This window comes from Rousettus aegyptiacus, unplaced genomic scaffold, assembly GCF_014176215.1.
Source record: "Rousettus aegyptiacus isolate mRouAeg1 unplaced genomic scaffold, mRouAeg1.p scaffold_m13_p_6, whole genome shotgun sequence".
In the NCBI taxonomy this organism is placed as follows: Eukaryota; Metazoa; Chordata; class Mammalia; order Chiroptera; family Pteropodidae; genus Rousettus; species Rousettus aegyptiacus.
Window position 1 is genome coordinate 47,085,031 of NW_023416309.1, and position 72,089 is coordinate 47,157,119.

Consider the following 72,089-nt stretch of genomic DNA (forward strand, 5'->3'; position numbering starts at 1 on the left):
TGCGGATTTCAAAGGTGTTTCATGAGCATTAGCGCATTGGTTATTCATAACAATGCTGTCATTTGTGGAGGAGGGTGGTAGGAGGTTGCTTTACAAGCAGAAGGCTGTAGGACTTCATAGGAAGAATGGTGAATTTAGAATAGAGAAAACCTGAGCTCTGATTGGGCTTAGCTACTTTCTACTCATGTGGCCTTAAGCAGTTCATTTTCTCTCTTTTGGACTCAGTTCTATTGTTTGTAGAATAATGGAATCGAATTCGATCAGGGATGACACATTCTCAGCACATATGCTACCTTCACCTCAACCTGTACCCTTAACAGACATTGCTAATTTGCCAGGGCATATTTTCAGGCTGAGCACCAGAGGCCTCAGATCAAGTTCACTTCTCTCCAAAGGTCAACCATAATATCAACCTACCATGTAGGTCATGTGTATCGGGGTCAAGGAGGACTATGTGAGATGCTGAAATGAGACACACAATACAGTTGGTCATGCTCAAGTGATTACGGGTTGAATTTTTCCACCTTGACAACTGAATTCCACTATGCATTATGCCACCAAAGGAATAATGAGTAGTGGTCAAAGGGTGGATCCTGTGTTCAAATCCAAGTTGTATACTTTGTCAGCTGGCTGCTTAACCTCTCTGTGCTTCTGTTTCTTCCTCATAGGATGGTTGTGAGGTTAGGCTAAGGTAAGGTATGTAAAACATTTAAGACAATGACTGAAATATCTCTAAGAGCTATGTAAATGCTTGCAATTAATATTCAATCCTTGTTTTCTGGTGGGATAGAGTTAATGAAGAAAACTTGAGTTCAGATAATTGCAACCCCTTGCAAAGTGCTCTGGCACTGCTCATAACCTCGCATCCCAGAAGCCCCATTCTAAAAGTGGCTCTCAGCGCTCTGAGATTTCATTAGTGGCTATGAATTGACAGGATTCTTAGAAATGCTTTTTTATTTTTGGAAAGCAAACTCTGGGTGTAGCCTTATTTGTATAACCCCTTCCTCCATCCTGCACCTTACTCACATTCAAAGCTGGTATCTGTAGATTTTTATCCAACTCTGAAACATAGAATGGTAAAAGTTTAAAACTACAATGAGAGTGACTTGCATTTTGGTGGCCTTTGTCTGGCTGATACTCCATCATTTTGAAGTAGCTCTTTCTACTTTTTCTTAGCCTGAGATGGGGATCAAAAGTGGAACCTCTTTGCTGTGGTTCTAAAAATTCTTATCCTAATTTCTTGCCTGTGAACAGGAGTCTATATCTATGTATTTGATCAAATAGGGCTCCTCGTGAACTGTTACCATGGACTTTATTGAGTAGATGGATATCCTGAGCACCTCCTAGTGAGTTTGAGCATTTTCATTTCAGAGACAGACACTTCACTTACATAGAAAGACAAAGACCCTGACATGAAGCCAATTGTTAAGACCTGGACATCCCTTTCTGCTCACAGCCAGCCAAATGCTAGGACCTCCAGAGGTTCCCTACTGCCTAGCACAAGCAGATCACATATACATTTGAAATTACAGAGATGCTGCTTGACATCTAGGGGAAGGCTAAACTTTTCCAAGACAAAGAGTTTATACTGGGGCCCTATTCACAGGTGAGGAAATGCAAAGGACCATAGGGAAGGGTGTGTTGCAGAATCCTGGAGCCCACTAACGAAGGATCTTCTCTAGAAAAGCTTGACTGTAGACTGCTGGTACTTCAGTAGGGACCCCCCCAAAGAGCCCCCCAATTTTGACAGAAATTATTTTCAATCAGCATTGTTCTTGCTCACTGACTCAGCCTTGGTTGCCCTACCCTGCCCAACCCCTCTTGGGGTTGCAGTCCTGTTTTATGAAGCATCACTAAGCCGACCCTGAATAAAACATCCTATGCATAGGGCAATGAGAACGGCTACAGAGCAGCAGGGCGTTTTGCTTTTTGTTTTTATTTTTGTATTTTTTCAAACAAGAGCCACACTGTGCTCACCGAAATGTGGAGTATTTCCATAGAGACCTACTTGCCTGCTGTTTCACATAATGAGAAGTGAAATTCCTGACATCTTCACCCCAGAACTTGTGCAATTTTTATTCTTTTACCAGATGGCTCTTTTTTTTTTATAACTCTAAATAGATTTATTTTACTGTGGATGTATTTCCACTACAGTTGACACCTCCTATGATACATGCTTAATTTGGAGGTCTTTATTTTTTTGCATTAGAGACATACTGATTTCTACCAATATCCTCCCATCTATCCTTCTACCAATTTATTTTCTACACTTGCACTTCCCAAATAGTTCTTTATTTATTCCACACTTATTTATTGAATAACTATTATGTGCAAGGCATTGTTGTAGATGTTGAGGATACAACAGAAAACAAAACAGAGAAAATGAAAGCAAAACCACTATCCTTCTGTTGTAATTAATTGCAGAAGGAGAATGGACTCTCAATTCAAAATTTAATTTGGATGTCAAGACTTATAATACCATATACAAACCGAGAGGTTATGTAAAGGTTGATTATTCATGTAAAGAGACATTCTGGGAATAGCAGGAAAACTCTCAGGCATGGCCAAAAGTGGCTTAGATTGCCAAGAATGGATGCAGGCTTGGGTTTCTTTCTTAGGGGCTGGAGTTGGGGTAAGGATTCCCATACTTGGTTGGGGACTTGAGTGATCTGAACCTCCCATCAGCACCAGGTAGGGGGCACTCAGGCTTTCTTATCAGTTTTCCCAGATGTGGGGCAGAAGGGGAAAAAAAGGTGAAGCTTAAAAGTTGTCAGCAGTCAAATATCAAAAAAGTGGAGTCAGTCTCTGGTTTGCAGTCTTTAAATTTTTTTTATTTTAGTACAACACACAGTAAATGCAAGAAAGTCAAACACACAGCTTACGAGTTTCTAAACACATCTAGATCCATGTAGCCATAATCCATGTGCCCCTTTCCCTAAGAAGTAAGCACAATTCTGTTCCTGTTCTTGTAGTTTTAATAAATAGAATTATAGAATGTATAATTACAGTGGTGCCTTGGTCTTAAGTTACGTGATGATACACGTACAGGTCTGTTTCTGGACTTTATATTCAGTTCTATCCTTATACCAATATGACACCATCTTAATTGCCACAGCTTTATAGTAGTCTCAACATTTGGTAGTGGAACTCCTTCAACTTTTTTCTTCAAGATCATTTTCTATATTCTTTGCATTTCCATATAAATGTTTTAGCATCAGCTCATTCCATTTACACACATACACACACACATAACATCTACATATTGATGGGGATTGCGTTGAATCTACACATCAAAGTAAAAATTGGCATTTTTCAATCCATATTGACAGTTTAGATCCATTAACATGAAATATTTTCCTACTCATTTAGGTTTCTTTAAATTTCAACACTGTTAATTTTTACTCTAGAAATCTTTCACTAATATAATTAGGCCTGTTCCTATGTATTTGATGTTTTTTTAATACTATTGCAAAGATGCTTTTAAATTTCATTTTCTGATTATTTGAAGCATATATATGTGTGTGATATATAAATATATGCCATTAATTTTGTTGTGTATATCATAATAAAATATAATATTTATATCATATAAATATATTTATATTATACATAAATCCAGCAACCTTGTTAAATCCCCTTATTAATGATAGTAGTTTGCATATCATTTTGAATTTTTGATGTGCTCAATCAAAACATATGGGAGTATGACAGTATTTCTTCTAACTTTCTAATCTTTGTATCTTTATTTTTCTTGTTTCATAGTATTCCTGGGGACCTCTTGGGCAGTGTCAAAAGATTTGGTGATAGAGGACATCCTTTTCTTGTTTCTAATCTCAGAGAGAGATACTTTCATATTTCACCATAAAATATAATGTTGGCTATCATTTGTTTGTAGATATCTTTTAACAGATTAAAGAATTTTCTTTGTATTCCTAATTTGCTATAAGCTTTTTACCTTAACCCTGAACAGGTGTTGAATGTTATCAAATGCCTTTCTGCCTCTATTGAGATCATATAGTTTTTTTCCTTTATTATGCTAATGTGATGATTGACATTGATTGATTTTCAAATAGTAAAGTAACTTTGCACTCTCTTGATAAACCCACTTTATTATGATGTATTTGTAGGGGATTAGAACATGCCACTCCAAAACGTGCATGAGGATCATTTTGAGTTGAAGGCAATTGAGAAAAAGCAGACATGGGATGAGTTTTCCGCCCTCCTCCATCTGCCTGAAAACTGGGGTATAAATTTTCCTTGCGAAAGTCCTCCCTCACCCTCTTCTGTATCAGAAAGGGAAATACAGACTTATTACCTGAGATGAGATGAAACCAAGAAGAGTCTACATAAACATGCCTTACTAAATAACCCTTACTTATCATTAGTGTCCCCTATATATTTGCCTTCCCACAAATAACACCCTAAAAAGTCCAGAAGCCCCTTTCCCTTGTCTTGTGACTTTTCTACAAATTTGTTGCCCTTTGTCAGAATGGTGTAGAAGCCTCTGAGCCTAATGGCCTCTTTGCGGATTTTCTCTTCTTTCCATGAAGCCCTACTCCCATCTTGTTGCCACATAAAAATTTAACATCACATACAATTTTATGCTTTTCTCTTGTTACTGTGTTGTGGTTTTTTTTGTCAGAAAAAATCTTTCCTCCTACATATTATACTTCTGTAAATTGCTGGATTCAATTTGCTCATATTTCGTTTAGAATTTTTATACCTGTGTTTATGAGAGATACTCGCCTGTAATTTTTCTTTCTTGTAATGTCATTGTCAGATTCCATTAGTGGGGTTTCTCTGGGCTTAGAAAACAACTTGGAAAGTTTCTTGATTTTTTTTGAAGTTTGTATTTAATTGTTATGGTTTCTGTTTTAGTTGTTTAGATTTATATTCTTTATCACCACAAAACTTTAAGTTTCTGTGCATTAAGAGATACCTCCATTTATCTTATCTCCAGCACATCTCTCAGGAGTTGCTTTCTCCTTGCCGATGCTTAAATATACTGGCTTTGGGACAGGTTCACAAATCTTACTGCTGACCTTTATTGGGAAAGTGTTTACATTTTAATAAGCACCATCATACATGATGAACGGATGATCTACAAATCTTTTATTTTGTGTCTACTAAAAACTTATGATGCTGCAGCCTGAAACCCAAATCTGGGAGACGTGGAGTCATTTATAAGTTCACATTGTAGGGAAATGTCAATGTTATGAGCATTAAAAAGAGACCTCTAAGCCAGTATATTAGGATAAAGTTCTGTGGTGGAAGTGAAATAAAAACATTACTTCGAGGAAATAAGTCAATGACATAAAAATTCTATTATAAAAAGAGATTGTTCGGGTATTTTAAAAAGTAGATAATGATGAGGCCCAAATCACTATAGTGCCCAATGTATGGATTTTGAAGAGGGATTCGATGGTTTTACTTGAAAATATCAATATTTGCAACATGCTGGAAAATTCATTCTTTGTTACATTTAAACATAATGACAAATTTTAGAAGTAAACTTAAACGTGTGAAGTTTTCTCTTTAGAGACCCTCTAATAGAATTTTGAAGAAGTTTTGAACAGTAGCCTAAGCAAATTTGAGATTCTGGGAAGGAAGAAGTGAGGAAAGGATGCTGAGTATTCTGCCAACCTTGTCTGCTATGTCTCTTAGAGAGACTCGCAGAGACTTAAAAGATGCTTATCAGGTCCAGTCCATGTCTCAATGTAGGGATGGCCTTGAATATAATCATTACTCTCCTCGCTCTTTAGTTATCTCCTTTGTAAGATAATTACTGCAACATCCACCTCATAGGGTTGTTGGGAAGATTAAATACGATAATGCAAGCAAAATGCTTAGCACAATGATTTGGTACATAGAAAATGCACAGTTAGTCAGTGAATTTCCCCTTTAAATGAGTTCTACCAGTCAGATTTTTTTATTCTGAAATTTTAGAAATTGAGTTTGGATTGATTTAAGTAGAAAGGCATATATTGAAAGGATACAGGTACCACAAAGAACTTCCAGAAGCGGGGAGAAATCAGGCACGTATGCCAAACAACCATGAACAATGTCCTACACCACACCTCAGAATGGTTCTTGGGATGGCTGATTCACCACCACTGCCAGCCTTTGCCACCGCAGCATGTGATTTAGGATGGTAGCCTTACAACCGTGCTAAATCTACATCTAGAAACCACAAGCAGTGGCTGCCACGGCCTAAGAGGTTCCAGATGCATTATGCCACTGGCTTCCACTTCAAAGTTGAGAGTAGCATAATTCAAAGTCGAAGTCACATATTCATGCTGAAGATGCAAAGGAATCTGGGAAAGTGAATACTTGACATTTTCAAGTTCATCGTGGGAGGTATTTCTTTACCCAGGCCTAGACTTCTGTCCTTGCCTCTGAGACCCCAGTCTGTATCTAACCTATGCCTTTGTAGCAGTGACCCTATTGCTATAGTAATAGTAAACACTTAATAACAGTTGGCGCCATACCAGGCACTGTGGCAAGTATTTTATGTGCATTAACCTACTCATCTTATCCTCACTTTATAGAGGAGAAGACCAAGAGGTTCAGAGAAATTAGGCGAAATTCTGGTTTAAAGATGGCAGCATAAAGTCTGTTCCCTCCCTCTTCTTTTTTCCTGGAAAGCATTCAAAAGCAACAAGGAAGGTGAAAACATAACTTTATTTTTGGTGAAGTTAGAAGGTAGCAAAACTTTTGCATTCTGAGAAATTTCACAGCTGCCTTTCTCTGCTAGTTGAGGAGAAGTTATACCTGCAAATGTTTACATATGAACTTAGACACAAAAAAGATGATGTTTAGCCAGGAGCATGGCCCCAGCTCTGCCCTCAGACAACCTTCCAGCCACTAACTGGCTCAGGAAAATCTCCCCTTCTTCGGAGACAGATAATAAAAAAGAAACAATCACACAATCTATACAAGCAAGATACTATAAGGGAAAAAAGAGGAACTATTGGGACAAACTATCGTGGAAAAGGGAAAATGTTACCATCCACAGAGCTGATAAAAATTGTGACCAAAACTTGGACCATGATTTTAAGAGGTGGGGAGGGGCAGAGACAGAGACATGTGTTGTCAGTACTCAGGAAAGAAGTATGCATGTGTACGTGAGGGAGAGGAGACATAAATCATCGTAGAAATAAAGAAGAAATTAGAAAAAAATACAAGGGCCAATAGACTCTGCTGAAAACATGATAAAGGACAGATAGTAGAAATAAGGAAAGTAAACAACATTAAGTTGAAATAGAGAAAGAATTAAAGCAAGTTAGAGAGAAAATGATAGATAGCAGGCAGGCAAATTAAATCCAAAATCTGTACAATTGTTGTCCGTTCCCCCCACCCCCCGCCTCTGAGCCCTGCCCCTACCTAAAGAACAAAAAGAAAATAATTGACAGAACAAATATTTTAAAATGAAATTCAGGAAAACTTCCCAGAAATAAAATTTGAATTTACATAATGATAGGACAGACAGACCCTGAAGGAATAGAACTTTGGCAAAATTATAGAAGCAAAAAAAAAAAAAAAAAAATCATGGCTCAGAGGAAAAATACTCGTGTGTGTGTGTGTGTGTGTGTGAGAGAGAGAGAGAGAGAGAGAGAGAGAGAGAGAGAGAGAGAGAGAGAGACAGTGAAAAATTATAAAGGTGAATGTCGGACATTCTTTAAAGCTTGTCATAATTAATTCTTGGAACTGGTGCTAGATTGGTGATATTTCCAGAGAGCATAATTTGAAATTGATTGGGCATCTCACATCCTTTGAAGGTAGGCTCTTCTCTTAAAAATGTTAAAAAATAAAATGCAGAGGAATTTACCCTGCAAGAGCAGCTGAACAGTCTGACTGCTGACACGTCCATCTAGCATCACTCAGGATGAGCAATGTGTCTGTTTGAATTGGTTTTGAGACGCAGACAGTGAGATGGCCAAATTGTCAGCTGGCAAATTGGATAAGCGTGTGATTCTGCCTCCTGGGAGGAATGACATACATTTCAGTACGTCTAAGACTTGTGTTTTAAAATCCTCGCTGCATTTAAAATATCAAGCTGGCTGGATTGCTCAGATTGCTTGAACAGAAAAGATTCATTGAGCAGACAGCTCACCTCTCTGCCCATCACCCTGTAGGCTATAAGACCCTGTGCTGTGACCCACCAGGCAGGCCCAGACCTTGGCTGCCTAGTCGTCATGGGAGATGATGACACATGTAGTCCACGACTGTTCCAGGTTATGGTCTTCTCTCTTTACTAAAGGGCAACCTGAGAGATGGCCAGGACCATCACAAGGGAAGATGCAGTTTTTATTGTTTCCGGGGCTGGCAGACAAGAACCACTTAATGACCATCTCCTATTCAGAATAATATTCTCAATGCCACAGGCCAGAATCGAATACCAGCATTCATTTGTCCACTTGAGCAATTTCATGATGACAACCTTCTGTCACTCTCTGAAGGCTCTTAACCAATTTAATGAGAGGATGAAACTTTATAATGAAAAGATATAAAATAAACGATATAAAATAAACTTTTACTTTGTAATAATTTTATATTTCCAGAAAAGTTGCAAAGAGATCAGAGACTTTCTAAGTATCCATCAACCTGATTTTCCTAATATAATCTCTATATAACTGTGGGCCATTTGCCAAGTCTCAGAGATAATTATTGGTATATTACTATTAACTCCAGACTTTATTTGGATTGCAACTGTTTTTCTACTAATATCTTTTCTTTCTGTTTCAGGATCCCACCCAAGATTCCACATGGCATTTATGTCGGATGTCTTTGTAATCTCTTCTGGTTCTTAACAGTTTTTCAGTCTTTCCTTGTTTCTATGAACTTGACATTTTAGAAGAGTAATGGTCAGGAATTTTATAGGATGCAACTCCCTTTTGGGTTTCTCTGTTGTTTTCCTTATGTCTATACAAGGATTATGCATTCTGGAGATGAATACCACAGAAGTTAAGTTCCCTTCTCAAAGGGCACATGCTCACGATGTGATTTGTTGCAGATAATGGCAACTTTGATTATTGGGTAGGATGATGTTTTCCAAGACTCTTTTGGAAAGTTATTGTTTTTTCCTTTCCTTAGTCTTTTCTCTGGGAGTGAGTAACTAAGTCCAGCCAATATTCAAGGTTGGGGAGGGAATTAACCTTTACTTTCTGGATAGGGGAGTATATACATATATTATTTGGAATTCTGTAACGAAGATATGTCTCCCCCATTTATTTGGTTAAATGTTTATTTATATTAGCATGGCCTTATGTATATTTATTTTATACTATAAATTACAATCCAATACTATGTTATTTTGTTGCTTAAATTTTTCTAGCTTCAGCTCTTGTAAGTTTTCTGAAATTTACATGGTTTCTGTGTCCCTTTGACAAACCCCCATCCTTTTGTATTTTTTTGAACACTTTCTTGCCTCTGGCATTAGAAGATGCTCCAGGCTCATGTTGTATTTTTTCTGTCCCCACTGTAGAATCAGCCATCCTCCAAGGAGCCTTGTTGCCTTTTTTTTTTTGAAGGAACCAAGAAAACTTATGTATGTATACTAACCATTGTATGCACATATATTGATAATTGTTTCTGTATATGTCTATCTCTAAACATTAAACTACACATGAGTGCATACTGATGTCTGACTAATCAAGTACTAGAAGGTTCATGCTCTCCTTTTCCCCTTGCTTATTTATAATGTCTTTTTCTGACAGTTGGAAACTTGACTACATGGATAAAAGATTTTGATAGTTCTCATATTTTAAATTATTTCTGTATAGAAGAATTTTGATTCTCCTGCCTATATCTAAGTATTAACAAGGACATTCAAAGTCATCACTATTTATCTCAAACTGCTGGCTCCATAAGAAATGATCATCCATATCCATATTGATCATTGGAAACACTAATGGAGCCCAATGTGCCCTCTGAAACATCACAGAAAAGTTTATATTTTGCTCAGTGGAATCTTTAGCATATTTTGTTGTTTTCAAATTCTCTGCAAATTAGTAAACTCACAGGTGATGTGTGAAAATCTCAGTCTAGCATGGTGGAAAGTGAGTGAATATATTAAGTAAGACTCCAATTTTCTTTAACAGCTTTATTTACATATGATAAACTACATATTTAAAGTGCAGAATTGATAAATTTTTACATGTGTATATACATCTGTGAAACTATAACCACAATCAAGATAATGAACATATCTTTTATCTCTAAAGTTTCCTCATGACCCTTGGTAAATTTTAGTATGTAGGTCAATTTGTAGATACAAAATCTGTGAAAAATAAGGATTGACAGTATTTGTTCATCTTTACACTAATACCACCTTGTCTTTGATTATTATATTTTTATATTAGATTTGGAAAACAAGGAATGTTAGTTCTCCTATTTTAGTCTTCTTTTTCTAAATTTTTGGTGATTTTAGGTCCTTTGAATTGACATATGAAGTTTAAAATTAGCTCTTCTTTAGAAAAAGCCTGTTGGGACTCTAATTAGGGTGACATTGAATCTGTAGATCAATTTATCTGTTACTTCCATTTTAATTGTTTTCTGTTCTGATGATTAGTATTACCTTTCTTCTAGTTACTTTCATTTTAATTTTCCCTCTTTTTAAATAATTTATAAAGAAGAAAGCTGAGATCCTTAATTTGAGAAATTCTCTTCTAATCTACCCATATAATACTATGAATTTCCTCCTAAGGACTGTTTTAGCAGTATCCCATGGATTTTTATATGTTGTGTTTTATTTTCCTCCATTTAAAAATATTTTTTAATTTTCCTTTTGATTCTTTCTTTGGGCTATGTTTGTTTGGTTGTTTGGGTTTTTTTGTTTGTTTGTTTTTTGTTTTTGTTTTTTTAGAAGTATGCTATTTAGTTTCTGAATATTTGGAGATTTTTCAGAGATCATTCTGTTATTTGTCTCTTATTTAATTTCATTGCATTCAGAGGATATACTTAATATGACTTAAGTCCTTTACATTTATTGGGGCTTTTTTGGTGGTCCAGAATGTGATCTATATTGGTAAATGTTCCATGTATACATCACAAGAATATGTATTGTGCTGTTGTTGGTTGGAAGACTGTCAATTAAGTGAAGTACTGATAGTGTTGTTCAAATGTTCTATATCTTTACTGACTTTATTTGCTTATTCTATCCATTATTAAGAAAGGGATTTTGACTATATTCCTATATCGAATTATATCAACTAACATTGTGGATTTGTCCATTTCATGTTACAGTTAGTCTATTAGTTTTTGCTTATGTGTTTTAAATCTCTGTTCTCAGGTACATCAATGTTTAGAATGGTTATGTACTCTTGATTAGGTGATGCATTTATCATTATGAAATGACCTTATTTTTCTCTGATGTAGTCTGTGTTCTAAAATCTACTTTGTCTGATATTAATACTAATATACAGGTTTTCCTTTGATTAGTGCTAACATGGTATACTAGTCATGCAAACTATTGTGGATTCAAATTTGAAGTGTATTTCCTATAGGCAGAGTATAGTTGGTCTTGATTTTTTTTTTACTTGAATCTGATAATTTCTACCTTTTAAGTGTATAAATTATTAAGTTTAGAATATTTTCATTTAATGCGATTGTTGTTATGGCTAGGTTTAAATCTATCATCTTGTTTTCTATTTATCCATATGTTCTTCATTCCCTTTTTTCTCTTTTTTTTTTCTGACTTCTTTTTGAGTAATTAAATACTTTAATATTTTTATAGTTTTTCCAACTTTCTTTATTAGCTATAATGTTTCGCTATTATCATTTCAGTGGTTGCTTTAGGTTTATAGTATATCTCTTTAACTGACCATAATCTACCTTTGACTGATATTTTATCACTTCTCATTAATAAAGTGGTGGGTACCTTACAAATATAACCTCATTGCCCACAAACTCCACGTCTGGCAGGTATTCAGGTCTCCATTTTAACAATGAAGAAATTAAAGCATAGTTTTCTCAAGATCAATCAACTATTTTGACATAGAGCTAGAAATTAAGTTTGGGGGATGGTGAATGAGACAATGTCACTATTTTTCACTTTGATATGTTTATAGGCTAAAACGAAGAAAATGGCTCTGTGTAGCATCTTAGCTGAGGAGATATTGCTTTGAAGCTCTCTGTTTCATAAATTCCAAATGTTCAGGGACCATATAGAAGAATTAGTGAAATGTACTTTTATCCATTTTAAAAATTAGAAATAAGGTCTCTTGACTATCAAAATTCAGCTAGATATGAATGTTTTCAAAAAACAAAAGAATGGACTTCATGCTTCCTATTATATCTTTTCCCTCCCAGAAGCTACAATTTTTAATATTACTTTTTATGTTTGATGCTTCTTCATCCAGAAATTTTCTCCTGTATTCCATTCCAATTTGAATGTGATGTGAAACGTATTACCCACAGAGGGACATCAGGAAGCTCCCACGGTGTCTAGAGCAGCCGATGTGGTCAGAGGTGACAAATACCAGTGTATCATGTTTATCAGGGAGAGATGGGGACATTTTCCAATGTGGTCCCATTTATAGGAAGGGGAAGTATCTTTAGTTAATTAATATGTGACCCCGGCAATATTCAACAGCTTAAAAAAATTTAATTAGCCTAAATTCAATGAGTAGTTTCTATATGAGCCTTGTAGACCTCAGAATCTTTATTTTGTATGTGTACCATTAAGCTCCCAGGATTATTGCTTTTGTAGAGTTTAACCATTCGGCAATAAAAGGAAATATAAACAAGTATTCATTAACTTGGGGTTCCTGGAGCTTATATACATATATACATTTTCCAGGGATGAAGATCCACAGTCTTCATCAGCTTCTTAAAAGGGCTATGGCCCGAGAGAGCCTAAGAACTTTTATAAGAAGGAGCCTTCTCTTCAGTTATAGAAAAAATATTCAAAATAGCTCAATAAATGTGACAAGGTTTAGTCAATAAATGGAATTCAGGACATATGCATTGGGAACTCTAAAATAGATATGAATTCAGACTTGATGGATGGGGTTTTTTGAATTTAGTTAGAACCAGATTCATATAAGCCAGTAAAATGGAATGAAAATTGAATTAGAATATTCAAATACTATTTCCTAGCACTCAATTTTTCATGTGTAGGAAGAAAGTGACAAGAAAGAAAATTATTATTGATTAGACAAAACAATTTCTCTAACGTGTTTTGAGGCCAGGTGACTTCTGTGGTTTTGGTTCCTTGCACAGAACTGTAGGTGGTCAGAAGAGTGACCCTCAAGCATAATGTGGTCAGAGCCTTCAAAGATTAAACTTTGTTTCCAAGGCAGTGAGCTAGGCTGATGCATGTTAGAAAGATTTAACAAGGGTGAAAATAAAAAGAGGTTGCTCGTTAACTCTCAAAGAATGAGAATGTTTCATCTTTCGTTTCCGGAACATTTGCTGGTCAAGGTTTCACAATAAGAGGATCTATTTGTATAGCCCTCTGGATTTCATAGGACTCTTCACTTACTTTTTCCTGTCCTTGTGCTGGCCCTTTGCGGATAGAGGGCATTAGATGAGGGGTTGATTTCATTTAAGAATCTGAGAACATTCCTGGTGGCCTCAATGTCAAGAGAGGGGGAGATGGATTCTAGCAGCTGCAGCCAACTGTTTCTGGAGCACTCACTCCACGGCAGACACCGTGCTATGTGCTTCTCCTTCAGCCCCGAAGTGAGATAACTCAGGTAGTATTTCCTTCTGATAGGGGGGAACAGTTGTCATCCTATATGTCTTAAATGGGGATCACCCCAGTGTGCTGAGCATTTGGGTCTCATCTTTTAATTACAAGTTTCTTCCTCAGATGCTCACATGTAACAGTGTTTTCTGGGTTTCTTCTTCCTAGTGTTTCAAATTATGCTAGCTGAGCATGATCAGCATTACTGTGAAATCACTTTACCCTTGACACTTTCCCTAGTCAACTGATTAGACCTGCTTACCTTTCCTGCTCCCACAATAATAATGCTGTAGCTAACATTTACTTAGCACTTACTGTGTGCATGGCATTGTCTGATACAGTGAGTGTGTTTTCATTATATACAGAGTAGGTTTTCTTTACCAGCTCCATTTTCACATAGAAAAGCCAAGACTGGGAGAGCTTATTTGACTTGCCCAAGTTAGTAAAGCCAGGATTTCTGACTCCGAGAAATTTGCTCTTTTTTTCCCCCTTCTTTCATACCACTCCTCTTTCTTTTTCCATCCCTCTATCCTTCCCTTCCTTTTCCTTCCTTTTCCTTCCTTTCCTTTCCTATTTTTTTCTTTCCTATTCTTTTCTTTCCTATTTTCTATTTTCTTTTTTTCCTCTTTTTTTCCTTTCCTTTTCTTTCTTTCTTTCTTTCTTTCTTTCTTTCTTTCTTTCTTTCTTTCTTTCTTTCTTTCTTTCTTTCTTTGTAAACTTCTGTTATGACAAATGTTAAACATTTATAAAAGTACAGCATAGTATAACAAATTCCTACGTACCCTTTACTCAGCTTAAACAATTATGAGTTTCTGGCCACACCATTTTATCTATACCCTCGTGTACCCCCTTCCATATCATCTCAAGCCAAACCTAGGCAGCCATATGGCCCGCCATCTGTAAATATCACCACATGGATCTGTAGTAGAAGCTCTTGGTGCCCTGTGTCACATCTGCTTGTCCATCTCTGATGTCTGCGGCTGTGGCAGAAGTTTTGGTGGCAGCCCAGGCTCTCATGGATAGTAATGATGTCACCCCTCAAGCATGTGTCAAGGGTGTTTCTACTTCATGCCTTGGAGTCATCTCTGAAATTTGGGGAGTTAATAGATCACCTGAGGGGCAATGGGGTGGGAGGTCATGTCCCAGCGTCCTGTGTGCAGATGGACAATTCTAGGGGGTGTTCTGCCTAGAGTCAAACCCCGATTGCCCATGGGTGTGACCTTGATAACACACCTTTTGATTGGATTTTGTTCTTTCTCTACCTTACTCTCCCTGATGCTCACTGTTGCTGCCTGAGATCACCTCTTCCAAAAAACTACCTGAACCCAGGTTTTTACTCTCAGGCTCTGCTTTTAGGAATAGCTCAATATTTCTAGGGCTTCCTCAGTCTTTTTAGAGAACAGAACTAGGAAATATGTTCTATTTTGTTTGTTTTAAAATAAAATACATCTTGAGCTCACCAGCACTTTTTAAAAAGATATTCTATCTCACAACTGTACCCCTTTCTTCTATTTTGAGCAACCCAGTTCTTCTCAAGGACACCTGAGATAATAGAATTAGAATATCACATAATTACTTGTTTGCTTTATCCCACAATACACATAGAAGTCTCCAAATAATAATTTTGACATCATCACTAATAATATGATTCCTGTACACAGTTTAAAATTTGGATTTTTGTTTTTTAAGCATTTCTTTTTTGTCTTTAAGGTTAATCCTTCAAGAGATGTGCCTTAAAAAGACACCTGAGGGGTGTGTGTGTGTGTGTGTGTGTGCACGTGTGTGTGAAAGGAAATGTGAGGTACAATGGAGACTCGCCTAGAAATTGTTCTGTTACACACACTGCCATGTCCATGTGGAATTTAGGACCTTTTATTGACATAGTAGCAAATTAGAGAAGCTTAATTTGATCTTGATTCAGGGTGAGGTCCCAGACTTCAACTAAGGCTAGTTCACATGTGAGCCTAAGGAATTACACTCCAATGGTGTGGCATCTCTGTCCCTTTCAAACTGAAAACAGAAGCCTGCCTCAAAAAATTAAGGAATTAAGAAATTCCTTGCATCAAAAGGCAAGGGGAGTGTCTCACCTTATCTATTTGTTCGGAGCAAATTTGCCCTTGGAGATCAGGACCCTTTAATAGGAAAATGAGTCCCTGCCTCCTACTCGGCTGGTGACTACCATTATGTCCATTGCCCAGGACCAACTTGTGGGACCAGGGAGTCTAGAAACTGCCTTTTCCATCAAGTATTTATCCTAGTATTTATTTTTTTTGAAAGAAAGCATTTTATGACTAAATATATTTAAAACTTATTAGTTTAATTTATCTCTCATCCCTATGTACATGACTATCCATCCATGAAGCTGTCATAATTCAAGAAGACCCTCAATTAAAACAAAACAAAACAAGATAAAACAAAACAAAACAAAATCAACTTCTATATGCCAGGCTCTAAGCCAGGCTCTGGATACAGAGAAAAGTAAAGCACTATTATCCTTATTGTGATTCTTGTGGATTTTCTCTCCTCATTGCTCAAATTACCCCGAGTTGCACAGGCAGTCAAGAGACAGATGATTATAAACCTGTTAGGTGCAGATCGGTGATCCCGTTCTTTATCCTTGGTCTGCAAAATGAATGCTGCCGGTGCAGGTGAGGAGGGTTGAGGTAAGACTATTTCAAATTATCCAGATGCCCCCGGCTTCCTGTCTTAGCTGTGCAACAATAAGCGGTTTCAGGGGAAGAGAGAAATTGACAATTTATCACATCGTGTAATAACTAGAGGGGGCAGATAATCAATACTCATTGTATTTGCCACGAGGTGCAAATTCTTGGAGGCTCTGCATTGTCTCCATGCTGCTCCAACTTTTTGTGTACTCTCCAAACCCTGACAGTGCCAACAATAAAGCTCTGCTTGGTGAATGATGAATTTCTTTTTGATGCTTAGAATTTATGGTAGGTGAAATTGCAGGACATGAGAGAGTCTATCAATTTAATTTCCTCTGGAAAAGTAGTCCTGCTTGGTTGAGTAACAACCAACCTTGAAGAGGATGGACTTAAAATGGAGAAAAGAGTAAGATACCCCATCGACACATTTCGAACTATAAAACAGTCTCTGGAAAGAAAATAGAGTCTACATTGGGAACCAGCCATATTAATTCATTGATGTGGTATTAAAAAAGGAAAGGATGAAAGAAAAAGAATGCTCCCATTTTCTCCTTTGTCACATGATGGTTCCTGTGCCCAGGCATAGGCAGCAAGGGATTCAGAATTTAGGAAAAGGCACAAGGAACTTTCCACCATCAACTTTAATTCTCCCTTTCTCCCTTCTGCTTCTTTCACAGAAACTCAGAAAATGGCCCTTATCTACATGGCTAGGCTTTTCCCCCATTCCTCCTTGCACTGAAGCCCACACTTTAGTCACACTCACTCCCTGAAGTGTCCCCTAAATTATGCCTCATTCTCTCCTGGAGCATACTTTCCCGCTTCTTGCCTGATAATTCCTCTTTGTCCTTTGGGTTCCTGCTCAGACATCACCCCCTCTGGGAAGATTTTTACCCTGGACTGGATTGGCCACCCTGCATCCAAGCTTTCTTCACAATATCACAACACAGATAATGATCATTTTTGGAGCTCGCTTCCTTCTGAAGACCAAAGGCTTCTTAAGTGCAGGCATGGTCAAGTTTGACACTCCATATCCCCAGTGCCAAATACTGCAGCTGGATCATGGGAGTTCAGTTCAATTTGTTGAGTGAAAGACAAATTATGAGATGAATGAGTGCCTGTCAGTTGTGAAGAAGGCTTCCCTGGAAACAAACTCTGATAACCATGATTTAGCCATCATGCTTGGACATCTGACTATAGTCTTTTATACAGTTCGTCAAACAACTCCATCATGTAAGGTCTTTCAGGCTGGGGGTTTTCAATGTTGCCTTATAAAGATAGCCCAGTCAGACCTCATTCCCTTCCCTGGATTGGTTGGATTCTCCCTGTCTCCAACCGGCAACCATAGCGGTTTTCCCAATGCAATCACCTGGCCATGTCACGCCCCAGCCCAGCATCTTCCTATGGTTCCTCACTGCCAACTCATTCAAGTCTCCATGACTTAGTGAAGCATCCACGTCTCTTTGTAGTTGGAACTCAGGTGGTCTTCCCAGCCCCATCTTGTGCCTCTGCCTTTCTGTTCTTTCAGAAATACTCCTTCAACTCTAATTAGAGTGTGAAGCTGTTTTCTCTGTCAGGAAACTTTCCTTCTCTGCTTAGAGAATTCCAACTCTTCCTTTATGATCCACTGCAAATGTCACTCTCTCTGAGAAGCCTTTGCAGATTTCTTCAGAGAGCTCTTCAGTCACTTTCTGTGTAGCCATAATAGTTTATTATGTTGACCCCAGTCTATCTGGGGAGATAGAAATTTTAACAGAGAAATCATACATAGTGTAAAAAGTGATGTGTTTTCACACTTAGTGCTTTAACTACTGGAGTACTAGTCTCTCCCTACAAATAGTTTATAATAGGTCTTTAATCAGTGTTTGTTGCAAAACAGAATGTCAGGCAAATAGAACAGGCTAGAGAGTGTTATTCCGTGGGGTCTGTCATTCCTCCAGGAATGAGGGACATTGCTGCAAGTCAGAAAGGAAACAAGTGCCCTTCTCATCACTCAGGTTTATGCTCTGAGAGGCCTTTGGTGACCACTTGTCTAGAGTTGCCCATTGCCCTGCCTCCTTTCTTTGTGATACATCACACCATCTGAAATCACCTTGTACATTTGATTGTTTACATGGGTGTGCATCATTTTTCTCCCTGAGATGTTGCTCTATGAGGGCAAGGATTTACTCTCTCTTATTTGCCACTGAGTTCCCAGGCATGGGAGCAATGCATGCCATGTGCTCCAATATTTACCAACTGGTGTATATTTCTTGAATGACCAAAACAAAAAGTCACTGAGGAACACACTTTAGAAATCACTGGGGCCGGTGGAGAAGCAACTTCCTTTCATTGGGATTGGTGGGATTGTTGGGGGCTCTACACAGGATTTGAAAGTGACTGTGAATAGTTTACCTGGCCCAACTTTCTGCCAAACAAGATGTATCTCAGGGTAAAATCTGAGATGCATCCAATCATCTGACTGCCAAGTACATCTGCCATCTAAAAGAGAAGACCCTCTGTAATCGCTGTTGTAGACTTCCGCAACCTGTGATTGTTCCCATTGGGTCATTTCCCCCCAAAGATATTAACCCTAAACTCCTTAAAATGAAAAAAAATAGGAGCATGATGGAAAGGAGAAGGATATGAGAGGGAAGGATAGATATTTAAAACAAATTTGGCTCCTTCTTTTATGACTTATAGGCTTGGGATTACAAGATAGTCATGTTGGGTACATTTTACCAACAGTGTGTTAGTTTAGAGAGATAAGGAACAATATATTTTTCTTACTTAGCCACCAAAGCCCAGCTCAAACGTCACCTCCTCCATGGTCATTTCTATTACCCCAGCCTTCATTTTCCTTTTTCTAATCTGAGTTCCCTATGGAATTGGTATTTCTAATTTGAGCCCTTAATGAAGACTGTATTAAATTAGTGTCATATTTTTCATGTCTCTGCAGTGGGCTTTTTGCTCACTACGGATTGATACTGTGCCTTATGGATCAATATATTTCCATAGCAATAGCACCAAGTTGAGCCTTCACCTCAAACATAAGGGTTGACTGCTGCCAAAGTGCACAGATGTCCCTGGTCACAGTACTATATACATGTGGTCTCATTTAATCCTGGCAGTGATTGTCTAGGAGTAGATATTTTACAGGCAAGGAAATTGAGGGCTGGAGAGGTCGAATCATCTAGTGAAAGCCACACAGCTCATAACAGGCAGAACTAAGACTCTGCCAGGATTTAGCCTGTGCCTTTTCTTCTGTACCTGACTCGGAGAATGTGTTCCTGGAAGAAGAATACTAAAAACCAGGCTGAGGGGAATTGATGGTGGATGTGGAATCTTTCTTCTGAAACTCTATTTATTCTCAGACCCATAAGTTTTCAAGTGCCAGAAACAGATGGCATTCTTCCTCAGGGCCCATTAGCAGGTCACAAGTGGGGACACACCGGGTCCCCATAATTGTGCCAAAATTCACTGGCTAGGAACAGAAAAAGGGCTATTGTGCTCAGATGTGCTCTGTCTTGAATAGCTAGGGAAAGAATTAGGGAGAGGAGGCTGGTAAAGAGTTTGAAGTTCCTGCCAGCAGTAGACCCAACGCCTTCCTTTGAGTTTAGCATCCTCGTGTGGGGTTGAGGAGTGGGTAAACATGTGTTCTCCTAATTTTAGAAAGAACTCTTTATTTCTAGATATTTACATTTAAAAGTTCTCTTGTGGCAAGAAAGAAGACTAGGATGTTTATTTTTTGGTTATTTACTTTTTTAAACACAGAATTATAAAGAAGGAAAGAAAAGTCACCCATATAGAAAGAGGCTAGATACAACAAATATTACTAGTGGTTATCTTTGTTAGATTATTATTTTTTAAACACTCTTGGGACCATTCTTTATATAAAAATTTTAACCCTGGTTTATTCATTAAACATATCATTCTCAAGTCCTTGAGTATTTTTCATGATCACACTTTTTTTGACAGCATCATAATTACTTGATGGGCATAGTGTAATTTGCTACCATTTTTCTAGCATTGGACATTTAAACTCTTTTAGCGTATGCTTCACTGAGTGCCTAGTGGCTGTGGTGGAGGATTTATTGTCATGGTAGTCACCGGGAGGTCACTGACTTGTTAATTATCCTAAGGCCATCTTGAATAGTCATTCTAAATTGCCATGTGTTTGTCATGTAATTATACCATGTGAGTACACAGGAAACTCCCCCAGGAGGTCATTATGGTTGAACGATGGTCCATGAGGACTTTAAACATAATCTTTGGCATATTTATGCTTTCGAGGAAAGAATTGCTCTTTCCTAACTAAGTTTTCTGAATTAATGCAGTTCTCTAGGGAAGCCTAGGGGAAGCAAGATCTCTTATTTAATGACGTGCCACCAGCTCGCTTAACACCAATTTCTACACCACCCAACAGAGCTCTGGAAATAATATTCTCTTGCTTTCGTGTGTTTTCCTATGGATTATTTCTGTGGAATAATGATGTTAACACCTCCAGGAGAGGTGACATCCAAGCTTGAAATAGAGACTGTCATTATTTTAAACATCATGATTATGTAAATCTAATCAAACTTTCCTCTCTGGCAAAGTTTATTGTCATCCTTTTTCATTCATTCGATGCCTTATTCTTACCACCTCCCCAGAAGAGTTGGCTGGGAAAGGTAGCGCAGCTATCTATCTATCTATCTATCTATCTATCTATCTATCTATCTATCTATCTATGAATGAGATTGAGAGAGTGAAGAGGGGATTTTTAAGGAGATTTTTGAGCAGATAACTATGAAATGGGCCAGATTCGGCTGAGTTGCCCGTCAGCCTCGTTCCTCTGCCTTGCTGGCAGCATGCTTCTGTCTCCTCATGCTCCTTTTGGTTTCCTGGGCTTGCCTTTTGTGGAGAAGCACCTCATTTTCTGGATCTTCTCAATCCCAGATGGAAACGATGGAGCATTTTGAGACCTTGGAGCTAATGATGAAGCCCAAAGGTGACCTGGCCCCTCCTTCAACCCCAAAGTCATCCCCAATAGTAATAATACTATTGGGGAGAAAATAACAGCAACAACCTGAACTAATAGCATTTTCTTAGTCTTATGTAAAGCACCTTTAGAAAATTCTGCCATTCCTATTGATTTATATTGTACGGTGTAAGGAAAATGGATGTGCTTGCTGTGCAAACACAGCTTCGAGGCAATTGTTTGCCAGCTAGCATGCTGCCATCAAGCCCCTCCTGTGTACAAATTCTGGATCTGCTTAAAGAAATGGATTTTAATTGACTTTCGGATTATTTATTCCTTTGTGACTGTGATGAAAGCCGTGGCTCCGCCGATGAACTCAAGGTGTTTGCAAATTTAGTGCTGAAACTCAGTTCCACTGCTCTAAGCCCAGTGTCATTCATAATATTGCCTGTTTATTGGGCCTTTAAAACAAAATATCATTTTCATAAAGATTTCTTCCTTTAGCTACTTCCTAAAATGTATTCTCTTCTATTGCCCTGTATGTTTTGTGGTAAAACACATTATCAAAAATTTCAAGTCAGAGCAGATTCACCCTGGCAGTATCCTTGCAGGAAAGTCAAAATGCCTCCTGAAAATAAATCTTCGAAAGTGAATTTTTCTGAATCTGTCATGGGAAAAATCGTTTGGGATTGGACGTGAACAAAGCTCCTATGCCAATGGGGTGTCATTTCAGCAATGCTGCAGAGGCTCATTCCATGGCAAGGACCACAATTTGTCCCATGACGCATGCTACTCTGTGGGATTCCAAAGCATTTTATTGTAGTGTTTTATTGCTTTAACCTTTCCAAAATGGCAAAAGAGACATTTCCTGTACCTTAGTGTTTCTCAATGCAAATATTATTTTGCAGTGTTTGATTTTCTTACCCTCCAAAGAAATCTATTATTAAAACTTTGGAAACACAGGTAAATGAACCTGCCCTGCTATCCGTTTATTGCAATTCCCTTTATTGCCAAATTGTCTCATTCTGTTTGTCTTTCTAGGATAGTTTTGTGCTCAAGTTGAGGCTGAAATAGGTGAGGGTCTTTGGGTTGTGTCAACAGGATTATTACAAATTCTCTTTCAAATAGCTCTACATGCATTGGCATACATCAGTGGCATATATACTAGTCTCAGCTTCCAGAATCTCCATATTCATAAATATCTGCATATAAAAACTAGAGTTTTATTTGCATATGGATTAAAATATGATGTGATGTGGGTATTGCTACAGTTTATGTTCCCTAAAGTAGAGAGGTGTAAATGAGCTACATTTTCCTTGCGCTTTTATTCTTTCTTATGTTTTAAAACAGTTTATTTTTAATTTATACATTTTTATGATTATAAAAATAGTATGTGCTTATTGTGAAAATTGGAAAATGCAAAATAATAGTAAGAACAAAAACATCTTTCACAATCTTACTACCCAATTGAGTTTTGATGTTCCTACGTTAGTACAAGTCTTTGTTCCCAGAAATTGTCAGCATACTGTATCTATAATTTTATAGTTTACATTTAATGTGATAACATTTACATTTTATAGTGCTTTAAGATGGTGTTTATACTTTTTTTTTTGAGGCAAAGAATTTGAATTAACATCATTTTTAAGGGCTGTATATTATTCCATCACATAAGTACATCATAGTTGTCTAGGGGCTTAAAATGTTTCCTTTTATTATTTTAATTTTTGCTACTGTAGATAATACTGCTTTGAAGATTTTCAAGCATTAAGTATTGGGTAATTGCCCTCAAATCCTTTATCAGAAGTGGTATGACTAGTTCAAAGGGTTCTTTTGAACTTTTTAAAGATCTTGATATAAGCGATTGGTTTTCTTTCTAAATAGTGAAATCAATTAACATTCTCAATAGCACACTATGAGGATGTTTATTACATCTCAACCTCACCAGCTGTGATGTACATATCTTCTCAAATCTCGTAGGCAAACGAATCTTGTTGTTATGCAAATTTAAACATCTTTGATTACAAGTGAGATCAAACTTTTTCCATATGGCTTTTAACTGTATTTCTTTTTCTATGAGCTCTCATCTAGTCATGTCATGGATTGTAGCTTAAGGTTGAAGCCGAGCTCCAGGAGAACACTCTTGTATAAGGCTTGTCTGTCATAGAACACAACAGAATAGAAAGCTTCGACCGCTTTTCTCTGTATCAAGTGGACTTTGCCAGTCCTCTGTAGAGATGCATGAGCATGGGGTGTTTCCTTGTATTTAAGCGAATGTAAGTTTTTTCTACTTTTGACTGTGGGAAATGAGTGTTAAATGAACCCCTACAGAAATACCAAATGTCGGTTACTGGCAGTGGGGTCTCATTTGCAATGACTGAAATACTGTTCTGTCGTTAGCCTGGGGGTTGTTCTAAGAGGCGGGCAATCACTCGAGATGATGTCTAGCACAGTGGAGGTGGTCCTGAGCAGTCTCCATCTGACATATGCCAGTAATGAGAAGTCTACGCCTGAGGGTTCAGTTTAATTAGTATCTTCCTCCTTTTTTTCTGCTCCCATCAAAAGGCAAATCAACTTGGGATATTTAAATGGTGGCTTCTCTGAAGTCTCCTGCTCAGTGTTAAATCAGAGAAATAAAAGCTCCTTCTTGCAGGGCTTAAGTAACTGGAAACATTTGACACTTGGCATTTTCCAGCTTCACGGAAAGGAATCAAAGACAGATGAGGGTGAGAAGCACGGCTTTTTACCACATCCACTGTCACCTCAGTGGGACAGCACTCTTCCCAATTGTGTGTGTGCGTGCGTGCGTGCGTGTGTGTGTGTGTGTGTGTTTTCTTGGTTGAATAAATTAAACTATTTTGTAAAAGACCAAAAAAAATCATTTAATATCAAATCTAGAAAGTTGATGTGATTATTTTCTCATCTCATTGCATTCTGACTCATTCTGAGTTAAAAACAAATGTGCCCTCCTCATACTCATGATGCCAACACTTGACCAGCCATTTGCTGTCTATGTGGACTTCAGAAAGCCAAGGCCTGGGAGCAGGAGTAATTTATCTAGCTCTAAAGAGAGTTGGTTTCTAAAGTCCTTTGCAAGATATTTTTCTATACTCATAGACTTCACGACCCATCCTCAGAAAGAGACATCCCTTGAGTTGATGTTTCATTGTTGGATCTCTTCTGCTTGTAATTTGTTGTCTGGCCTCCTTGTGACCCAGAGCATTGCATATTTGAGATGGGTGGCTGGGTTAGGGGTACAGTCTGTGACTCGGGCAGCGTTCCTCTTTATGAACCCAACAGGCCTGTACAGCTCCTAGGATTCCTGTCTCAGTTTCGAACTGCTGTGCTGTCCCAGAGATGGTCACTGTATCTTTTTGACCCCAATCCAGGGCTGCTTATATGGAGATTCTTTAGAGCTTCCCATCTGATTCTGGTTTAGATTGATGCCCCCCATAAAAAGATGAGATGTCCATTTACCAGTAGGAGGTCCTGGGAACTGGAGCCCCATAAAGAGTTCACACCATGGGGACAGGTCAAAAACAAGAAAATAAATCTATGTGTACTTATAACTAAAAAGCACTATGTGGGTGGGATTTTTTTTATGAAAGAGAAGGGAGATGAAAGCAAACAGCACAACTAAAAACCAAAATACTAAAAACCAAACAAACTCAGGACATTCTTTTAAGCATGGGATGAATTTGGAAAACAAAATTCATTCATTCAACCAACAAATGCTTATTTAGCACCCTCATCTGCCAGCCAGTAATTGTGTCAGTCTAAGAGCAGAAAGGCCAGATAGTGGTGTGTGTTCTGTACGGGCTCAGACAAGGAACTACAGATTTAAGAGAGGAGCCACAAGAAAAGAATACGCAGGAGAAGGGACCCCTGGGGATTTCGATGGTGGAGAAATAACAGATTCCCAAGTAAAAGGTGCATGTATTAGTTTACTATTGAGTCTCAAATTGCTGCCACATATTCCTACAAACTTAGTGGCTTTAAAAAAACAAATTAATTTTCTCACAGTTTTAGAAGTCAGAAGTCTTAGAATGGGCCCGCAGGGCCGCATTCCTTCTGAATGCTCTAGGGAAGAATCAGTTTTCTTGCCTTTCTTAGCTTTTAGAGGTCACCTACATTCCTTGGCTCATGGCCCACCCTCCTTCTCAAAGCCAACAGCATATCTTCCAATCTCTGTCTTTGTCCCTCTACTTCCCTTGTTACATTGTTTTCTGTTTTATAAGGACCCTTGTGATCACATTGAGTCCATCTTGATAATTCAGGAAAATTTCTCAAATTCTTCAACTTAATCATGTCTTTAAAGTCCCTTTTGCCATATAGGGAACATAGACACAGGTTCTGGGGGTTAGAGAACAGTCATCTTTGGGGGCCATCATTCAGCCTAGGATAATACAACAGCGAGGAAGTTGGATATTTTGGGGCGTGACTGATTATCCTTTACGGTTATTTGTTTTAGGGGTAGGGACAAGGAGAGGCAGACAGTGATTCTTCTCACATTTTGTCTTGGTGTCTCTCTCCACCCCGCCCCACCCCAATAATAGACACTAAGATGGTTATTTCCAGTAATATTGCAGAAAGGAGAATTGCAAGTACAGGAATGAATGACAGGAAAGACACCTCCTTTACAATTCTTTCCATTGGAAATATCTCTAGCCAATGAACATGCAGTTTCAGGCAGGCCCTCATTATTTAACTCCAATTTAGTGGCCTTGTAGACGAAGGCAGTACGCTGACTAAAGAAGGATGAACATTTTCTCCATAGGATTTCCTTTCAGTCTTACTCTGCCAGGCCTGAGGTCCAGGGGTGGGGAATTCAGTCAAGCGGGTCTCCTGTTATCAGATCGATGAGGTCCCTTCATCAATGCCATGTGTGTAAATGTGAACGTAGGTATGTGCGTGCCTAGGTGTGCACATGCCCCACCCCCATGTGCACACACAGGTATGCACATACCTACGTTCACATTTACGCACACGGCAATCAAGTTTCTCTATCGTTTTTTAATTAATAAACTATCTTTTGAGTAGTTTTATGTTTATAGCGAAATTGGGAAGTAGAGAGAGTTCCAGTATACTCCCTTACACCCTTTCCCCCAACTTTCCCTATTATTAGCGGATGCATATGCGTGGTATATTTTTTATAATTGATAAGCCAATATAGGTACATTATTATTTTAAATAAAGTCTACGATTCATATTGGAGTTCACTCTCTGCATTGTACAGTATATAGACTTTTGTCAAAGGTATAAGGACATGTATCCACCATTACAGTATCATTCAGAATAGTTTTAGTGCTTAAAAAAACCCTCATATTCTACTCCTATCATTTAAAAATTTTCTTTTCTGTGAATTTTAGTAAAATTTTGTGTCCTTTTGCTCTAAGCAAGGTGTGACTTCCTCAAAACACTATAAACTAGTGTTCTTGATCCCACGTGGTATTAGCTCAGAATAGAAGTTTGTCCTGGAGCCAGAGATGGAAGCCAAAGGTTGGGCATGGCTGAGTCAACTCAGTGGCTTGCACTCAGCCTGCAAAGGCCATCCTACAAACCCTGGACTTCTCTTCTCATCTGTGGACTATTAGGAAAGAGAGATGAATTTGTGTCTTCTTGGGACTACTATACTGTGAAATCTTTTTCTTATTCTATACTCAACTTATACAACCTGCTAATCTCTTGCCTATTTACTCTTGCTCAATGCTCCCTCACCTGTCTTCACCCCAGATTTACAATAGAATATACATGTAAGATGCATCTATTCTGATTCTCTATAATTCATTTTCCTAATAAAATCCAGAGTGATCTTTTAACAGACATGTCATTCTCACTTGAAACCTTCCAATGGCTTCTTATTGCACTTGGAATAAAACTCAGACTCTAATCTATGGTCTATCCCCTTTCTACTCCACTAGTCTCCACTGACATCTCTCTCTTTCACTCCCCTTGTTCCAGTTTTGTTGGTTTGCTCTCTAGAAACAAGCCAAGATCGCCCACCCATGGCATCGTTATACGCACCACTCCCTCCGTTAGGAATGATGGCTGACTCCTTATCGTTAGTTCTCAGCTATTGAAAATCTCTTTTAAATTTTATCACCATTTTTTTTTTGTAGCACATTATAGAATTTGTCATCACCTAAAAGGATCTTGTTTATTGGTTGGGTTGCTTGTTTATGATCTGTCTCTCCCTGCTAGATATAAGACTCGTGAAGGTAGGGTCCATTGGTTTTATTCACTTTTGGGCACCATATGCTAGTGTATAACCACTGTGGACACTCTATAAATATTTATGATGTGAAAACATGTTTATACAGCAGAGTTGTTATCGGTCTTGCCTCTGTCCTCAAAGAGCTTATAATCAATCTGCTGGTGGCATTTAAGTCAGGCTGCCAGCAAGGTTAGAATAATTTCACATAGCACATTCTGGGGACGCAGTCTGCAGGGACAGACTCTAATTTATAAACTGAGAATTAATTACAATACCAAAGCAATTCAATGCATTTATGTAAATTAATTGAGCTTAACTTAATTTCCAATTAGACTATAGTCTCCTCTTTTTTCTTCTTGTTTGAGAATTCCCACTTCAGGAGAAGTCGAAGCAGAAAAATTGTTCAGATCTTCATCAAGAAGTTTGTTAGGAACCAGAGATGATATTGATTTGGCAGTAGGAAAGGAGAGAGGAGGACGATGACTTTTCTGAGCCAGTATTAAGTGGGAATCATTTGCCTTTTCCCGCACGTCTTTCTCGGTGATGTTGAAATGGTCTTTTTGCTTTCATCAGCTAGAAAAGGTAGCTGATCAGCCAGAATGTGGAACTGCTGGCAGGTGTTTTACAGAAAACCCATCTCAGAGTCCTTGCATCTAAGACTTCCGCTGAAAACCTACAGAGCCAGGCTTTGAAAGGAATGAAATGTCTGTGCACAGTCTTTGTCTTATACAGAGTCACTCTCTCAGTCTCTGGCACTCCAGGCTCAGGTGGACAGGGGAAGCTCTCCGTTCCCTGAATCAATGGTGCCTTTTTCATTACAGTGTAGAACCCCACAAAATGTGCAAAGAAGTGTAGACTCCTCTCCAGGAAGGGAGAATATCCCCAGCCCTCTCTCAGGCTGCTGCTGTGAACAGTGGTAGAAGGGTGGATTTGCCAAATGGCTGTCAGCACTTACATGGGGCAGCGTCGGCGAGGAGCCTGAGCTGCCTTTGGTGACGTGATCATTCCTTTGCACATGTCCTTGGATGCCCTCTACTGTTGTGAACCAAACAGACCTCCTGCTCCAGGAAACAGGTGAGTTACTCCCCAGCTGATTCTTCTAGTAAATGGTGCGAATGAGCAAGATCTTTTTTAGCACCTGCCTGAACCACTTATGGAAATAGGGGGTGGGCGTATAGGGTTTGCTTCAAGGCAGTCTTACTCAGGGAGGAGTTTGCCATGAATGACACTGAGATTTAGGTTTCTCTCCTTTATTATCAGACGGCTCCTCAACATAGACCTGTTTCTTTCACTGCCAGCTCTGTCGAAAGGACTCTCCTGATAAGGAAACATAGAGTAGGAGAGTCCACTGATTAGAAACTTTGACAAAAATACTCTAACTTGGGTATCTGTATTTATAATTTATGTTGCTGTTTGCAGTGGGAAACAGTGATTGAAAAGAATAATGCAATAGAGCTTTACAGCTATTGCAACATTTCAGACAGAAATCCACCCTGCCCCCATTATTCCAAGTTGAGGATGACAAGCATTTGGTACATGGTGTCACTTCCTCTACCTCTGCCACAGCAGACATTGCTGAATGATCACAGCACTCTTCCTTGTTGAGCTGAAATGCAGCAGGAGAATCCTTCTGAACACAGTGTTCCCAACAACCACCATAATCTATCAGAAACGTCATGCAAAATGAAACCCATTTGCCATTCCTGTTCTAAGTTAATGAGGTCTACTGTATGAGTGTGAGCCCAGGTGCCACCTGGGATGGCCTCAGCTGCAATGCTTCCATGTTTTTAATTTTGATTTCAGACTCACCTTTTCTTGGGGACACGGTTTTTTGCCAAAGTGAATCAGCCCTCCTGTTCCCTCTTACCAATGTTTCTCTCTGGGTTCACTTGTGTGTGGATCAAAGGGCAGCTGTGAAACCTTGTTGGGAGCTTCTCTTCCTGGGGCCTTGAAAAGAAAAGTCCTGATAAGAAACAAGTCCTCCGCAAAACAAGTATGTTGGAGGCTGGGCCTGGCCTGAGCTTCCTTAATGAATCTGTGGTGCACAGACACGGCCGGAAGCCATTTTCTATGTTCTCACTGCAGTGTCTTATGGCTGATCTTCTTATAGCAGAGAATTGTATGAGTTTTGCAGTAAATTACAAGGAAGGTCTGGTTCCTGAAATCAGCCGAAGGCCAATTAAGAGTTCTTGGGGGCCCTTTCTCTTGGCTGCAATGTCATTATGAATGACTCTTTAGAGCAGCAGAGGTCTGACATTTTGTAAGCCAATACTATATTTTGTGAGTGATTAAAATCTTCGCCTCAGTCAACTTGCCTAACCAACTGCCAGTAGCCACAAAACAAAAAGATTATAGTCAATTCATATGCATTAAGAAAATGGCTTGAAATGCTATCGGTTTAGGCTCAATGGGGCTTAATATGATTTCAGGGAGAAAGAAGAGATGTGCAATTAATGGAGAGAGGAAAGGCAGAAAGGAAATTCAAATGAGAATTTTCCCCAAAGCCCAAGGCCTTTTTGGTTTGTTCCTTTCCCAAAGGATTTATTAAGTACCTGTCTAGTTCTTCCTACTGCGGCAGACCCTGAAAAGGTACAGAGGAAGGAGAAAGCATGAGCGATGGCTGTCCTTGGAATTTACAGTCTAGTGATGGAGAAATAACTACATCCTAAGGAGGCTGCCAGAGAAGTCGTGGATTCATGTTAGCAGGAATTATGTTTAGTATCTTCTAGTGCTGGGCACTGGCAAAGAAAGAAGAGAAATGAAAGTGATTAGTTGACATTTACGTGGCTCTTACTATGTGCTTTGCATTAAATGTTTTATATGTATTAATTCAGTCTTTGCAACAACCTTATGATGTACATATCATTATTATCTCCATTTTACAAACGAGGAAACTGAGGCCCAAAATAGTGAAGAAACTTGCCTGAGACCACACAATCAGCGAGTCGAAGAACTGGGATTTGCACACAGATCGTCTAGCCCTAGAATCTGAGGTTTGAACCATAACTCTATGTTACTTCCCAGGGTGATGGGGTGTTCCCCATCCCTGAGGATTTACATTCTCCCTGGGGTATCAGTCCTGTGTAGAATAGTTAAGCTATAAGTAGAAGATGGAATAATGGAGTCGAGGAATACAGAATGATGATTTCTGAAAGACTGAACTGAACTCTGGGCTTGGATGTCTATATGTGTGGAGAGGCTCTGCACAGAGAGGTAGAGAAGGTTCTAGACCAAGAAAGGGCAGGAGGAGAGCTGACTGAGAGGATGGCTGTAGTTAGTGGCTCAAGGGTTTGCATTTGCCCAAGCAAGAGGACTCATTAAATCAAAGACTGTCTTCTCACAAGGACAGGGGTTATGGCACTGGGGACAGAGCTAGGACTTGGAATGTGACAGGCTAGTCTTCAAGTGTGATCATGCCACAGCCTCCTCTACTGACCTTGAGCATGTTACCTAACCTCTATTAGCCAGTTTCCCCAAATGCAAGATGGGAAGCATGGCGATGGAAGAATCGAGAAAATCTCGCACCTTGTAAGCCATTCATTTACTTATTTCTTTACAACTCTTAAGTAGCACTCGTGTGCCACGTGCTGTGCTAGATGTTGGAACAACGAATAAGGGAAAAACGAGTGTTGCCTCCTGGAGCTTCCATCCTAATTAGAGAGGCGAAATAATAAATAAGTGGACAAAATAATTTTAGATGATGAGAGGGGTTTTGAAGAAAACTCAGGTTTGGGTTCAAGTGGAACTTACACCTGTACAGTGTCAGGGGCTGTTTGCCAGTTAGGAAGCAGTCAACACATGGGAGCTTTCGTTTTATGTAATATCGGGTAGCACCATCTTGGAACTCAACGTGTGAGAGAAAGCCATGGTACCATTCTTCCGCCAGCAGGCATTCATCCTTTGTTCCTTACTTTCAGAACTCAGATTTGACCCAAGATTTATCTTCCAACATAGGGAAATATCCTGCTCCTTTTGCCGGGGCCTGGTTTCAGAGAAATCACATGACTTGGTTCTGGCTGAGGTGTGAAGGAACTTCTACATAAGATTCCTTGCTCTAAAAACAAAAACAAAAACAAAAACAAAAACAAAGAAACAAAAGGTATGTAGAAAAAACAAGCCATGCTCTCTCCTCCTGATACTTGTATGTGACAGTCACTGAGACACTAAATTAGTCACCTTAGAACCATCCCATCACGCATCTCTTCTTAGGTGAGGTAGTAAATGTCATACTTACTGCTCAAGACGATTGGGGCCAGATGTCCCCTTACTGCAGCCAGAGCCTCACAACCAATAGAAGCAGAGCATGGAAACAGTGAGAGATCATGGGATCAGGGTTCTAGTTCTCCCTAGGGTTGTGAATAGGAGGAGAGAGTTAGACTCTCATTGACGTGCAGCCTTGGAAGATCTGCGCCCATATTTGGCAGAACAGTTTTTAAAGGAAAGCAGGAAAGTCCTTCCTGTTCCCATGGCTTGTCAGTATCTCTCCTGAGAACACTGCTCCTCAAACGTGGGCATGCGTACCCTGGGGAGCCCTCACAGGAAATGTACCGTGGGTGCAGGAAGGATGCCACACATCAAGGAACTTCCACTTCCTACCAAAATGTGGGAAGAAACTCTGGAATGCAACTTTATGAGAACAGGGACCACAGTACGTTCACTGCTTTCCCCGCCCCAGTGCCCAGAACACTTCCCAACACAGAAGAGGGGCTCAAAAAACTCCCTGGAATTAATAAGTGAAACAAACATGGCTACGTTTTATAGAATTACACAAGCATGACGTGAATTTTTAAAATCCAAATGGGTAAACATCCTGGGAGTGTGTCTTTTTATTTTCCACCACTAATGGCATTTGCTGAAAATGTTTAAGGAGCCATCACTTAGGAAGATCCAACTTGACTTTAATTCAAGCTTTACCACATATATGTGAAATCTTTTCTCAGTCCTCTTGCCTAATTTCCGGATTTCTTAGCCATGTGTCAAATCAGCCTCCTTAGTCCAGGGTAACTGGGAAGAAATGGGATCTCCAATGGCACAGTTGGGTGGCCTTTGCTAGTGTTATTTTTCTCACCTGCTCTGTCTCCTCTTGCTTAGAGCCTCGCCGTCTATCCTCCAAATCTTGGCAAGAAGCCTGTTCAGCTTCCTCACTTCCCTAGGCCACAGCTGACTCTCATATCTCATAACTCGCATAGTATATTATCTATCATAGGCATTAAGATATCGAGTGGCAGCAGAGCCCAGAAGCTGTTTCCCCGATGGGATAGACACTTTATGAGGCAGAGGCCAAGACTTCTGCTTTTTCGTATCTCTTACTGTACTTACAGTATGTCTGGGTCAAGTCCTGGTGATGTTGCTTACCAGTGTATTCTTAAAGCTTATTGAGCCTCAGTTTCTCCAATATGTGTACTGTGCTCCTTTTTTTTTTTTTATCTCTTTAATATTGAAAATATCCTTATGAAGGCTCCTGCTGCAATATCTAGTACTAGTTTGTACTCAAAGGTTACTCTACTGCTATTAGCATGTGGTAGGTGTACAGGCCCTGTTTGAGGATTTATTGAATGATTTATTCTCTGGTAGCTGAATACAGACTCAACTCTCTCATCTTATCTAGACAGTAGTGCCCCTATGGTATTCGAAACACGAAGTTTCTAACTCTGCTCTGAAATTGTCATGGAGGAGGAGCCCGTGGTTTCAGGGAATGGAAACCCAGGGGAAGCTGGACCAGCCTCCATTCTCCACAGGTGGTCACCAGTGCCTGGGTTGACAAGGGCCACAGGACAAGAAGACAAAGTGTAGAGCTGCCAGAGGCTTTGGGGCATAGCGAGGCCTGTACCATGAGCCGTATCTTCTGGAAGGTGAGATTATCAGAGCACAGGGACCCGAGAGGCCTCTGGAGGGTCATGCGAGGAAAAGAGAGGCCTGAGAGCCACTAGCCCTCTGGAGGGAACGTGACTGATCCCCAGAAGCCAGTGCCTTCCTTTTGCTATCGGTCTCACGGGGAGAGCACTACAGTGAGGATCAGGCAGGAGACTCATGTTTGTTGTGATTCTGTCTTGAGACACAAACTAAACTGCTGTGATGCCTGTAACCAAACAAGTCATTGACTCATCGCTCACCTCTCCAGCCTGAGTCCTGGGCCAGGCATGACCCCCAGGGTATTGCTCGCTGCTGAAGTTTGGTTGCCATGTCAAATCTACGTAGAGGACCAGGGTGGTGAATGGACTATTGATGCTGGGTGATTTTTTAGAGAGTATTGATGCCACCTCCTCATCGTACGGATGAGGAAACTGAGGCCCACAGTGGATAAGGGACTTGTACAAATCATATGGCCAAATGATGTTAAATTTGGCCCTGTTTTGGCATCCGATGCTCTTTCCAATCTAAAATGTAGTTAGAAGCCCAATTCTGCTCTGAATGACAGAAAATGGCCTCTGACCATAAAAGCTGATTTTTTGCAACCAGCCCAAGAAGAATCGATTGCTTCAGCATATGTTTGGCCCAGATCCAGAAAGCTCCTAAACTACAAAGAAATGGATGGATTAACCTTTACTGCCTTCTTACCTGAGACCTTTGCAGCATTTTTGTAACCTGTGACGTTTGCAAACCTGCACATTTGATCCTCTTGTGCAATGTGGTTTTCACACGAATGTGGGCCAGAAAGAGGTTCACATGGAGGGTTTAATTATTACTACAAATAATGCTGGTGATATGATAGTTGACACATCATGCTCACTGTGCCACACGCCATTCTAAATCCTTCGAATGTATTAATTCATTTAGTTCTCTCAATAATTTTATTGGATCAGTTTATAAGTGAGGAAACTGACGTATGGGTTGCAATGAGTCTAAAATCACTCAACTTGTAATTGTGGAGTTGGGATTTGAATTTAGTGAGTCAGACTCCAGAGCTGGTGTCTCTTCCACGATGCCCTGCCGCCTCAGGCTCTGCAAGTGGCTCCTTGGAATAGGGCTGCACTGCGATTTTTTAAAAAGATCTTCGATTACAGATTCTGTCTCCCTGTCCCTAGAGACTAGAGGTGGCATAGGCTGAATGACTTCTCTAACTTCTCCCACTGTGCTGTGATCCTTAACGCCCCATCTTCCCTCATCTCCCCACGAGCTTCAGCGCCGCGCTCTTAGATGCTTGTCCCCAAAAGCAGAGGAGGTCAACCCCAGATTGAATTTTCATATTCCCTTGGGGTAAAATTTGCAGAGATTCTCCATTGTGCAGTGAAAAAAGGCCATTTGATCTATTTCAACTCTGTATGAATCTTATGAACTTGTCTCCAGAAACCGCTCACATGACAGAAAATATGAGTCCATTCCATCTGTCCATCGGAGGAGTTAGAAAGCTGGAATAATTCATGGAGGTCCCCCAACCTCTGCTCAGTGTGTGCGCGCGCACACATACGTGTGCACGCGCACGCCCGCACACGCATACACACACACACACCCGCACTCCACTCTGCCAGAGGATCATTCAGGTTGCCTCTGAATTATGTGCCTTTGATTGATTTCTAAGGAAAAAGATCAGCTTTGCCAGAGCCTATGTTGTGTTTTCTCTAAATCAGGGCAAATAGCATTACTTCTGCAAATGTTGCTATTAGAATGAGATTTATATTTACCTAGAGAGGCTGCTCCTGAGAGAGATGCAGCGAGAAGTTTATTCTACAGACAGAATCATCTGCCCTGCTGAAATGTGATTTGCTGCAGAGGGCTGTTTGAGGTTTGGATAAATGAGAAAGATAAACATGGTGACTGCTGGTGGTTTTCAGTAACGTGATTACCTCTGGGGAATACATCCCTCTTCCTCTTTCTGTGCCTCTCATCCTCTCGGCTTGTGAATAAGCCAAAGCCAATAATTTCCCCAAAGACAGGATCGAGTTGGTAAGGCCATACCATACACCGACGTCCACACCCACCACCATTGCCCATGTCCGCAGTCGCACATGCACTCATTTGCACACATATGTGAACACGTACCCAGGCACATGCACACAGTGGCATTTGGACTTCAGCTTGGGCAGGCAGGCTGGAAGGCACAGGAGCAAGACTTTTTTTTTTTTGCCAGAGTCCTCTTTCCTTCACCTCCAGGTGGAGCACGTTGAGTCCTAGAGGAACTACCAATACACTGGCAGAAAACAATTTAATTAATTGGTCCCACAAGATAAAGTTGTAACATTCAAATAAAGTAAAAGGAAAGTCAGCTATATCCCTCCTCACCCCACCTAGGTATTCAAGAGTTTTACTAGTGTGGTTTCAGGCTATGGAAAAAAAAAAAAAAGTATTTTATGGATGTTGCTGTCTTTTGCATTACTCCTGCGTATTTTGTCATTCAGAGTCAGAACTGGAAAGGGGCCCAGGGTGTCCTAAACGCAGGCTCTGTTTTCTGTTTAATGTTTGTGGAGCTCTCACTCATGTGCTAGGGTGGTCTAGGTCTCCAGGGAGGACTTAGAGAGGGACCCTGCCTCAAGGAGCACCACAGCATGACCGCAGGCAGACTGAACATAAGCTCAGAAAGTAAGAAGTATCAAGTCAGAGGTGCAGAGGGAAGTTGCCAGCTGGGAAAGGAGGGGCGAGCACTGTGCATAGCCCAAGTTGCGGCATGGAAGGGATGTAAGATTTGGACAGACAGAAGTTGATGGAGGTGGGAGGGCATTTCGGGCAGAGGTGACACTGTAATTAAAGGCAGAGAGAGAGGAAAGTGGGGGAGGGGCCGTTTAGAGGATAATGACATGGAATGCATGTAGAAGAGAGGAAAGTGTATGAAAAATATCTTTTCTGTGTTCCTTTTCCTACCTGTTTCAATCACTTCTGCTTCAGTCCAGTGTGGCCGCGCCCCAGATTGTTTCTCTAAAACGTTTTCCCAGGTCGTGATCACTGTCACCAGGCAAGGGTCATAAGGATCTGTAAGGACTCTGTGCTCAGGACAGGGCACCAGAATAGAGGATTCTGGAGGGTGGCTAGGGGAAGGGAACATGTCTTCTACCTACCTACCTACCTGCTGCCTTTGCTCGAGTTATTTGTTTGAATTCTTCTTCCTTTCCCATCACTTTTGTCTAAATCATACTCTCCCACCAAGTAACTCAAATGCAAGTTTCACAGCAAATTCTTCCTTAATTTCCCCAGCCAGAAGCTACTATTTCTTCTCTGGGACCTTGAATTCCTGTATTCCTCTGGGATGTCAATGGGATTCTCCTGTAAATGATGGAAAACCCTAAATGATGAACTGTGCTGAGTTCCCAATGATGTGTGGGTAGTCTCTGTGTGTTTATTTCTGTAAAAAGTTCTTATGATGGATCTTAGGTCAACTGCCAAGCTAGGGCTCAATAAACATAACATGTATAAAACAGAGAGGATGAAAGGCTCCAATGCAGAAGCTCTGAATGACCTCATTGAAAATGTACCCAACAGGGTAAGAGCATGACAGCATTATTCCAGCTCATTTGATTGGGGTTCTGCAAAGAGACCAGTCAGTCCTAGAGCTTTGGGTCCTCCAGGAAGGCAATGAGGACAGGATGTATTACCACCCAGAACACAAAATGTCCTCAAGTCTCCTTATCAACAGGACAGAAGGCATAGGACCCAAGGCTCTGGCCTGGATTCTTCCAACTTGCTCAAAACCAAACTATCTTCTCTCCCCCAAACCTGGCTGCTTCGTATGTTTCTACTGTTTCAATCAGAATCAACGCCATCCACAGAGCTGTGTAATTCAGAAAACTAGAAGGCATCCTTGGCCCTTTATCTTTTTCACCCTCCATTCCTAATCTACTGTCAAATCTTGTGATTTTATGTACCTCGATCAAATCCATCTCCTACTTTCTATCCCTTCCTCCACCGCCCTAACCAAGCCATTATCATCCCCTCCCTAGATAATCACAGTAGTTCCTAATGCTTCATCCCCATGTGTTCTGGCCCCCCTCATGTCCACTCCCACAGTCAGCTAGCTTGGTATCACATCTATAACCCATTCTTTCCGTCACTGTTTCAAGCCAGCCAGAGGCTTCCTGTTGCTTTCAGGTGAGGTCCAGTCATGCAACCTGGTAGGTCACGGCAAGGAATTTGAAACTATTTTACCACTACAATTTCATTTTCCATGACTCTTTCTCTCTGAACTCCAAATGTCACAGCCTTTGCTGATGGCATTTGTAGGCTGCCTCTCTCTCTGCTTAGGATGTGCATCCTCCTGTTTTGAGTTTCAGGTTAGTTCTTAGTTTTCAGTTTGTCATTTTCTCAAGAAAGTTCCTTTATCCAACAAAATAGATCATGTTTTTCTCTTATGGGCTCCGAAGCAGCCTGTTTTTCTCACTCAGCAATTTACCACAGTTTATAATTATACATTAAGAAATGACAAAAATATATCTCTTCTAGTAGATAGAAACCACATCAGGAATTGAAGATACCAGGGCTTATTTCTCATTATTGTTTTCCTGGGAGATAGCACTTACTATCCTAAGTTCCTGGCACCTAGTAGTGTCTAATGCACATTTATTGTGGATGACTAAATTAAGTTAATAAGCAAACGAACCACATAGCTATAAGTAAGGACTAAAGACAGCTAGTCCCTGGGAGAAAACTTCTTTGTAAATCTGGTAGTTGGGTTGCTCGCTCATGCTCGCTCGCTCTCTCTGTCTCTCTCTCTCTCTCTCTCTCTCTCTCTCTCTCTCTCTCTTAGTTAGCTCCTGGCCAACAGAATGTGACTACTGCAAAGAACAAACACATATCAAGCTTTGGACAAGAAACTAGCTCCAATTTAGAGAGAGGGGTCATCCTTTGGGTATAAACCTATTCTTAGATATTGGGCCCTGGGCTTCCTGTGACCTGCCTCAGACTAATCTCTTACCTCAAAATTTCTTCCCATCTTCCTATGAGTAAAGTCTGAGAGAGTTATGGTCAGCATTCCATATTATGAGCTTTCTAGATTTTGCCTTAGAAATGGCCTCCTAACTTGTCTTCTTGGCTTCAATTTCTCCAAATACCAATCACCCTGACATTATTGCCATTTGCATCTCCTAAAGCAGAACCTTCAATCTGTCATTCTCCTGCATAAAACCCAACAGTGTCCACTCTATTACAGGAGGGAGCCCAAGCGCTATGATTAAGGACAATTTAATCCTCCTCTCAATGTATCCTTTTCCTCAAATATAAAATGACCTTTAAAGCGCTTCCCAACCTCATCATGGTAGCATTCTAACCCCTGGACATGTCACTAAGGGCTGTTTCTGGCATCATCCCATCGTCCCAATCCAATTGTCGCCAGCCCTGCTTCCTAGCAGACACCCAGGGGGTCTGTTCTCTGTTCTCTCTTCTGACTGACCATCATCCCATGTTGTCTCTCCCTGGCAGAATTTAAATGATAATAAAGCATATAATACATTAGGCCTTTGAATAAGGCATAATTCATTCCAACCTTTCATAACATGTTCTCCTTTTAAATCAGGTCGGTCCTCCATGTTAGTTAGGACAGGCTAAGTTATACTGCAGTAACAAATTTACCTTGAATTTCAGTGCCTGAGCACACAGTACAGATTTATTTCTCCTCCATGATCCACCTTCCAGGGCAGTTCAGCAGGAAGCTTTTCTCCTCAAATAAACTTAGAAACCGCAGCTGACAAAGACTCCATAACATGGAATGTTTCTGGGGGAAAACAAGGGGGAAATAGAAAGTTCATGTCCTCTTCTTGCTTTGCCCCTCCCCTCACAGCCTATTGTCCAAATTAAATCACCTGGCTCTGCTTAAGTACACAGGAGGAGCAAGGAGGTGTGGGCAGCATCTAGTTATCCCACGAGCACTAAATGCCTCTGCCAAGGCAAGTAAAACACTAGTGCATACCAAATTCTCAGTAAAAGTCTGCTCATAGTGAGATGCAGGGTCAATTGATTTTCTCTCTATTCTGAATACAGATAATATTTTATGCCTGGAGATCTTATTAATTGACTGAAGGCCAGACTTTGGCCTTGCCTCGATATTAGCTCTGTATTATGTTTGTCTTGTTTCTCTTATGATAAATACCTTTAAAACAGGGACCCTTTCCAATATTAATAAATAACTTTCTGAAGCAGCAGGGATAGAAAAAAGTACTCTGTGTATGAGTGGAGCTTTATCTCTGGCAAATTGCATGATCTTGGATTAATTATTTAACTGACTACAAAATAGCCTTCGATTCTGGAGCAAGGATATAGGACTTCCTTAGCTTAAATATCAGCTCTGTCACTCTATGGGCAACTTTGGGACACTTCACAGATCCAACTCATTTTTCACTTAAAGGTGGGGCAGAGTGAATTGTATTTCTCTCTGAAGTCTTTATTTTCCTGTCGATAAAAATCTTGTTAATTGCCTGGCTGGGCTGGGCTTAATACTGGCATGCCCATTTGGTCAATTCTGTTTCAATTTTTTATTAACTCTGGTTTGGTGTTGCACAGTTCAAGTGCTGGCTCCTTCAAGATCAGAGCTAACAGGTTCAGTCATTAATTTGGCTTGGAATCCTGTCCTCTCATTCATCTGACAAACATTCACTACTTGTCCTACAAGGAACTGTGAAGGACAAAGAGAAGCATTAGAGGTGGCTGGGGATGGCAAAATGGGCAGGGGTGTGGGTAAGAATGTGTTCTCTGGAGTCAGATTGCTTAGGTATGAAGTGTGGCTTTATCAATTTAGGATATTTCTGTACCTATTTATGTTCATAATGTTGAAAAAATGACTATAAAGTACTTGGCATGGTGCCTGGAAGGAAGTAGGCAGTAAATTCTGGCATTGATAATGATTATTCAATGTTCCCTGAGGATTCAAAAGCGCCTATTATATGCCAGTGGCTGTTCTGAATGCTTGAAGTACATCAGCAAACAAAATAGAAATCCTTGTCCTCATGGAGATTACATGGTAAAGATGAAGAAGATGATAATGATGACGATGATGATGATGATAATGATAATTATACTGAAGATGGTTCCTGCCCTCTGGGACTTAAAATCTATGGGAGGAAATAAAGTCAGTTTCCATGTTGCCATGGCCTCACCCTGGGATATTTGCAGCTTGATAAATGTCCCTGCTGCACTGTGACATCATTGAGTCCAAAGAACACTCTACTTATTTCTCAACCTCCAAAACCTATTTTTCTGAGTATATTAATAAGTCTCCTTTATTGGCTTTTCAACCTCATGATAGGACATGGCCTACTATGGGTGAAAAGGATGGCTCAGGGTGGCCCTATTAAACCAGAGAAGTTATGCTGGGGTGTTGTAGGACAGAGTTCATTTGTTTATTCATCTGTTCATTCAGAAATATTTCTCAAGCACATAAGAGGTGGCAGGAAATGTGCCAAGCACAGAGATGGGTTATGAGTCACACTTCACCAGAGCCAGTGACACACAGCAGTGGCTATTTCCCTAAGGTCATTGTGTGGCACCTTGTGCCTCCATTTCTAGCCTTCATCTCCTTCCCCTGCAATGGGGTCCTTCCCTTAGGGAGAAGAGGAGGGGCTGCTACTAATGGAAGTGTGTTTGAGCAGAGAACTACCAAGTGGAACAACGACCCAGGAAAAGCAAGGGAAACTATTCTGTCCTCTGCCATCTGGCTGGGAACAGTATTAGCAACGTCAAAGTCTCCAGAGAAGAAAATTAATTACATGAATAACTGATCCGTAATTCAGTGAGAAAGGTTCCAACCCTGAGTCAATACCTTCTACAGTCAATGTTTTGAGAATTTACTGTGAATGCAAGAGAATGTTGGTGTTGCAGCTATTTGAAGGCTAGCTGGTCACCCTTAGATTGTGTATTTGTATCATGACCAACTCCTGGTGTCATCTTGTCAAGGCCCAGCTGTTGAAGACAGGATGAGGTCCCTGGAGTGGAGATGACCTCTTGTGTGATGATCATGTGAGGGAGGAGGACAAAGAGGAGGGCGGGGAATCGAGGAGGGGGAGGAGGAGGGATGCTGGTACTACCTCCAGTGTGCTGTCTATTCTGTAGGCAGTTGTAAGTGGTCCTCCAAACAACCCCGGCAAGTGGACGGTTTCCTAGTTTCAGTTTCCTCAGTTGCAAAATGGGGCAAGAAACTTTCCCAAGGCCTCAAAACTAGCAAGCACCAGAGAGTAGTCTAAAACTCTGGTCTCCAGACTCCAAATTTAATGCCTTTCCCATCATTCCAGACAGCTCACTGCTTGTGACAGAGACTTGAGTGAAATAATTTCTGGATGAAAATAGATGGTTTCTCTAGGACCCTAGTTCCTCAAAAATGTTAAAAGTATTACATACATACACACATATACACATGACTTCTGTCCAATGAGTCAGGAAGCTGGCGGAATGAGGAAAGTTAAATGGGCTTCTTTACTGCAAGACTTCTCAGTGCCTTTACAGGCTCACAAAAGTGACTCCTTGAGATTATCAAGGCAGAGAGAAAGAATGCAGTGACTTCTTGGACCACAGAATTCTTTCTAGATACATTACCGCGTAAAGGACTTTTTTTTTTTTTCTGAAAAAATGTTCTCAGAAACTGCTTTATTTTGCAATTTTCTTCTTTAGTTCCCTCTAAAATTATAGAGACACATCTCTATGACCCAAGGAAGACTTTGGGGGAACGGTAGCCCGATGATTAGCAGCAAATATGTTTCTGGCTTGAGCAATCAGCCCGTCTATCCCTCTCTTCTTACGCAGGTCTGTTCTTCTAAGGCCTAATATCCCCACAGAAGGAGGCTGACCTGGAGGCCAGGAGGCTCTGCCACCCCCTACAGTGTGACCTCTAGCAAGTCCTTTCCCACTTTAGTCATTAGATTCTGCCCCTGTAAAGGGTACATCAGACAGACAAGGGCACTTTGCTAAGAGGCAGAATCTTGCGCTCCACCCCAGAGATTGCGATTCAGTAAGCTTGGGGTACGGCCCTGGTCTCTGTGTTTGTAATCATCACACCAGGCGATTGCGGTATGAAAGCTTCTCGAAACTAGGGCCCAGGAGAGATTTATTCAGATGAGTGAGGACCACAGAGATTCAATAGTCAGCCAGGTGCTGTTAGGTGTGTACATCTAGCCTACCGCCTGACTCTATGAGAAGCTGGCCAACCCCTAGCCCACAACTTCTCTTTATCTTTATTATTCTGTTTTTATTCACCTCTAGATGGTAATCATTCACTAACAGCCCTCTTGAGAGAGAGGAGAAACATCCCTTTGTTTATCTTTAATTCACTACCTATCACAAGGCATTAAGAAAACCCATAAATTGTATCACATTTTCAAATGTGTATGCTGGAAATAGTACCATGGCAGTAAAGTCCATTTACAATCTGCTTAAAAACTGCTTTGAAATGATGGTTTCTAGAAGAGAAGTTGGCCCTTTTAGAAAAGTTTTTCCGCTAGAGTTACATAATTCTAAGCTCTGCTTAGAGGCAAGCCGCCAAAAGTTTGGCTGCGGAAAAAAACAATCATTTTCCAATTTCACTTCAAACCAGACGTAGTTAATAAACTTTTGAATTAGGGAGATTTTCAAGTAAACATATATTATTTCGGTCATCAAATCTGTTATTAAAAAAAAGTTCAGAGAAATGAAGTAGGACTAGGAACATGAGGGTATTGAAATCTTTTCCCCACAGGGCAGACTGGCAGAGAAAGTTCTGACTATGAGAAGTTCTTGGTGGAGAAGTTCCCATTCCCGAAACCAAGATGGCCCCCACCACCAGTTTCCATAGCTCACAGAGGGAGAAGCAACAGAAATGAACAAAGGCTATACAGCTACACTTCTTAGTTTCTTGCTGCTCATTTTGGATACATGCTTTTTACCTCGCCTTTTCACATAACATCATAAAACAAGTGCTTCCCCAAGTTGCTACAAAGCCTAGCAACATAATATATAATGGCTGCATTGTTTTCTGTCACACAAATACATTATAATTCATGTAACTATTGCCCTCTTGTTGGACATTTTGGTTGCTTCCATTTTTTTCCTTCTGTAGAAAAATATATTGTGATGAAGTCTCAGTGCATAAAGTTCTCTGTATTTAAAATTATTCTCATAGGAGAGATTCTAATATAGGTTGAGTTCTAGTTCCACAGCACTATAAATTGCCCTCTTTACTTTCTCAAAATGCTAGGAAGAGTTTCTGAAGATGAGCTGGTCTGAAGTCACAGCATGGGAGGGGTTTGACTTCATAGTAAAGATTTATGAAAAGAAAAAAAATCTGAGGAGTTCTAAATATAAAATCAGGTTGCTACTGACTACTAATTGATAATATTTATGGTTTAATAAGAAAACAATAGACTGAGTTCGTATGTTTAATTCTTTAAATCTTCTGCCATGTATCATCTTTTTACTCATTTATTCCAAAGTATCTGAGATGAAAAGAGTCACCTGAATGTTTAGCCAGAAAGTCTAATTCACAGTAGTAACATATTTCATTATATTCAACTTATACGCTAGGCATGAACATACTCTGAAACAAATAATTTCTCATGTGGCCATTACTGCCAATTAGGAGAGCTGTTTAATTATTACTGATCATTGTTCAGACTGAAGAACCAAACACAGCTTTGAGGAGCGACTTGTCTAAGTTCACAAGGCCAAGTAGAGGCCACACTGATGTCTGGGGCTGTGTTTACTGATTCCCAGACCTGTGGTTAAGGGGGATGCTTCATCACACTAATGTATACCAGTCTTTATTCTTCCATTTATCTCCGCATGTGATAAACGGCACAGTGATTGTACCTCAGAGGGGGTCAATATCTAGATGCTGGGAATAAGTAGAAAAAAGAATTCTCAGAAGCTACCTTTATGATGAGAGAATCATAAATGCCAATGTATTAGCTGCAATTTGATTATGCATAACTCCGTTACAGCAGTTAAAGAGTGAGGGCACACAGAAAGGACATGACTGACCAGCGGGGAAAGCAAGGGAGGCTTTGCCGAGGCAGAGACATCTGAGACGATCCTTAAAGGAAAAATGTGTTTACGATCCAGGGAATTGGCATATATTGGGGAAAGATACTTAAAGTGGAGGGTGCAGGAGGGGTGTAAATGGAGAAGTATTAAAGGGCACGGACTCTGTTGGGAATGGTGATATAAATGCAGCGCCATCGGGTCCTAAGGCTTGGAGGGCGGATGAATGGGAGACAAGGCAGGAGGGACTGGACCCTAGAGGGCTTGCAGGTCATTCTAAGAAGTTTAGATTCATAGCACTGGGTGAAGAGAGTCAAGAGTGCCTTGCAAGTTATGTAGGATGCATGTGTGTGCACATATGTGTGTGTGTGTGTGTGTGTGTGTGAGAGAGAGAGAGAGAGAGAGAGAGAGAGAGAGAGAAATTTTTGTAAATGACCTTAACTGTGGATGACGGTCAACACACTGAAGGGGTTGACACTTGTACTAGACGATCATTTATGTTGCCATTGTGAGGAGGCAGATGAAAGATGAGGATCTGGTCTAAGGCAGCGATGGCCAGGATGGAGAGAAGAGGCCGGATGTAAGAGACACTGACAGAATTGAGTGTCTCTTAAATGTGGGGAATAAGAAAGATTTGGCGACTGAGATGTCTTTATGATTTTTAGTTAGGAAAACTGGGTGGCTAAACTAGAGCTGGAGCGTATAAGAAAGACAAGCAGTCTGAGGGGAGGAGGATAAGAATGTGATTTGCCCTTGTGATGTTCAAAGAGAATCCAAGTGGGCATGAGGCAGCTACGGATGTGAGCTGGGAACTCAGGCCAGGAGATGGGGACTTCGAGTCAGCGCAAATGCAGCCTGTGTCGTTGAAGGCCTCGAGCGGGTGGGCTCGTCCAGAGAGGACAGGCAGAAGGCAGGAAGGGAAAAGGAAAGAACCATTGCTGACCTTTTGAAGAACCCGGTGAAAGAAACTGAGAAGGAATGGGAGGAGAGGCAAAGCAGTGATTTGGAAAGGAAGGGAGGAGAATTTGTGATTTCTCTGCCTAAAAATTTTCTGCTAGAAAGAGAGTAGCTGGGTAAGTATCACCCACCTGGGACTCTTTTGTCAAGCAAATGCTCAGCTGAGGAAGATACAGGGACCACAGCAGTAAGCTCGGCCTGCACTGGGGATGCTGGGTGTGTGGCCGTCCTAGGTGACGCGGCAGCAGACTGAGGCAGATGGTGTGGCCCAGAGGCAGGTGTCTCAGCGGAGCTGCCACAGAACTTGGCCTTTCTCATTTTCTAAAGCAGGTTGGAGAGGGGAAAAGAAGGAAGGAAAGAAAACACTCTCATGGTCCCTGGCTCTCGGACTGATGCTTCATTTACTTGATCTCATTTGATGATTTCACCTACTACAAGGAGGGGTGGTGGTGGTATTTGATGGGGGACCCTTCCCTTCGTCCTCCTGCTTTCAGGCTTCTATCACAGACCTTTCCAGCCTCTGTCACACTGCATCCCCAGGAGGAGCTGCTTTCTCTTTCAGATGCATGAGGTGCCAAGTGTTTGCACACCCATTGGCCCACTGTTCTTTTCCCAGGTGACTTGAGGCCATAGAGGTTCTGTTTCCTCTTCTTGTTTTGGAAGTGATCTCATCGTCTGTCTCATCTCCATTACTCTCTTCTTTGTTTCCAAGAGTGACCTTTGGGTAAGGTACACAGTATGACTGTCTAGCTATTTTGCCTACATTTGGTTCTGTTTTGGGGAAGGGTAAAATATTAGCAGTGTTATAGATAGTGCACTGGCTCTAGATCCGGGCTGCATGACCATAATTAGATGGACCAGTTGTTAAGCTGATGTTGATGCCCCAATTTGATTCATGTCTATTTTAATTTTATTCAGATTCTTATTTGGATGAGGAGAAAAGCATTGAAAGCATGATTTATCAACCTGTTCAAATCCCAAGATGAGCCCATTCTACATAGGAGGAGGTTGAATTCATTCAGTTTGTAAATGACAGAGCAGGGGAATAAGTCAGAATTTAAACCCAGAGATTCAACCCAGACTCCTCCTCATTCTAGTTCTGTTCCTCCATATTGCCTCTTCAGGTTAAAATTATATTGAACAAAAGGAAGAAAAAAATGTCTCATAGTCAAATTATGTAATTTCACTTACCACGAGTTATGGATTCATTTAAGCCAGCTTTGGACGTCCTGCTGGCTCTCAGGCTAGACTCTGATCAGGAAGACTGATCTATTCCCACGAGGTATATTTCACAATGATCTTCTCACGGGACCTGCTGGGAAAGAACTGAGTATTGACAGGGCAAACACATTTTCTTTCCCCAAAAGATTCTGCTTCCTAGTGGGGAAGAGGGAAAGGGTCTAATTTCTCTGCAGGATCAGTCAAGTACTTTCCCAAAGCAGGATGTTCCTCGGGAAAGTTTTGGGAATTTCCCTGCAGGTTCTACCATGTTCTCAGCTATAGAGAATTCTTGACTGTTTTCTCCTCATCCTAACCACCCCTGCAGTGATCTCTCTCAGTCCCTGGCACCATGCATGGGCATGCATGTGAGAATGTCTTGCATTTATTTCCAAAGTAAGATTGTATTGCTTCGTTTGCTCCTCACAATAGCTCTGGTAGTTCTTTTCCCCTAACGAGGAAACTGAGTCATAGAGAGGCAATAAGCAGTGCCCCAGGCTAACCAGACACAGATGGTGATAGGCTAGTGTAAATGTGAGTCTGGGTCTCCTGAATTCAGGCACTTTTTGCACCCTAAGAGTTGGTGCATTTAAAAACAAGTGGCATCTCAACGTATAAAACAGAAAAAGTAGAGGTAACTTGGAAAGAGTGGGAACTGGGTGACCCCCGTATTCAGCTCCCCCTTTACCTCCTGTGGTGTCCCCATAAAACCACCCATATTGCATGCACTGACCCAGATTCGATTCTGAATGTACATTTATTTTATATTAAAATCTGAATGTTCAGGCCAAGAAAAAAAGTCTTAAGACAGAATGGTGACATAATAGAAATGTATTCAGTTTCATCAATTCTAGGTTCCAGTGTAGCTAGAAAAGCATGAGATTTGGAATTAAAAGACCCAAGTGCAAATCATGGCTCTACCATTTATTGGCTAGTAGGCTTGACAAATCATTATTCTCTGAGTCTCAACATTCTCAGTGATCAGAGGGGCTTATTCCACTTCAACATTACAGAACCACAGTGAGATCATTTGAGATGATGTTTGTGAAAGCTTTGTAAAATGTTAATTATTTATACATATGTGTTGTTACTGCTATGGCCACTTCTGTCTGAAGTAACTGAGCTGAAGATGTTTACAGATGTCATTTTTAATTCATCTGCCTACTTAATCAACTTATTAAGTATGTCTGTGTGCTAGGTATGAATCTAGTTGACATTCTAGTTTACATTAAACAAAGAAAATTTATAAAATGTTTAAAAGCAACCAAAAGTAGGTGGAGGAGGAGAACAGGTGTAAAGAGCCTGTCATTAACCAAAGGCGGGCATCTGTTGAATTCCCTCATTATTTCCTTTGGATATTCCGAAGTCAGAAGCACCCTCAGCATTCTTGAGGTAGCATGGAGGGTCACAACTGAAGTGAGATCACAGAAAACTGCGATCACTCCAAATTCACTAAGTATAGATATTTAAAAATATCCAAATCACCCTGTGAGTTGTCTGAAATATATGTGCTTTGAGAACTGCGAGACACGCTGAGCTGGGGACTGATAAGACTCATAGCTGGTAATCGTTGAGGGGAGAACGCTGAGCTGGGTTTGCTGCTGCAGAGACCCAGTCGGTGGGTCCCCAAGGCCTCCTGGGCACAGATGCTACCTCCCTACATGGACCAGGGTGCGGTACCGAGGGAGACTGGGACCAGCTGCTTAAGAGATAACAAGCCAGGGCAGCTCCTCCTCACTCTGATACATTTTTGCACTTTAATAAATCTTTGAAAAAATAAAAGCCAACCGCCTCCAGCCAAAATGATGTTATATTTGTAAATTTTGATAACTTGATTACAAAGACTAGTGAATAACCCTGCATACTCTGTGCACTACTTTGGATATAGATCCATATCGCATCCAAAATAGTTTTATTATTTTAAAATGCTAAAATAATGAAATTTAAATAAAAGCTTAAAATGTAAAAATAATAAATCTTAAAATAATAAAAATAAAACAAATTGTACGTGAAATCCCCATGTTCGTGCCAACCTGGAATTTTATGTGGGATGAACAATATAACTTTTTAAATTTATTTTTAATGACTACATTTTTCTTTGCTCAATTCCTATTTGGAAATGTTAGAAACAAGATATCAACATGGAGGGAAGAGGTAAGGATATAGTTCGGTTTGGAATCTACATTATAGATTCCTCAGCACTGGCATTTGTTCAAATCAAAATGTATGACGGAACATGTCGTTTGTTGTTTTCCAAACTCTGCTTTTGAAGGAACAGAGGCCTGAAATGTGAATTATCTCGTAGAGGATAAATGGTTTAACAACATTGCAAACTAATAAAATAAATTTGTTTCTTAATTAAGGGTTCCTCATGAAGATGATTTAAAAATAAGGAAGAGGAAAAAGAAATCTCTAATCATCTAAAGATGTTGGCAGACAGGTAAACTCTCCAAACTTATTTTAGTATCTTATTACTCAAAGCATGATGTGAGCACCAGCCTCAAAGAATCACCTGGGAGTTTGCTAGACATCTGAGTCCCACTCAGACCTGATACCTAAGTGACTCCTGTTCACATTATAGTTTCCATGGCTTTGGTAGTTTGAGCTCTCAGGGCTGAAATTTGGGAGCAATCCTAAATGAGATGCCACGCAAGACCCCTGGAGTCGCAGGAGAGACTGCTGATGTTTGAGCGATGGTTCATTTCCCAAAAACGAGAGACATAGTTCTGTGAGTGACCAACTGTCCTTTGGTATAAGTGGCTGCCTCTGGCCCTGGGCTGTGGGTGAATCAGAACATGTGATTTATCGGACAAGGGATACATATTTAGAAAGAAATGATTGCCAAAGGAAAGGAGGGTATGAAAAAATAATATCACTCATATCTGGTTCTCATTATAAAATAACTGTTTTTGCATGCTTTGTAGACTCCTTAGGGTATTCTATTGCCACTCTGAGTTTTTTTTTCTTTTTACATATTTAGAAACTATTTCATAGAAATGTGGCGGCATGGGAACAAAAATATTTTCTCACAAAATGTTCCCATTCAATAAGTTGCCACATATTTTTGTTCCATATGGTGCTTCATAAACTAACGGTGTCTGTGGGCAATGCGACTGACAGAGCAGCAGAGGGGTAAGTTTATGTGCCTAAAGTGGCTGTATAAACCCTTGTCCAACAGCTTTTGGCTTTAGACAAAAGATAATTGGTGTTTAATTTAAAGAAAAAAGGTAACGTTAATGAAGATTTCAAGCTAAATGCCTAAGAAAGGCTGCAGAGAAAGTAAATTCGTTCATTTCATTCATTCATTAAACATTTACTGATCTTTTATCGAGGATACAAAGACGAATAAAGTGTCCATGGCACTGAAGATCTCACCCTCTGGTGGAAGAGAAAGAAAGAAGACGCTGCAGGGTGATGAGAGCTCTCAGAGAGTAAGTGCGAGCACCCCAGGGGTGCACAGTAGGAGTTCGGAGGGCACCTGAGGCGGGGTAGGAGCTAAGGGAGTCTTCTTGGAAAAGGACTTTAAAAAGCGAGCCACAGAGCTGCGCCCTCACCTCCTCCAGGTCTCCGCGTTGCATTGGTGAAGTCCTCTCGGACCATCTGCACCAAGAGCAGCGCTAATCCCTAACCCACACCCTCCCTATCATCTCACTCTGCTTTTTTTCCTCCGTAGAGCTTATGACCATCCATGGTAGCCAGTCTCCCAGACAGCTCTGAACATCCCTGCATCCTGGTGTTCATGCCCTTCTGCAGTCCCCTCCCACATTTTATCAGGCTTAGAAACAATAGGATATGGCAGAAGCAGTGGCATGTCACTTCCGAGGTTTGGTTATAAAGGATACCATGGCATCTATCTTGATCATTGTCTCTTTCTCTTAGATCACTCACTCTGGGGCAGGGGCACCTGCCAAGATGTGAGCAGCTCTCTGGAGAAACCACATGGTGAGGAGCAAAGCCTCATGATAATGCCACCTGAGCGAACTTGGAAGCAGATCCGCCAAAGCCAGACAAATCTTCAGGTGGGACCACAGCCCTCGTGACAACTGGACGACAACCTCATGAAAGACCCTAAGCCAGAACCACCCAACTAATCTGCTCCCAGGCTCCTCTTAAAAAAGACTCTCCAAAAGTGTGAGATAATAAATCTTTGTTGTTTTAAGGTGCTGAATCTGAGGTAATTTGTTACACAGTGATACATAACTAATATGCCACCTGGTACATTATAAGTTTACTTATTTATTTACTTACCGTCTCTCTTTCCCAAGTAGGATGTGACCTCCACGAAGACAATGACTTGCTTTAGTCACTGCTGGACCTTTAGTGTCCACAACACTACCTAGGTTGTAGCAGGAGCCTAACACACATTTGTGAAATGAGTGAGTGACTGACGCCTGCTGACACTCATTCTAACGACTTGAGTGGGGACTTCCAGTGTTTCCATGGATGCGGGAAGTCCTCACAATGGGAAGGATCATTACTGCTCTTCTGATTTTTCTGGCTGGGCGTTTGGTAAGTGAGCAACCCCACAACAATAGAAAGAACCCAACTGGGCTTTCCGGAGGACAAAAGGAGAGACATGAAAGGTCACATTTTCATTTAATCACACCTCACAGGATGACAGATTTTTCCTATTTAGGTTCTGACAAATGGCAGTGGACCGCTGCTGGGACCAGCCATCAACACAGAGTGGTCATGAACCATCCAAACTGGCTGCTGCCATAGAAATATGGTCCTTGAAATTATGAGTCAGAACCAACTCCAAGGACATCATAATCCAATCCCTCTCTTCTAATTGCCTAGTCTTGGTTTCTTGTAGGGCCAGTGAAAGCCATTGTTCTTCAAAGCTGGGAGAACCCATGGGCCAAATCTTAGCCATAACTGTGGGGACCCAAAGGTCAAGATTCCAAAGGTAAGGATGGAGACCAAAGGAGCAGACTAATGATCATGGGCAGGTTGAACCGACAGGGGAAAAACAAAAGCAAACTAGGAATGCTCAAAGAGAGCCCTAAATCATAGCTTTCAAGAGTTAATGGTCCTCAACCCTGCCTGCCCAACCCTGCCTTGGGGAACAGTGTTGGCTATTAATTCTTATTTCTTACTTTAAAACTACCCTTCTATGTATTGCTTTGAAATGATAACAGTTGGGGTTCTGCCAATAGTATTTCTCCTTTATCAGCTCTGCCAACAGGGGGCACTAGAGGAGACTGACAGGATAGAAAACCAAGGGATTTTGCTTACTGTCAGGGTCACCCTGGCCACAGCAGTTACTCTCAGTAGGAACAGCTGGCTTTAGTTCCCAGTTTTGCCACAATCCCAGAACCATTTGTATCTGAGATACAAGCTCTAGCAGGCTACTTTCTCTGAAGTCTGGGTCTCATCTAGCTCCCGTAGATCCTTCCTTTGAGGTCAGATACCCCCAACAGCTGGCACATACCCCCACCCCCACTCTCCAAGGTCAGGGTCTCTGCTCTGCAGGGCCCCTCCTCTATGCTCTAAATTTTAATAGCCCTGACTTCATTCCTTTGTTTTTCCTTAGAGGTAGCTGCTGCTTTTTGCATTCCTCAGTGCAGACTGGTTAACTTGTTAAAAATTATTTTAATCAGGTTCTTTGTTTTTGGTTTCTGCATCCTGACAGGCCCCTGTCTGTTGGCATATAAAAAATATACAGATGTCTGGATTCTCTCATAATCTAATGTTGATTTAATTGGTCTGCCGTGATTAGACACAGCATATTTAAAAAGTCCACCAGTGATTTAAATACACAGCCAGGGTAGAAGACCACTGTACTAGAGTGTTCTTGCTTACCTCTCTGTAATGGTCCAGCTGACTTAAAAGACAGAGAGTGAGATATACTCAAAGCAGGATCCTGAACTATCCCCATTTTGGACAATGCTTTCAGCTGCCTGTACTCCTCCTGTTTAGCAGAAACCACCTTTTATAATTTGGTTGAGTCCACTCATCCATTGAAGAATAAGCATTCTTTTGGCCATTCTCATTTCCAGTTCCTTAGCAGATGGCATTAGTCATTTAGGCTGGTTCTACTCTTCTACTTCTGTATTCAGAATGTCCCTGAACTTCTAAAATACCTCTGGATATCCCATTCTTGGTGGAATCAACTGAGGCAGGAAATTACTGAATGGATATTCCCCTGTCACTTAAAGCAAAACATAGGGTAGCTCTTGGGTATTTGCAAAGCAAAATATTTCTATTGTTTAGGAAAAGCCCAGTTACTTTCATTTGCATTCAGAGAATATCCATCTTACACAGGTTCTTTGTGTGCAAACTCAACTCCCTGGCTCCTGATTTTTATTAAATATTTTATGCGTGTGGGGAATATTGTCAACATTAATAATGAGGTTTCTGTTTAATTTCTCGATATATTTTATCATCAAATAAACTCCCGGAAAGAGTTCTGACCAACTGGATGGGACCTCGCAGAGAAGGATGGGTTGTTTCTGCAAAGGAAATGATATCAATTTTGAATAACCAGGAGCTTGGGAATCTAAGAATCTGGTGACTTGGCAGGAAGCATTATAGAATGCAGTTAAATGGATGCTACCAGCGTAAAAGCTTGCTGTTGCAGGTTTCTGCATTACGTTTCTCTTTGAATCAGACAGGGAGAGGCATCTCGTGAAAATGCCACCTTCCCTCTGAATGGACTTTACTCTGCTTTGCTGTCTTACACTAGACCATGGAATTATTTATGCTGGTCTCAGATGGCACACATCTCAACAGGTAGCCTGTGAACATCCCCGCCTCACCCCCTCTCAAATAAACCACATAATAGTTCAGAATAAAAGGCAGTAAAAGGGAATGAGCAGACTCACAGGAAATTGGTAAAATCACAAAAGATGTGCACACACACACACGCACACGCACACGCACACACACACACACACTTATTTACCCCGCTTCTGCTCGTGTCTCTCAGAAAGAAGTCTGGACCCAGCGCCTCATCTACCGGTTATTTCTTTAAGGAAATGAGATCTGAGAGACCTGATAGACTATAAAAGAAGTGCATTTAAGCCAAGCTGTTTACAAAATTTCAAGAGCTTCTAGTTTTTGCTATAGAGAGAAACATGGGGAAAATATTAACAAGTAAAGGGAAAAAAATCTTGAAATGAGCTGGGAACAGGATATATTTCTTTGATCTTTGAAATGCTTTCTTTGCTTTGTTTAGGGTTTGGGAGAAATAGCCTTAGGGGGTGAGATGTAGGTTTCTAGTGATAGGAAGGGTGGCCCGGGCGAATGTTTATTGGAACGAGTTGCTTTGGTGCCATCAATATCAGATTGACTGGGAAAGCTTCCGCCATGTCCTACTACTCAGAAACCTTCCGTGACTCTCCAGCACCCACAGGAAAAGTCCTTGAATTTTGTACCAACATCCTTTTTTTTTGGTCACGTGGAACCGTGCCGTGCAAATGCTCCAGGTTAGCCTAAGGATTCATGTCTGGCACTAGTAGTTAAGAGCACTCCGTTTCATATTTAGCTCCCCATGCATTAGCAATGATGAAATCTTGGATTCGTTTTCCCGCCTCCTGGCCTTCCACCCCCTCATCCATAAACTGAGGATGATGGTGGGACAGATCTCACAAAGTCGTTGTAAGGAATGCATGTAGGGTGACCAACGGTCCCAGTTTTCCCAGAATTCGGGGGCATCCTGGTAAGCAGGACTTCAGTGCTGAAACAGGAAAACCCCCACAAACCAGAATGAGGTGGTCATTCTACCTGATGTATTGCAAATAAAACATTTAGCACTGTGCATGGGCCATAATAAACATGATGATAACAATCATCATGTTCATTTTACTTCCTTTTAGCTAAACAGGGCTTGCATTTCCTCCCTCCAAGCCTTTGTCCCCTCCCTCCCCCTGCCACCCCATTGCCTACCAGTGGAATCTCCTACCCTTTCTCCTTTGCTTATCAAAATCCAGTTCATCTTATCTTCCTGACCAAACTGGACACTCGTGAGAGCAGGCACCATTTACTTAGATTTGTGTTTCCTGGTTAGCAGACACTCCATGCATGTTTGTTGGTATCTTAACTAAAATCTATTTTTCACTCTAGGAAAAAAATGACATCGGTAACTATATTAAATGTGCAGACTATACACTTGCCTGCAAGTGTATTTTCTGCTTAAGGCAAACGCATGCCACCGCGGCAGATTCTAATGCCTACGTATCAAGTAACACACTTCTGGTTGCTGCATATTCACTTCACAATTGTGACCGAATTGTTTCACTATTTCCTCAACTATCACATGTAAAAGGAACAGATATATCACTCAGAGGAATCAGACTTTCTAAGCTTCTTGTGAAATAGTTCAAGGAGTTTTTGTTGGCATCACCAGAAGAAATTCTAACACTGCAGGGTCATGATTTGCACTGTGTAGAATGTTTTAGAATGCTCTTTTTGGAAGAGATTGTATTTCACTATTTCCTTTGGGTAAATATAACACTTAATTATCAACACAAAGAAACCATTCTCTGAGAACTAAATCGCTTATTAACACAAGATTTGAAATGGACTTGAGTTTAAAAGGGAGCAGAAGAAATTGAAGACATGTATCTTTAAACAATAATTACACAGCTGAAAATTATATACTGAATGTAATTTTGCAGATTTAATTTTCTTGTTATTGGTAGAAAGACAGAAGATTAAGCCTATAAATTTAAAAGTGTCTGGATTTGTTTTTTCAAACTCTGGCTTAAAATGTGATACATCAAATTTGAAAGTTGTTTCTTATTCCATGGTTCAATGGGCAATAAAAAAAAAGTTTAGAGAGGTCGGTCTACTTTTATGGTGAGTCTCACAAAAGTTTGTGAGTAGATGATGCCTTTATTTCACTTACGTCTTTCCATCTGTTACAATTGGAATCACATGGAAAGCTGATTATTCAATTTTCAGAATCATGCTTATATTGTCCATCTCATTCCAGAGTTCATCGAATCCGAGATTCCTTCATAATATGTGGATGCAACTGTTATTGTTTTTTCTTTTTAATACAAGCATAAGTTATTTCCCAATGTTCCAATGCTTAGAATAAAAATTGCCTCAATAGGTTTTTTAAAACCCAAATCCAGAATGACTGACAGGCTCAGAATGTATTTGGAGGAATGGAGATTCTCTCTAACAGGACTAGAGGAAGAAGAGTTTAAGGTCAAGAGTGGTCTCTGACCCACCAGCACAAGACAGTTGGGTCAAACATGACTTGAGGACTCTTTAATACCAAAACCCTTCTCAAGAGAAATTCATAGCCACAGCCTCCCTGGGCCCTTGAATCTTGATTAAAGAGTCTGTAGGACCTATCAAGGTGATCACTTTGTAGGTTACATAATTGCCTAATCACTACATTGTACCTGAATCTAATATAATACTGTATGCCAACTGCAAATGAAAAAAAAAAAAAAGTCTACAGCCACAGAAGGTCTAAATAACCAGGGCTCTCTGTGACCAGAACAACGCCTCACCCCATCCAATCCCCTCCTCTGCCCAGCCGCACACACACGCATCCATGCTCTGTTTCAGGATAAAGAGGTAACGCAGAAGCAAATCAAATAAGATGAAACAAAAACCAAAAAACCCCACATATTAAAAAATAGGACAGATTCGTATGTTATATACCCTCAGTTCAATAGATAGTACAAGTGACCATTTTTCCTGTAATGTATGACAGAATTGATTCTTTGACACCAAAAAGGTGTTACAAAATAGTGGTTAAGAATATGAGCTTTACAGTTGGACAAATCTGGTTTTAAATGACGTTCTGCCACTGATGGGTTTAGTGGTTGTGGGCAAGTCCCTTCAATGCTCTGGCCCACTAATCTCAGTCTCATCTCTGATGTGGGTGGTCACTGTCCTCTTACACAGCAGTAATGAGTCTGCCTTGAGCTACCAAAGATTCCCATGACCCAAGACTTCATGGCCATGTCACGGTGGTAGGACGCACCACACTGTGACAACGTGGCTTGGCATTGCACAACTGACACTCGACTAAGGAGATTCAGCTCTTAAACATACTGGATGGCCACAACTGTTAAGGGTGGTGGTGAAGTCAGGTCTTTCCATTTTCCAGACAAGGACATTTAGGATAAATAGGTAGCTAACTTAGCAAATGCTCACTGTTTGCCAGGCCCTGTCTTACACATTTTACATATACTCTTACCAGATAGTCCGATAACCCGGCAAGGTGGCTACCATTACTATCTCCATTTTTTACAGATAAGAAAACTGAGGTTTGAAGCCTAAGTACCTCGTCCAAGTGATGGAGCAGGCAGGTAACAGTGTTGCCTCTTCCTGCTTAGGCTGTGATCACAAACTCTCAGTTACGCTGAAGCTCCATTTTCTATCGATTCCGGTTGAGCAGCCTCCTTGTGCTCAGGGGCTGAGGAGCACAAAGCACAGGGCATGTCAGAAAGGACATTTTAACCCAGAACTTGGCTGAAAGGCACATGGGGACTGATAGCAGATCTTCTCAACTCTGAGGTTCTAGGCCGTGACCTGGAACCAGGTGCCAGCAGTGACATCAAGGATGTCACGGACAAGAGCATAGCTTCTCGAATCAGGACCACTCTGTCCTCTGGGTTGTGCCCGTGGGAGATCCAGTGTGGCCAGTGGGACTTGTATTTTAGAATGTCCTAATGGTAAAGAGTGGCTGTCCCCAAGTGAAGTCCCTGTCCATTCTTCCTAGGGGCCTAGAGCTGTGAGGACAGCACTTGGTCAAACAAGAGGTAATGCTTTCTAGGAACTGAGCGGATAGTGCTGATTTCTGGGAGCCAGCAGTAGGTCAAGAGCAGACTAGGGGGAAGGCTGACAGATAGGCAACCTGGCCTTGAACAGGGTAGAAAAAGGACCACTCCACATACATAGAAAGGGCAAGAGAACATTGTCCAGCCTCATCCTTTTTGAGCAGGTGGCTGAGAACACAGCTGTGTAATTAGTCCATTTGCTGGCTGGGGTGGGGAGAGAGGCTGAACTTGGGCCCTTGCCTGGACCTGGCAGTGGGCTATATGAACCTTGTCATAATCCCCCCCACCAGAGAGATCCTCTGCGACTCACACGGTAGGTCTGTCACACACCAAAGACTGCCCTGTCTAGTCTTAGTCCGAGGAGCTGATCTTGGGTGATGTCTGAGAGGTTCTCATCCTAAAACAGGATGGCTTATTTATTTATTTTTTTTTAAAGTCTCTCTCTGAATACTTTTCACTTCATCCTTCCAAGTCATATTTAGAGAATTTAAATGAGTCTACAAGTCAGAAGTTACCTTATTGATGCACTCCTAGGTGAACTAAGTGGTTCTAGATTAGATTTTAATTGATCGCACATTTCTGCCATTGCTTTTTTAAATAAACTGTTATTTTTTAAAAAAAGAATTTTTAGCTTTTTGAAATGATTTTAAATAATAGTATTTAATCACCTTTAATCCAACTAATTCTTTACAACTTCTATTTTCATGTTTGCCTCCCCTTTCAGTTTTAATCCATCCACCTGGTTATATGGATATAGCTGCAATCACGGTGTCCATATAATTGGGTAATTTCTCTCTCATTTGATATTTTGGCTTAAACATTTTCCTTTCCTCCAAGTCTAATTATTGTTTCAATGACCGCGTTATCTTTTATCATAGTCCATGCACCACAGTTTACTCAACAATTTCCAGAATGCTGCACGTGGAGCTTGCTTCCCGTTTCTTCTTGCCGATATGGATAATGTTGTTAATTAATATCTTTATGCACACAGCTCTTTTTCCTGATGAATTATTGATTCTTAAAGGGGAGGAAAAAGCCCTCATGTATTTAGAAAGTAACTGGTAAAATCTGCGAAGCAATATTTACATCCTCAAAATATGGTCGTGTGTAATCTGTAGAATTTCCTCTTATTTCCGGTGAGAGAGGACTGTTTGGGACACAGTTTTTATCAGCTGTCCCTTTTGAAGAGACCTACGAAGACTGTCCAGTGGCATTTGGGCAAGTCTACTTATTTTATTGTTCCTCTTTTCCCTTTTCTTCTTTTAAAAATTATGTTACAGAAGCTTGAGGGCAAAGTGGTTCACTTTTCTGCACATAATTAGGTCCACATAAGGCCAGGTCCAGGATGCAAGACAGAGTGGCCCTCCTCAGTCCCTTGTGAATGACTGTTTTCATATAATAGTGCCATTAGAATAACTACCCATTTGATTTAAAACCAAATTCTAATGCAGTGCATCAGACACAGGAAATATGACGCTCCAAATCAGAAAGGGCTATGAACAATTTCGACCACACCTTTTCAGCACTGTGGAAAATGTTGCAAATTTCAGGCATAGGGTAGATATTCTGGGTCCAAAATCCCTAAAGTCTGTATTGTTTTAAGTTAAAAATATAAAAGAATGGAATGATTCTCATTTTATGGGAAACCAGTGCTATTACCAAAGAAAAAAATTCAAATAAAGCTAAATTAAAGCCACACCTGCAGTAATGCTTTAAAAGGGACGAGACAAACCTAATGCTATTTTCCAAAGGCATCACTAGACTTGGGTGGCTGAGCAAGTGTAGCCTGAAAATGTCTCACAAAGTGAAATTTGGGCCATTTTTATTCATTGTGTTACGCAGAATCATAGACCTCAGAAAAACATGCTAATAAAACATCACGCTCAGCTTAATGGTCTCCCTTCATTTGGCGCCATAATGACAAATGCAATGCCATTATCATAAGGCAAGTCCATCGCTCGTTGGCTGTGGAGCCCAGAATTGTGACAGAATTAGAATGCGGAGAATTGATTGTTCACAGTTCAAAGGAAAAATATAATGTGTGTCCTAACCCCATGGGGAAGCCCAGACTGAAGTCCAAGCTCTGAGAAGGGGTGGGGTCCCCAGATCTAATGACATAGACTGGAATAATGTTTAGAAAGATTCTTTAAGGCAGCATTTAAGGAAGACCAAGAGAGCAGGAAGTTGGATGCTTTCAAGAGCCTTTCCCTTGCTCCGAAAGGATCCCCTTATAAAAACAATGTTATGTTAAGTTTTTGGTCCAGGTACTCTGCTGAGCTCTGGGAGCACAGCTAGAAATAATACAGACAAGATACCGCCCTCATGGTTCAGGGACCTTTTCAAGTAGGAAACAAGCTGCCTTTTAAATGTCTATGTGATAATAGCCAATAGCAAACGTACACAGAACTTGCTTGTGTTAAGCACGGTTCTAGGTTCTTTACATATATTGACTTACTTAATCTTCACAATATCATTTGTAAGCAAACTGAGGTACAGACAAGGTCAGTAACTCGCCCAAGGTCACCCAGTAAGTAAGTGGTGAAGCAGTCAGTCAGTCTGGCTCCTGAGCTTGCGATCGTAACTACTATTGCTTCTCACATAAGTCCACTGTATGGACTTTTTTGATTTCTTCATTTGATTTCTTCAAAATCAAGACAGCTTCTTAAGTCTTGCTGTCATTCTAGCCAGCTGAGGAAGACAATGTCTTCTTGCCTCTCAGTACACACTTCCTGTTCCCACTGCTGACATCTATGGGGTTATTTAATAGCACTTTTTATTTACAATCACTATTGCATGCGTTTTTATTGGAACATCGTCCAACCCCTATGAATCAAACTTTATCATATTCCTCATTTTACAGATAAAGAAATTGAGGCTTGTAGAAGTCAAGTCACATATGTGACGGTGACCCCACAGTAGCAAACGACAGAATCAGAACTTTGGATCCTGTAAGAACATTCTGGTCTCTAGCCTACATCTAGCAGGTGCTCAAAAAGTAAATGTTGAATTGAACTGAATGCAGCGTGCTGGAAGCGTTAGCTTCTGTCAGTTAGCTTTTTTGATTGCAATGTAAGCGCCTGGCATTAAGCTTTTGATTGCCGAGCATCCACTTCGAAGACAACCATCTTGAATAAATACATTGCCAACTATTCAACAAGATAAAGAGCCAGGTTTCCCTACCTCTGACATTCCCTTTTTAGCCCTGATTGACTTAGATGACTGACCATTTGACAGACGAGTTGCTTTTCCCTTCCAGTGCTTTAATTCCTGCTCTTACATTTTAAACTCACCAAGAAAAAGTGAACCAGCAAAACTCTAGGCACCCCATTCTTGACCCCAATAAAGACAGAACCCTAGGTAGGTCCTCTCCCTCCCTTCTCTCCTTCCCACCTTTTTTTCCCTCCCCTCCTCTCTCTCTATGTGACCCCTTGACCTCGCTGTGTGCGCTGTGTATACCCCAGGACTGGTGTGAGTAATAAACCTGTCTTTTCAAAGCTCCCCGATGGTTGTTCCTGAGGTGCCATCATAATAAGAGCCACGAGGGCAGGTCTAGCCACGTTCGCCCTGTTTGGGAAATTGCGAGTTCTTGCCGCAAATAGGTATCAGGCTTTAGATTAGCCGAGACCTAGGTTTGAACTGACGTTCCGTGGCACTCCAGCTGAGTCACATGAGCCACCTGACCTCTCTTAGGTGGGTTTATCCTCACTTTATAGATAATTGTTATGAAGATTCATTCACTCAACAAAGATATCCAGTATCTACTATGTGCCAGGATCTGCCAGGGAGTGGAATCCACACAAAGAGAAAGAACCTCCTTTAGGTGGGAGAGAGACAGATTAAAGAAATAAGTAGGAAATTATCAGACATTTATGGGATGTAAAATTTAAAAGGCTGAATTGATAGAGAATGGCTGAAAGGAGGCTGGGTTAGGTTAGGTGAAGAAAGGCTATTCTGAGACGACTGCATTCAAGAGGTTTCTATCTTTGTCTATATCTGTGGAGGAGGTTCCCAGGCAGAGTCAACAGCTAATTCAAAGAACCTGGGGCTATGGAACCTAGTTGAGGGCAGGGACAGGTGCAGGGTGCTGGGGATGAGGATGGAGTGAAGGATTTGGACTTGATTCTAAATTTAATGGGAGCCCTTGGCAGGGTTTGACTAGGACCATAGCCTGATCTAATTTGTGTTTTTAAAAAGATCTCTCTCACCACAATACGGAGAACAGATTGTAAGGAGTAGAGATCCTGATTAGGAGGTGACTGCATGATGACTTGGATGGGTGTGATTGTGAAGATGGAAAGAAATGGACAGATGGGGATCACATTTTGAAGGTCAAGTCCCTAGGACATGTGAAGGCAGAAAAATCAAGGATAGAATCTGGGTTTGGGCTTAAAGAAATGGCAGTTGATGGTGTCAGGTACCCAGGAGAAAATAAAATAACATGCGTAAAGCAGTCCTGAGAGCGTCTACTATAGCAGGTGCCTTTGTCAATATCTCTGAGGATACACTGAGTGAGCAGGCTGCACATCAGGGCAGGAAGCTGATCGGACACTCTTGGAAGGAAAATGCTGCCCAGGGGCCATGAGAATATGTGTTGAGTTACTTCCTCAGCCTGGCTGAATGTGCTCACTTCTTACTGCAGCCAGGGTCCATACCTTTATGCATAGGACACCAGGAAAACTCTTCTGAGGAACTGGGAGATGCCTGATGTAGGAGAGGGGAGGGGTCTTCTGGAGCTAAGGGTCCAGCAGGAAATAGCCATGCACATACATGTTAGCCAGATATATTCCCAGGTCAAAGCAAAGAAATTCTTGCACATGTGTGGCTAACTCCACACCATTTCAGTGGCTATAGAAAAACTCTCGAGCTCCGAATGGAGAGAGAACAGTCACATGACCCTGGCCCACGGTTCCAGGTCCTCCTCTCATCAGGGCCCTGTTCTGAGGTACAGCAGAATAGCCAGTAGGGCCAGATTAGAATCAGAGGGCTGGATGCATCTGGAGAGACTGACGTTCTAGCTCAGCTCTACTCTGTGCTGGACAAAATACCAGATGTTTTACATCTTTTCTCCAGTTCGACCTTCACCACACCACTGTGAGATGAATGCTAGTATTGCCATTTTATTGAAAAGCAGCAGCCTCAGAGAAGTCAGCTCATTTACCCAAGGTCACACTGCTTGAGTGCAGGGCTTCACCCTCCTGGAACTTCCAGCAGATCATCCTGTCTTATTCTTTATTGACTCACCACGGTCCTACACATAGCAGGGGCTCAGTACACATTGAATGGATGGAAAATATCCCTGCAGCTTGTATTTAATCCTGAAACCACACTATTCCCTTTGAAGTGTAGATTGGAGAAGCCACCTTCACCCCAAGTTTCTCTATGTGGTGAAGAGATAAATTTGCTCCCTGGAAGTTTAACTCTCAAGGCTTAGAAGTGTTTGCAAAGACAGACTGGCTTGGGGCTCACTCTCGTGGGTCTCAGCCAGTCTGCTTCACCAGGTGAGTCAGTTGGGGGTAATGCGGTCTTATGAGAAAAGCAGGCTGGGCTCACTAGCTCCCAGAACTCTCCAGGGTATTGGCACCTGCAGCCCTGGTGTTTATATTCAGATTACATTTGATGGCACGCTAAATTGGTAGCTAATTACAGCATGCCCAAATAAGGTATTTTAATTACAGCTTCTTTAATTCCAATGACAGCTCCGCTTGGAAAATAGAGGGGTGAGTCGGATATAGATCTGCTTGCTCTGATCCCTAAGCTTGACTTGGTAAGTGAATTACCAGAAAAGTCAGTGGCTTCTTACTCTGTTAGCTCCTGATAGTACATCACTTTGTAATTGCTAGGAAAGCTTCCCAAGGAAGGGGCTGCTTGCAGCCTTCTCAGTCTGATTATGAACGCTGGTGGCCTGGCCAGTCCTGGGGACACATGTGGGGGTGCTGAGAGGCTGACCCTGCTCCTTCTCGTTGGAAACAGTTATTCAGCTGTGATGGCCTTGCTCAGTCGGCTTTAAAGGCAGACTCGCCGATTGTGCTGTCTTGTGCTGAGAATCACTTACTGACCATTGCCATCTCTTGAGCTATACAAATCCAATGCAGAGCTTTTTGAATGGAGCCTTCCTGGTTTGTAGAGATCCTTAAATTTTTCAGTCTTTATGTAATAGGACTCTTCCTGTCTCCTTACTATTAAGCTATAAATGTTGTCAGGAAAACTGGGTCCGTTTGGGGGGTAAAGTTTGAATGCTGATAAGTATCTTGTTTAAATCACTTAATACTTTCTACAAGATGAACTTGGGAAGGCCATGAATTTTAGCCATTCCACCCCTGAACCCTAAATAGGTGCCTTAAGACCGAGAATCAGTTAGTTTTTGATTTGCATTGAGGACACTCCTTCCTGTCCTCTGTCTCTTTAAATGCAACATTTCCTCCAAAGCAGAATTGTTTTGGAGTTCTCTTGGGACTTTCCTATGTGTTAGCATGATTGTAATACCAATGATGAGAAAACCTTACCGACGATGTTAGACAATTTCACATAAATGATCTCATTCGCTCCTTACAGCAAGCTCTGAGAGACAGGTGAGGCAGCTATGGGGACCCTCGCATGACAGCTGAGCTCAGAGGGGAAATCGTGACCGCTTCGTCATCCAGTCAAGGGTCTGCGCTATCTGATGCCATCCCCAGGTTCTTTTCTATGAAGACTGTCAACGAGCCTTTTTTGACACCAGCACGTGTTTGTTTGTCAGCAGCCCAAACTTCCAGAGGCGGCTCCAGCTGATTCTTGGTGTTTGTTCCATTTCCAAATAGATGCATATCGGGTTAGAGGCTAGACCAATTTAAACGAACCCCTATCTATTAAGTGCTTATGTGTGCATGGCTCTACTACTGTTCTTATCTGCATTTTATAGATTGGTAAACTGAGATGATGGGCCAATGGTTACATTTGACCGTACTTTACACCCAGGTGTGTCTGACTTCAAACACAGCTGTTGCCCTTAATCGCAGTCATAATAAACTGCTTCTTGTGATTAAAACAGGGACCGGACTCCAGCTGCTCGTTGTGGGCATAGGATATTGTGGCATGAGCTTGGGATCAGGGGTAGGGATCTCTGTCATTCAGACTCAGCCCTGCAGCATACTGGTTGGGGTTAGAGGAAGGAGGGGAAGAATCCATATTTGCCACATTCACTTCCTCCTATTTACCATGTGTATGCAGATGCTGGTATAATTATTAAAATTCAAATTCGCTTGAGAGCAGGCCTGACTTTAGAGCTCCTTTTGTCACTCTGTGTTTCCTCAAGTCATAGATTCTGAACTCCCAACTTTCTCCTGAGGGGTTGGTTGAAAACCTGACATGAAAAACCAGGCCCTCTCACAAAGACAGAATCATGGCCCAAGGCATTTCTTTTCAGCTGTACAATCTAGCCAGGGGGCTGTTGCCTATTGGGAGAATCACATATGTCTTTGAGAATCTAATGAAATAAAGTTACGGCTACATGTACTTCCACACACAGCTCTGTATACCATTTCAGGTAGCTCACAGATATTCCTTCCCTGCTGCCAACAATCTATTTCCAGACTAGAATTTGGAGTTCACAGCCCTGGGGTTGAATCTGAGTTTCAGCATCCTTACCTAATTACCTGGGTAGAAGTGACAATAAAATGCGATGGCCCCAAGGAAGAGCCTGAGACCACTTACCTGCTTAACACGCACCAGCCCAGCACCTGGCCAGCTAGAGACAGGAAAACCAGCAAATAACTATGCAAAAGGCCACGACCAAGGCGAGAGAGACTCCTCTCCTCAAATGGGCTAGCATTCCGAGAGTAAGTGCAATTAGCTGCACGTTTTATGGATTTTTCATTAGCCTTCATCGTGAGCACTTACTGGTGCCTTCCAGGAGTGTGGGGAGGGCTGTTGGAGCCACCTGTAAATGATCACGGCTCCACAGACCAGCTTCCCTCTGGCTAATTGCTGGTGGGAATTGATGAGTCAGCAGGTTCCTTGCCTGCCTCTTCCGCTTGGAACTGAGGCTGCTGTGTGGTGCTTCAGGGCCTACCTTGTGCCCTCCGCCTCCCACCCCACCATTCTCCACCAAGGCGGGGAGGCTGCTCATCCCGCCACAAGGGCTGTACCTTGATTTAGAGCTTAGTAAGGGACTTTCCATGAGAAGGTGGGGAAGAGACGTCCACCCTGGTTCCAGGGCTTGAATGTCTTGCTATTCAAAGCAGGGACTGTAGGGGCTGATTAGAAATGCAGAATCTCAGATCTCACTCCACACTTAGAATCTGCATTTTAATAAGTTCCCCGGGGTGATTCCTGTTTGCATGAAAGCCTGGGAAGCATTGGGGGGCATTGCTCTAATAATGGAATTCCCCTACAGGCTTGCACAAGCACTGGGAGGACTTCAAATGCCCCATGGGGAAGATTTGACTCTAAAAATAATCCAAAAATAAAGCAGTCGGAATAATGAGCATCGACAACTTCCCCCCTTAGTGCCTCGCAATCCACAAAGTACTTAGGTGGATTCGGGGCCAACTTTGTTAAGTGCTTTTGTTGCAGCTCCATTCTCCCTGCTAAAATCTATCCAACCTCTATTTTCCTGGATAACACCTGTTTTAAGAGGAAAACAGCTGTGAGTTTGAGACCTGCCTCTGTCATACACTTGATTCCATAAGCTTATGTAAATTCTTCAGCCCTTTAAAGCTCCAGATTCTCATCTATGAAATGGAAATGATGATAACTACCTTCTTCCTAGAACTATTGTTAGGATGAAATGGGGTAACTCATGGATGACACTGAGCTCAACACCTAGTCTCTGGTGAATCCTTGATCAATGGCAGTTGCATGGTTTTGTTTCTCTTTTTGCAGCTCTTCATGAGAATGCCCACTAGAACCAGTTCTACAAGGGCAAAAGCTGAGGCTGCCTTCTGACTGCCCAGCCCATGGCGGTTTCTTAAATATTTGTAGAATGAATGCTTGATCTTTACAACAGCCAGCAGGGTAAGCCAGGTGCTCTTTTCCCCATATAACATGACTTAATAATCACACGCACAAAAAACCCTGGCAGGTGGGTTTTATTTCTTCCAGTTTGTCGATGATAACCTGGAGGCGCTGGGCTGGTAGGAAATTCACCCCGGTTCACACAGCTAGTCACCCGTCTGAGGCCACGCCTCCCCCTGCCTGAGGCAAAGGCCTCTTTGTTTCACTTCATTTCATCCTAAATCTGTAGCTTCTCAGGGCTCAGGGACACTTTAACATGAGCCCTGGGTGGGAAAGAGGAAATTCTTATCGTTGTCCTTGTCACTGACCACTGAGTAGCAGCCAAAAAGAGGAAAATAATTTCTTACCATCTCCCCCTAAGTGCAGCTTGCTGCCCTGCAAACCCATCTCTTCAGAATGTTGTTTCCCAACTTCTAGCCTTTGAACGACCACTTCTATTGGGGTCCGTCTGAATGCCACTCATGCTATTTATTTTCTATTTTACCATATCAGTTCCTTTTTCCCCCCACTTAAATGTGTTGTAAAAGGAGACTATGTTGCTGCCGTAAATGGAAATCTAGCACCAATTTCCAATAAGAGAAAGTAACAGTAACAATAACTACAATGTAAACAAAATGTTCTTTAATTCTAGGCAGACAATGATGGCTGCAGGAGGCCCCATGCCTGAGGCCTTCCTTCTCTCCCTCCAAAGTGAGAGTAACCAGTGATGGTTAGTAACAGTATGTTCTTGACATCTAACTTTTATTTTTGACATAATCAGAAGAATTGGGACACAAAGAGGAAAAAGCAATGAAAAGGAAATGTACTTATCATCATGTGATTCAGTTATCTAATGCTCTTAAGGAATCAATAAAATCATCTCGTAAACCCCAGGAGTTCCGTTCCCTGCAAAACAACGCTCTAGTACATGCTATGCCAGTAGATGCTATTATTACCCAATAGCATCTATTGTTACTCGGTAGCACCTGTTGTTATCCAATAGCATCTAATAGCATCAAGACATAGCATCCTCTGGGGCAAATGGGCTGTGTTTGTATCTCTGCTCAGATCCTTAATATCCACTGACCTCAGAGGAGTTACTTTACCTTTTACCTCAGTTTTCTCATCTTTAAAAAGAAGGTACTGATAGCAACCATCCCAAATAGCTGTTGTGAGGATTGAATACATAGTGAAATACTTAAGACAGTGCTGGCACACAGTAAGTGCCGTACAGATACTAACTACTAGTGCTGCTGCTGCTGTTGCGATGTGCTCGGGGCAGACTATACAAGTCCTCACCTGCCATCCACATAGTAACTCTCCACCCGTTTGAGGAGTGCTGTCCAGTCTCTTTCCCTTCTGAGTCCCTAGGCTTAACTATCTCTGATGGTGGTGTCTCCTCCGAAAGAAAGAAGAGAGGAGCTGGAAGGGAAGTGCTCCAAAGGATGCGGACATTTCTCTGGAGGGAGCTGGCATGTGGTTGGCTCCTGCTGTGTACCAGGCACTTCGACATGCCATCTGTGTACTCTCTCCCAGCTACTAAACCTGTAGTTGGCGCTGGTCTCCAAATACTTCTCGTTCTCTGCCTTCCACAAACATGGTAGGACTTCCCTTTCCATAAAAAATTAGGCCTATCCACGTGAATATCGCTTTCTGTGGCCAATGAGATGTGAGTAGAAGTAATGACTGTCACAGTAGGCAGAAACTTTCAGAGCTAATGGGAGATTCACAATATTCCTTTGTCCTACTTTAATAACCATGGAAACAAGGAATTCCCCAGTATGACATGGGCAAGAGTTCCCAGCCGACACGTGACAGAGAGCGTGGCAGAGACAAACACAAAACTTGGTTGCTTTGAGCTACTGATATTTTAATACTGCAGCCAAACCTACCCATCCTTGTTGAGACGAAGCCCTGACATACCTGAGTTCTTGCATCTACCGAGAGTTTGCTGCCCTTGGCGTCCATACTAGAGCCATGGTGCAGGTTTCAGTTGAGGTGGGCATGTAGCACCTGTGACCACTCTTACTGTTTCTCCTTCATGTCACTTCTTTTCTCCTGATCAGCATCTAGCAAAGGTGCCATCTTCCTGCAGAAACTTGAGAAACTATCTCCACTCTGGGTTTGCTTCCCACCTAATCTCTGATTCTTGCTGAATTTCAGAGAAAGAAGGAACTCCGCAGAGACATTATCTTTGGTCCCTATTTTCTACCTGAATCTCCTCTATCTAGCCTTTTGCCTGGATAACTCCAGAGACAGGAAACCTACTCATCATCAATGGATAAAGGTCTGGGCTATGATTGTGAGACTTTCCAAGCTCCTTGACTGAGTGCTTGACTTGCCTGAAAGGTGAACAATTTTGAAGATACTGACTTTATACAATGGCCATGTAACTTATCATCCTAACCATTGCATGTGTAAGAATAAAATGGGAGTACTAATAATAATTATACTAGAATAATAGCTATAAAATGGGATGGTCTTGGGCAAATCAGGACAAATGGCCACTTGGCTTCTATGAATCTACGGTCACCGACAAACAGTACGCATTAAATTCCATGGGTAGGACTGGGTCTCGTCTTTCTTAACTGACCCTTACTTTTGATTTACCCTTCCTGAAACTCTTGACAGCCATTCTCCTTTGAGTAATCTACCATCCTCTAACCAATTCTCTTATGAGAATTTTAGTCCCAAAGTCATTTCAGAGGGAAAGCATGTACATATGGCTATAATTTCATGCAAATTTCCCCCATAGGTGCTTCACATTCTTAACTACTATCTTGATCAGATGCATATTTAATGCCTTTTGATGGAGTCACAGATGTCACAGATGCAAACCGCTCAGTCTTTCTTGAAGCTTTAAAAGGCCTCCAGGTCTCAGGAGAGCTGAATGCCTGGAGCTACTGCACGCCCTCCCCTCCGCATTCCCACAAGACCTCAACCCTCAGGAAATTTGGTCACAAGGTAACAGCAGGGCTTATTAAGTTTTCTTCTGCAGGCTGTTTGATTGTATTTCTGCCCTGAGCAAGGCTCATTTGCATAGTTGATTTATAGCTTTAATTTGAATATTACAGTTACTTCGCATAAACCACTACCCTAGTCCCTCTTTGAATTTTTCTTTTAACAATCCACTCAATACCACATGGAATCCAATGAGGCCAGGAGCCTCTGAAATGAGAAGAATTGCATTCCCCTTTCCACTGGCACAGAGGAATATGAACGGTGGGGAATGAAAAATGAACGAACTGTTAAGTTTTAGAAATGCTCGATTCCTACTCCAGGGCAGTCTGTCAGGTTTAAGACTCTTAGGTAATTGCGGTTTGTTTTCATGTTACTGCTCCTCTAAATGGCACTGTCTCTTAGCGGCGCGTCTTCTCATTCCTTTGTCTTTTCCAAAAGATAACTAAAATTTACTGAATGCATACTACATTCTGCGCACTAAGCTAATTAGTTAGATTACAGTGGTGTAAAAGGCAAGTTTGTCCTGGCCCTCAGGGAGATGATACTCTTGTTGCACAAGACAGATATCAAGAAAGAACTACACATCCTATTAATTAAGTATTCCAAGCATCTGTTTTCCCCATTTCTTCAGAGGTCGGCAGCCTCTGTCTCTGTGTGTGTGTGTGTGTGTGCATCATATGGTAATAAAATAAATTCATCGAGTTGTGTACTTAAGTATACATGTTCTGGCATTTATATTTCCAATAAAACATGTACTTTTAGAAAAGGGCAGACAACATAGGAAAGGAAACAAGGTTACATGCTGAATACGTTTCCAAAAGTCGATGGAAAAGTAGGGTTTAAGGTAACCCTTTGCTACAGGTACTCTGGTTCTCCCTTTGGTTTCTCTGCCCATGGATTCATACTCTTTCGCTATCTTTTCCTGCGGGGAGCTCCACCCCTCTTCTTGTGAGATAATCAGCAACCCAGCCCCCCCTCTCTTATTCTCAGCATACAATTTCCTAACAGTGCATCTTTGGGTCAGGACTGGTTTCCCAGAAAGTTAGCAAGACAGCGGAGATACCTACTGACATTCCAGCACGGGGAAGCGGGCTTGGGGCTCCCACTCTCACGGGCCTGGGTGGGAGAACGTCCTGTCTTCCTGCACGGTTTTTCTGACAGGATGCTTTGCAAATAGACCTTCCTAACTAACTTGATATTTGTTGACCCATGCACATATTCACATTGCCGAGGACATTATTACGTTCTCAAGGACAGTACATTCTCAAGCCATGGGAAAAAAAAAAAAGAAAAAAGAAAAAAAAAAAAACTTACTCAGTTCCTGTAAGCTGCAGAGAGCCCTTTTCCTCGAAGCTAGTAAATTCAATTATTATTCTTTCCTTCTTCCAGATTGAAACCTTTGGGGACTGCTGGAATAAAAAAGAGACCCTATGCTCCTTCGTAAGGGTTCTCTTAGTTACATAAAGAAAAATCGTGAAATATCTAGAGAGATGTGCTTTTCTCCCTCCGTCTTAACTTGGGGAAAAGGATGAAATGTAGTTACAATTATGGTATGTGCAGCGCAGGAGAACTTGAGGTGTCATGAGAGTGAATGGCAAGGGGAATGTTAGTGGGAGACTGTTGAGCTGGGCCCATTCGTGGCCTCTGTCTCTGTCCTCATGGCTCATCTGTTCATGTGCCAGTCAGTCTAGTTCTGGGATGGCTGAACTGGAAGGCTGGATAACATCGACGGCAGAGTCGCTTTGCCTGCTGGGTTGATCGGAGCCTCTTCTGCTTTCTCATGGTGTATGCTTTCTCGTTGGCTTTACTGTGAGACACAGAAATTTGAGGTCCACAATGGTATGTCCATTCACGTATCTCTACCATGGACATCTTTATCAACAATCCTTCAGATATTTTCCTTCTCTGCTTCTGAGCAATCAGTCCAGGAGTACATTCTCACCTTGGGCCACTTATCTCTCTACGCAAAGGAGATGACCAGGCACACTGTTCACAGTCCCACCCACTAAGATTGTCACTCTCCACGGTCTCCTTTCAAGGCCACTTCTATAATGCAGTCATTTCTCAGTATCGGCATGCACCCATATCCCAGGCTGACCTACCTGCAGGCCAAGATTGGGTATTTTCCTTCTCCTTGAGCTAGTCATAGGTCCCTCTTTATGGCTATATGTGCAGCCAAAGGGACCACTAATTCCACTGTGATGGGTAACATGGGGCTTTGAACGACTGGCTGTGCATTTTATTTGTGCCCCTTTTCCTGTTCTGTCTGGCTCAGTCCCAGATGTACCATTTTAATTTTATGGATGGACTGCTGCTGCACCTGTCTGATTCTATCACTTGTAGGTCTAGCAGGATTTAGTGCAGAGTGTGAGGTTATGGACACATGGTTACTTGGTGCTCCCTGGTCAAGCATTTCATCTCCGCCAGCAGGCACAATATGCCTTGGTATGGAATATGTTGCCTCCAGAACTCAAAGAAGTGGTAGAGAATGCAAGATATAGTCTTTTGTCTTTTACTTTGGGGAAATATCCTAATATGTCCCTAATCACTAGATCCCTGGAAAACAATTCTGAAATGAACGATCCCTGAAATTCGTAGGGTTTGTCTCTCACCATCCTTAGTAACGTGTCTGACAAAGGCCTTCAGTACAGGTGCCTTCAGTACAGGTGCCTTCCTGCTTGTACTGCTCGATCAACATGATGACATCAATGTAATAGACCAACGTGACATTTTGTGGACTATCCACGAGGCCCTTATCTCTTTGGACTGTATTATTCTAGAGGGGAAGAGAGTTAATACAGCTCTAGCAAAAAATTGCAAGGGAATATTATTGTCTATTCTTCTTCTGCAGCAGGTAAAAACCTCCTTCCAGCTACCA

The 72,089-nt window shown here is 41.2% G+C and overlaps 2 long non-coding RNA genes across 11 annotated transcripts; one reads left to right on the forward strand and one right to left on the reverse strand.

The window, feature by feature from the left end:
* Positions 1–13,584: 13,584 nt before the first annotated feature.
* LOC118603843 lies at positions 13,585–50,646 on the forward strand. Its single transcript, XR_004951341.1, has 5 exons — positions 13,585–13,697; positions 28,319–28,571; positions 48,896–48,972; positions 49,865–49,963; positions 50,412–50,646. It is a non-coding gene; the product is annotated as an uncharacterized LOC118603843 (long non-coding RNA).
* Positions 28,542–46,623, reverse strand: LOC107518263. 10 transcript variants are annotated; one of them, XR_004951334.1, is made up of 8 exons: positions 46,506–46,623; positions 45,446–45,635; positions 38,991–39,132; positions 36,294–36,692; positions 31,732–35,625; positions 31,248–31,551; positions 30,050–30,235; positions 28,542–29,444 (listed from the first exon to the last, which is right to left on the reverse strand). It is a non-coding gene; the product is annotated as an uncharacterized LOC107518263 (long non-coding RNA). The 10 variants fall into 10 exon arrangements; XR_001598794.2 differs by having other exon boundaries at positions 45,446–46,032; XR_004951333.1 differs by lacking the exon at positions 46,506–46,623 and adding an exon at positions 45,824–46,467.
* Positions 50,647–72,089: the final 21,443 nt, after the last annotated feature.